Here is a 72,089-nt window from a genome sequence, read left to right as displayed (position 1 = left end):
TATTATTTGTTTTAATAGATTTGAAATATAGCAAAGTAACAGAATTCCCTTGTTTTTTATTAAAGTACCAAGATGTTGATCCAGGAACAATTATAAATATTTTTAAAAGATAGCGTATTAGGTATTCATAAATATTTATTCCTGTGTTAGAAAACAAAATAAAAAGGTGCAAGGTAAATGCAGAAAAAATATTTTTAAACAACTTTATTAAGATGTAATTTACGTATCATAAAATTTACCCCTTTAAAGTGTATAATCCAGTGATTTTTAGCATGATCAAAAAGTTGTACAACCATTACTACAGTTTTAGAGCATTAATACCTGACAAAGAAACTCCACAACCATTAATAGTCATTTTTTATTTATCTCCTCACTATAAACTGGACAAGGGCAATCACTTATCAACTTTCTGTTGCTATGTATTTGTCTATTCTGTCTTTTTAAAAATTAATCTTATCTAACTATAATTATGTATTCTTTGACCAAGATGTCCTCACGTTCCCTTCCCCTTAACTTGTTTTCATCACTTTTCTTCAAGCTTGAACAATTATTTTATTTTATTTTATTTTGGTGGACTCTGGCTCTGTCGCCCAGGATGGAGTACAGTGGCCTGATCTCAGCTCATTGGAACTTCGTTCTCCTGGGTTCAAGAGATTCTCCTGCCTCAGCCTTCCAAGTAGTTGGGATTATAGGTGTGTGACACCACACCCAGCTAATTTTTGTATTTTTAGTGGAGACGTGGTTTCATCATGTTGGGTAGACTGGTCTTGAACTGCTGACCTCAGGTGATCCACCCACCTCGGCCTCCCAAAGTGCTAGGATTGTAATTCTACAGGCATGAGCCACCGTGCCTGGCTTCAAGCTTGAACTTTGAAAGGGATAATGTGGCATTGCATATCTGGTGTCAAAAAAATGAAGTTGATTGCATAAAACACAGTGCATTAGACAATTTGTGATGGCAGCTTCCCCTCCTGTTTGTAGGGAGCAAATATTACAGTATCATATGAAAGGTAGTAGTAGATTGATCCCAAAGGCACCAATGTTCAAATACATGTAAACATGGCACCTGATAATCTTTTTTTTTTTTTTTTTTTCCTACCAAAATTGACTTGTTTGAAATACATGTGTATTTTCAGGTTGAGTAGTTTAAATTGTGTTTTCAGAAGCTGTTGCTGTAACCTCTGCAGTTATTGTTTTATGGAGTAGCTACACACTTGGAAGAATCTTATTCCCGATGTGGAAATACCATATTCATACCAAACCAGATAATTTTCAGAGAAATCTTCAGCAGCTAAAGTCCATAATAAGGTATCTGCAGAAAATCATTTTCAAAACATACTACTTTATTTTACAGTAGTTAGTAGATAAACAAAATGGGAAGAGTTGCCACCACAGAGTACATAAAATACTAGGTAGTTGGTACCAATTTGTCTTATAGCTGTACTTCAAAGTTCCTTAATTTATCATTTAAATGTTATTTAAACTATACTGCCACAGTCTTTTAACTTATTTTATTCTTACCCGATAACCAGAGGGAAACTGTATGTTGGCGTCACTAATCACATTTAACAAGAAAACAAACAAACAAAACCCTCCAAAGACTCATGAAGTTTTATTAGTCTACTATGATGGGAGAAGGAAAACTGGAATGCAAAGTCTATGTTCATTTCGAGGTAACTATCTACTGCTATTCCGCTCTCTATCTTAGAAACTCAGTAAGAACTAGTGCTTATTTTTGAGAAATATTTGGGTGAAATGTCTACAAAACTTAAAAAATCTATTATGTTAATTGCTTGTATTGATTTTTGTCATATAATATGCTTAGAATCATCTATAATTAAATATATGAGAGCACTTTTGAATATTTTTATATTTTACTTATTTTCTCCCAGGATTTTTCTCTTTGAGAGCATGAACTTATTCAATAAAAAAGTCCATCATCTCAACATTAAACGCTAATTATTCTGTGCATCTTCAGCAAACAAAATATAATGCATGATACTAATGTAAGGGATACTGGTTGTTAGTATGAGAATAAATAATGTCACAGATAAGTAACAACAACAATGTTTATAGAGTGCTAATAATGTGCCAGAATACTTCTGTGTGACACATACACACACACACACACACACACACACACACACACATATATATATATATATATATATATATAAACTCTTTACATCCTTAAAAAAAATTAGAGTGATCCTGTTGGTATCCATCTTCTAGAACTGAGAAATCAGAGTCCGGATAAAAACAAAAGCCATCTGCCCTGTGCTCTTATCTTGACCTTCATACTTACCTGCATGTTTTGTCCAATTCCCAAATCTGTTTCTCTCCAATTTGCAAGTGGATTGAAGCAAGACTTGTCTGTACCTCTATAAAAATCAGCAATTTCTGGCCAGGCGTGGTGGCTCACGCCTGTAATCCCAGCACTTTAGGAGACCAAGGGGGACAGATCACTTCAGATCAGGAGTTTGAGACCAGCCTGGCCAACATGGTGAAACCACGTCTCCACAAATATACAAAAATTAACCAGGCATAGTGGTGGGCACCTGTAATACCAGCTACTCTGGAGGCTGAGACAGGAGAATTGCTTGAACCTGGGAGGCAGAGGTTACAGTGAGCAGAGATCATGCCACTGCACTCCACCCTGGGCAACAGAGCGAGACTCCATCACAAGAAAAAAAAATGCAATTTCTTTTTACTTACATCCAAACGTATCATATTTTCTGTCATTTGGCTATATCACTCTAGGCTCCTTGACCTCATTTATATTTGCAGCCCTAGTCCATGCTTGGGAAAGAGCATACTCAATTAACTGTGATTGGACCATAAATGATAGTATGAATGTTCAAATTTTATAGAAAATCTTCTAGGTCTGAGAATGATATAGATACCATGAAAGCAGCATTTAGCAAAAACTATCAAAATTTCACACAGACATGGTGATTATATTTGTTACTAAGCACTTAGATACATTAATATGGTCTTGAAAGATGACATTTTATTTCAAGTTATTTTAGTTTTCTGGTAATTGAGGTTTAAAGTAGACTATACTCTTTTCATAATGATGTAAATGTCAGTGCATTTCATTCTCAAAAAGCCTAAACTTAGATCTAAGCTTGTCAAAGTGGTTCAAAATAAATCTTGCTTCATATTGTTTAATTATGTTGAGTCATTTCTGCTTTTAATTAACTGTTTATCAGATATTAAACAAAGTTATTCTGCTATTCTTACTTGCTTTCTCTGTCTGTCAGTATTCTGCCTCCACTCTAAATATCTAATCCTTCATGATTTCAGTCTAATCATAGACTGAGATAGTTAAAAAAATAATATTTCTCTGCATGATCAAAGCCATTTGAAAGAAGCCCAGGAATCATAAATCATCGTCCAGCTCAGTCTCATAATTTATTTAACAGAATTAATTTTACCACTGTGAAGTAAACCAAATGATTTATTGAAAAATTACATGGGCATCTTCTAAATAATCTCAATGTACTTTTATGGTTCAACTCATCACAAATTCCTCTACAATTAAAAAATAATATGACTTCTTTATTTTAGGGAGCTTACTGGAAGTCACAGGCATTTAAGATGATGGTACAACACAATATGTTGAACATTAGAGTAAGATTACAGATAATTCCACAGGTATGCAGTTCCATTAATACAGATACACAAATGAGAGACATCAGTACCAATCAGAGAGATGACGGGGAGAAAAGGAGAAGAGACAGTAGTATAAATGAGAAAGAACAAGAAAATTAAGTATATGACAAAAGAAATGATGTGGTGAGTTCTAAATTTCTCTATCTAAGTAGAGAAATCTAGGAGTTGAAAAACATGTCAGAATCTCAAGGATTGTTTTACCCAGGAAATATATTTGGAAATGTAATTGACATCAGCAATGAATTACAAGGGAAACGGGCAAATTGAATGAAACAACCAGTTAATGGCTAGAAAAGGGAATGCTAGGGAACCCTAGTATTTAAGAAACATGAAGAGGAATGCTTGAAAACATCTAAGAAGAAAAAGTCAGCCAGGCGCGATGGTTCACTCCTGAAATCCCAGCACTTTGAGGGGCCGAGGCGGGCAGATCACAAGATCAGGAGTTTGAGACCAGCCTGACCAACATGGTGAAACTCCATCTGCACTAAAAATACAAAAATTGGCTGGGCCTGCTGGCGCGTGTCTGTAATCCCTGCTACTCAGGAGGCTGAAGCAGGAGAATCTCTTTAACCTGGTAGGCAGAGGTTGCAGCGATCTGAGATCGGGCCACTGTACTCCAGTCTGGGCTGGAGAGAGAGAGACTCCATCTCAAAAAAAAAAAAAAAAAAAAAAAAAAAAAGAAAGAAAGAAAAAAGAAAAAGTCAGAACAGTCTTGAAATTATTTCATGGGCATAAAGTTTCCAAGTTATCAAAGAACTGAAAAGTGAAAAGTTTTGCTGACGTCAAACCATTTATATAAGAATTGAAAAGTTTTGGGGATTACAATAAGAACTTAAGAATTTTGGAAATAAAAATAATTCAGTAGATTATCTTAATGGGTTATTTCGTACATTATTTTATATGGTCATGTCAATAGAATTTTAGTCCAATTTTATTCTACTAATTTAAGGAGCAAATTGAAAGACACAGAATGTAAACATAAACTACTCTCTCAAAACAAAGGATGAGAAGAAAGAAAGGATGATAATTGACCATTGTCAGTTTCTTTATTTGGCAATAATAACCTATTTTTATGCATATTGTTTCTCTTGAATCCAGTGTCTTAAAGTTTCCTCCTTAATTTAAATTTTCCACTAAAAAGCCCACTTCTTTTCTTCCAAGGAGACTCGATATTTCCATGTTTGTCCTCGTTGTAGAGTGTGTTTTTCTCATGTAATCCCTCTTTCAGAGGTTTTTCAATATAAAAATCAAATGAGCTCCCAGTGTAATCCTTGGTGAATAAGTAGGTAAATTCTTCCATTCAAAACAGCAGGCAACAAATATCGATTACATTACATTTAAATTCCTGTATATATTATCTGATTTCCTATTTCATATCCCTAGATATGAAAATGTATAATATATAAATCTAAAATACAGAAGTTGCAAATGTATAAATGTCAAGTTAAATAATAAGCAAAATGTAATCTAAAAACTGAAGAAATTCCTTTTAAATTTCCTGCCCAAAGTATACTATTTGATAAATTTCCTAGTTAGGAAATTAACTGAATTATTCTTCTTTTAAATATTGTAGTTTTCCTACATAACATTTATATGCTTGTCTTTCATTTCTGAATTATATTTCTTAATCTTTAAAACTTATTTTGTTTAAAAAATAATTAACTTTCCATATAAAATTTATATTCCATTTTTCAGAGAAAAGTTTCAAAAGTGTCAGGATATCAAGTTATAGCAAAAATTTGATGTATTAATAATTTTGGTTTTGTTTTTCTTTTAGTGTCTCTCTTATTTTTTTTTTTTTTAAAAAAACACCCATTGTTTTTTGCCCGATAAGGTAGTAGCTCTATTTTATCTACAAATGAAGAGAGGAATTCTGAAATTGTAAAGTTTTTGTGTTTTCTAAAACTCAAATGGATGTAATTAAAAACGATTTGAAAGCTTAATTTATAATATCCCTGACCTTTTCAGTCCTCAGTTTTTAAAGACTGAATATTGTGCATGCTGGGGTGATGGTCATGGATTTTTTTTCAACCACAAACCAAACAGGTCAGATCTTTTTAGGCTTTCACACTTTTTCTGTACCTATTTATTGTTCCTACATTGCATCTTATTTTAATTTTTTCTGTAAGTTACAAAAGAAAGTCTTTGAAAAACTGAAGGGCGAGAGCTGGGGTGAGGGATAAAAGATTGCATGTTGGATACAGTGTTTGCAGCTCAGGTACAACAAAATTTCTGAAATCACCACTTAGGAACTTATCCATGTAACCAGAACCACCTGTACCCCCAAACTATTAAAATAAAATAAAAATAAAACAAAAATTTATCTCTCTAATGTCTACCTCTTACTCTCACTAACTCTTGTTATTTCACTCATGCATCAGTTTAAGCCCATGATTACTTCCCCTCTGGTTTCTTTCTTTCTCTCTTATTTTCTAAATCAGCTTTTTCTACCAGAACTCTCTGCAACAATGTAAATATACTTCATCAGCATTCTTCAGTATGATGACAGCTAGTCATGTGTGACTCTTAAACACTGAAAATGTGGCTAGCAAGGCTGAAGAGCTGAATTTTTAAAATTTTATTTCAGTTAATTGCATTTTAAATAACATCATGTGGCTAATGGCTATGACACTGGACAACAAAGTATGACGTCCTCTCATTCTTTTTCATTCTCTCCCTCTTCTATGCCTTGATTTCTATTTCCTCTTGTCTCTGTCTGTATCTAAATTCTGACTCTAGCTACTTTTGCAGACCTTAGGGTTACTTGCTTAATGCAACTGAAAGGCAAAAACTGTATTTCAAGTGCAACAACAAGGCACTGGATCTTTTTCATAACATTAAGTTTTCCTTGAGCATCTTGAGGAATTGCTGACTGAAACTGTTTGAGTCTTTTGCTAGTTCCATTGTGATAAACTCTGAGAGGTTTTGTCATACATACACATTTTTCTTTTGGTTATTACTCTTGAACCCCACAAAATCAGAACCTTTCAGGGCACTTTCAAGTTCGTGATTCCTGAAGCGAATTTCTTGAAAGCAAATACATCAAAAATGACTTTAACTTTATTCAGTGTAAGACTACTCATTGCTTTCATTTATTATTATTTTCTTTTTACCCTTGCCAACAGTGTTCTTCACATCGTTTGACCAAGTAATTCGTGGTTCTTAAACATTTTGTGTTTTCTTATATTTCAGAGAACACATGTATTAAAATATATTTTGAGCCTATTCTTATAAACCTTAGGACATTTTCAAAATTTGATATGTCTGATATTTTAAAGATCAGTCTAAACTTTGAATTAAGCAACAAAATCCAATGTGAAATTTTAGGCAGTGAGTAAAAGCAAGATGGAGGAACAGGAGTTTCAGCACTCATGTCTTCATGAAAATATCAATTTGAATAAATACTGGTTTGCAAAAATAGCTTCACAAGAGCTGAGAAATTCAGGTGAGAGATTACAGTACCTGAGTGGAACACAGAAATAGGAAGAGATGCCTTGAAGATGATAGGAAAAACAGTTTTACATTATTCATGTCACACTTTCCCCAAGCCCATTTGGTAGAGCATGAAGAGAGTTATCTTCCATGTGGGGGAAATAGATTGAAGTTAGCAGCTGAAGCCACTGCAAGCCCTGGCATCAGACCTGTCTCAGTGTTCATTGCAATAGGCTGGCCCCTGGACCAAGCTGGCATCCATAATCCCAGGTTTCATGCTGATCCCTGTGGCCCTAGTTTCCAAGACCATCTGATACCAAGCAAAGCACTGTGGCCCCTAGCTCGAGGCCCACCTCCATAACTCCAGGCACTAGGGTGACCCCTGCAGACACAGGCCCAAGGCACACTCTTACGTCCCCAGGCACTAAGTCAGCCCTTCTCAGGATTCTAGCACCATAACAACCTTAGAGCCCCATGAATTGACCTGCCATAATCTATGGAGGGGTTAATTGTTAAGTGTTTTATTTACCAAATCTTATCTGTTAACACTGGAAGATGTGTTTAGTTCTTCAAATCCACAAACACCTATAAAAATAATAAGGATTATGCATAATTGTGGAAACATAACAACACTGAAGGAACAAAATAAGTCATCAGTAGCCAACCTTAACAAAATGAAGAGCTACAAAATGCCTGAGAAAGAATTCAAAATACTCTTCTTAAGGAAGTTCAATTAGGTATAAGAGAAGAGAGGTATACAACTAAATTAACTCAGGAATATAATACAGAAACAAAATGAGAAGTTCAATAAGGAGATTAAAAAACATAACAAAGAACTACACAGAACTTCTGGAGCTGAAGAACACAAAGACTGAAAAGAAAACTTCCATTTCAACAGCAACAGCAGACTCATTTAAGTAAAGAGAATAAGCAAGCAAAAAGGGAGATCATTTGAATTTACCCAGAGGAGAAAAAAATGGAATGATAAAGTATGCAGAAAGCCTATGAGACTTTTGAGTCACTACAAAGTAAACCAACATGTATAATATGAGATTCCTGAAGTAGTAGAGATAGAGAAAGGGCAGAAAGCTTATTCCAAAGAAAAATAACAGAAAACTCCCCAAGTATGAAAAGAAAAACCAGCATTCATAAAAATACCAAATAGATTAAACAGAAACAGATCTTCAGTAAGTCACATTATAATCATACTCTCAAAAGTAAAAGACAAAGAAAAATGTGAAAGCAGGAAGAGAAAAAGTGAATGTTACATAGAAAGGAATCTCATTATAAGACCTGTCGTCAGAAATGATGGAGGCCAGAACAGAAAAAAATAATATATTCAAAGTGTTGAAAAACAGTAAATAGAAAAGCATGAATATTATACCTGACAAAGCTGTCCTTCAGAAATGAAAGAAAGATAAGCACTTTTCCTGACAAGCAAAGGCTTGGGGATTTCATCACCACCAGACCTGCCTTACAAGAAATAATAAAGGAAATACTTAAAGTTGAAGTGAAAGTATTGCTTTTTCTCCTTATCCATGAAGGATACCTTCCAAGACCAGGCACCAGATGGCAACCACAGTGGAAAAATATATTGTTGATATACAAAAGACAAAGAGAAGGGAATCAAAACATACTATTTTGAAAATCCCATAAAATCACAAAGGAAGGCACCAGGAGAGAAAGAAAGGACCCACAAAACAGAAAATATTTAACAAAATAATAATACTGAGTCCTTAACTATCAATACTTACTGTAAATATAAATGGAATAATTTTTCATGAGAAATAAGATCATTATATATTGATAAAGGGGTCAATTCATCAAGAGGCTATAACAATTATAAATATATATACACGCAAAATTGAAGACCTTAAATAAAAAAATATTAATTGAGCTGAAGAGAGAAATAGATAGCAGTATAATAATAGTAAGAAACTTCAGTACTCTATTTTAACAATGAATAGATAACCAAGACAGAAAATCAATAAGGAAATAGAGGACTTGGACAAAATTGTAGACTTAATGGAACTAAAAGACTTGTACAGAGTATCCATCCAAGAGCAGCAAATTCCTATTTCTTCTCTTATGCACATAGAAAATTCTTTAGAATAGACCATATGTTAGGCCACAAAACAGTCTTTACAAATTTAAGAGATATAAATTATTTAAAGTGTTTTTTCCAACCACAGTGAGATGAAATTAGAATAATAGAAGAAAAAAATAGAAAATTCACAAATATGTTTAAATTCAACAACATGCTCCTGAACAACCAAAGAATAAAAGAGAAAATTATTTTTGTTTTTGTTTTTGTTTTTGTGACAGAGTCTAACTCTGTTGCCCTGGTTGGAATGCAGTGGTGCAATCTTGGCTCACTGCAACCTCTATCTCCCAGGTTCAAGTGATTCTCCTAACTCAGCCTACCAAGTAGCTGAGACTACAGGCATAGACAACCATGCCCGTATAATTTTTATATTTTTAATACAGAAAAGGTTTTGTCGTGTTGGCCAGGCTGGTTTCAAACTCCTGCCCTCAGGTGATCTGCCCACCTCTGCCTCCCAAAGTGCTGGGATTACAGGTGTGAGCCACTGTGCCCAGCCAACAAAAGCAGTTTTAAGAGGAATATGCAAACTGTACTACAGGGCTACAGTAACCAAAACAGCATGGTACTGGTACCAAAACAGAGATATAGACCAATGGAACAGAACAGAGCCCTCAGAAATAATACCCCACATCTACAACCATCTGATCTTTGACAAACCTGAGAAAAACAAGAAATGAGGAAAGAATTCCGTATTTAACAAATGGTGGTGGGAAAATTGGCTAGCCATAAGTAGAAAGCTGAAACTGGATCCTTTCCTTACTCCTTATATGAAAATTAATTCAAGATGGATTAGAGACTTAAATGTTAGAGCTAAAACCAAAAAAACCCTAGAAGAAAACCTAGGTAATACCATTCAGGAAATAGGCATGGGCAAGGACTTCATGTCTAAAACACCAAAAGCAACGGCAACAAAAGCCATAATTGACAAATGGGATCTAATTAAACTAAAGACCTTCTACACAGCAAAAGAAACTACCATCAGAGTGAACAAGCAACCTACAGAATGGGAGAAAATCTTTGCAATCTACTCATCTGGCAAAGGGCTAATATCCAGAACCTACAAAGAACTCAAACAAATTTATGAGAAAAAAACAAACAACCCCATCAAAAAGTGGGCAAAGGATATGAATAGACATTTCTCAAAAGAAGACATGCATACAGCCAACAAGCACATGTAAAAATGCTCGTCATCACCGGCCATCAGGGAAATGCAAATCAAAACCAAAATGATATACCATCTCATACCAGTTAGAATGGCAATCATTAAAAAGTCAGGAAACAACAGGTGCTGGAGAGGATGTGCAGAAATAGGAACACTTTTACACTGTTGGTGGGATTGTAAACTGGTTCAACCATTGTGGAAAACAGTATGGCGATTCCTCAAGGATCTAGAACTAGAAATACCATTTGACCCAGCCATCCCATTACTGGGTATACACCCAAAGGATTGTAAGTCACGCTGCTATAAAGACACATGCACACGTAGGTTTATTGCGGCACTATTCACAATGGCAAAGACTTGGAATCAACCCAAATGTCCATCAGTGACAGACTGGATTAAGAAAATGTGGCACATATACACTATGGAATACTATGCAGCCATAAAAAAGGATGAGTTTGTGTCCTTTGTAGGGACATGGATGCAGCTGGAAACCATCATTCTCAGCAAACTATCGCAAGAACAGAAAACCAAACACCGCATGTTCTCACTTATAGGTGGGAACTGAACAATGAGATCACTTGGACTCGGGAAGGGGAACATCATACACCGGGGCCTATGATGGGGAGCGGGCAGCGGGGAGGGATTGCATTGGGAGTTATACCTGATGTAAACGACGAGTTGATGTGTGCTGATGAGTTGATGGGTATAGCACACCAACATGGCACAAGTATACATATGTAACAAACCTGCACGTTGTGCACATGTACCCTAGAACTTAAAGTATAATAAAAAATAAATAAAAATAAAAAAAGAGGAAGACGCAGAGCCATAAATACCTACACAAGACAAAAGAAAAATCTTAAGAAACCTGACTGCATACTTTGAAGTAGAAAAAGAGACAGAGAGAGAGAGAAAAAAAATTAAGCCCAAAGTTAGCAGTAAGAAGCAAATACAAAAGGCTTAAGCATAAATTAAAAAAAAAAAAAACAGATTAGAGAATATAGAAAAATATCGATAAAAGATCAATGAGTTGTTTTTTGAAATAATAAACAAAATTGAAAATCATTTAGCTAGATTAAAAAAGTGAGTTATCACTCAAGTAAATAAAGTTATAAAGAAGAAATATTACAATTGATACCACAGAAATGGCAACGATAAAAATAAATTATTATAAATAATTATATGCTGACAAATTTGATAAATTCAAAGAAATAGATAAATTTGTAGAAATATACAGTTTACTGATACTAAATCATAAAGAAATATAGACTGGATGCGGTGGCTCACACCTGCAATCCCAGCACTTTGGGAGGCTGAGAAGGGCGGATCACAAGGTCAGGAGTTTGAGACCAGCCTGACCAACATGGTGAAACCCTGTGTCTATTAAAAATATAAACATTAGCCAGGTGTGGTGGTGAGTGCCTGTAATAACAGCCACTTGGGAGGCTGAGGCAGGAGAATCACTTAAACCTGGGAGGTGGAGATTGCAGTGAGCTGACATCATACCACTGCATTCCAGTCTGGGCAATAGAGTGAGAACCTGTCTCCAAAAAAAAAAAAAAAAAGTAGAAAAGCTGAAGACACCAATAACAAGTAAAGTGATAGAAGCACTTATGAAAAGCCAGCAAACACAAAAAGTCCAGAATGGCTTCACAGATAAATTCTTTGAAGCATTTAAAGAAGAAATAGTATCAATAATTTCAAACTTTTCCAAAAATAAGTAAAGATAACATTTCCAACTAAATTTATAAGACCTGCATTTCCCTGTTAACAAAGCAAGACTAGGATATTACAATAAAAAAAACTTACAGACTAATACTCCCGATAAACGTAGATGCAAAATTCTTCAATTAAAGAGTAGGAAGCAAAATTCAACAACACATTAAAAGGATTGTACACCTATGATCAAGTGAGATTTAGCTCTGCCATACAAGGATGGCTCAACCTACAAAATATAATAAATGTGATATATCACATTAACAGAATAAAGCATACAAATCATGATCCTCTCAATGGACACATAAAAAACATTAAACAAAATTCCTTTCATGATAAAAGTTCTACATTTTTTTCAAGATTAAATCTGTCAACAAATTAGGTATATAAGGTATCTACCTCAACATAATAAAAGGCATATATGACAAGCCCACAGCTAATATTATACTGAATTGTGATATGCTGAAAGTTTTTCTTCTAACACTAGGTGCAAAACAAGAATGTTCACTCTCACCATTTTTATTGATAATAGTAATGGAAATCATAGCCAGAACAATTAGGCAAGTAAAATAAATTAAAGGCTTCCAGATTAGAAAGGAAAAAGTCAAATTGTGTCTCTTTGCAGGTCTTATCTATTGAAAATTTTAAAGAGTACATCAAAAATAAAACTGTTAAAACTAATAACTGAATTCACTAAAGTTACATGATATAAAATCCACATTCAAATATCCATTGTGGTTGTATATACTAATAAGAAACTCTGAAAAAGAAATTAAGAAAACAATGCTATTTACAATAGTGTAACAACAAATTAAATACCTAGGAATAAATTTACCAAGGGGATGGAAAATCTGAACACTGAATACTGTAAAACTTCGATGAAAGAAATGGAAGAAGACACAAACAAGTGGAAAAACCATTGGTATTCATGAACTGAAAGAATCAATATTGTTAAAATGTTGACATTACCCAAAGGAATCTGTAGATTCAACACATTCCTATCAAAATTCCAATGACATTTTTTCACAGAAATATTTTTAAAAATTCTAAAATTTGTATGAAATCACAAAAGACCCTGAATAACTGAAGCAAACTGAAAAACTGAAGAAGGAAAAGCAAAGCTAGATGCATTATACTTTCTGATTCCAAACTATGTTACACAGCTATTGTAATCAAAGCAGTATAGCACTAACATAAAAAACTGACACGTAGACCAAAAGAACAGAGTAGAAAGCCCAGAAATTAGCTCATGCATATACGACCAACCAAACTGATAAGGGCACAATGGAAAACTAATAGTGTCTTCAATAAATAGCATTGGGAAAACCACATGCAAATAAATGAAATTTAACCCTTATCTTACGCTATAAATAAACATTTACTTGAAATAGGTTAGAGACTTAAATATCAGTCCCAAAATCATAAAACTCTTACCAGGAAACACAAGTAAAATGTTGCTTGACTTTGGTCTTGGCAAGGATGCTTTATGGATGACACAAATGACATAGGCAAAAGAAAGCAAAAATAGACAAGTAGGAATACAACAAACAAAAAGCTTCTTCACAGAAAAAAATAAACAATAAAATGAAATAGCATCTAACATGATTAAATTGTATGTAATTATGATTGGGCATAATTTTCCTATGGAAGAATCATATCTTCCTTATTTTTCAGTTTCTAGGTACTTATTTATCATTGTTACAATATAAGCCATAATGCATAAATGTCTAACAATATTTTGTCACATAGTCTGAGACTTGGTATATATATATATATATACACACATAATTTCAATGTGCTACCATTAGTGGTCCCAGTCTTTCTTAATAAATCTCAGTCTTTTTTTTCCTAAATTCAATATTGCCCATAGCCTGAAATGATGCTTTTGTTATTTGATAAAATAATATTCATATTATTGAGGAATAAAAACCGAAGTTCTAAAAATAACCTCATATTTTTCTCTAATATCCTAACTCACAAGTACTATATAATGTAACAGATGCTGAAGAACTGAAAAATTTCCACTAACCATGGCTAAACATTTGTCCCAACTGTTTCATCTCATCCTTCTTCTTAGCTCAACTTTGACTTACCAATGAAGACTAAAACATGGTGACAGACCTGCTGTCTTTATATTCGATCCTGTATTTATCAAAACCTCATTAAATACTCAGAAAAAAGTGAATTTGACAACTCTTCTACAATCTATAACATATGTACATTATTACAGTGGTCTATCCTATACTGTATCTAAAGCTCACCCAACAGAGTGGTCTTGAAATAATTTCACCTTGCATGATTTAATGAAGGGCTGAGATAAGGGCTTTTGGATGATACTTCTTATTACACAGTATATAACTACTCTATGCTTTCAATATTTGTTTTCAATAGACTTCAGACTTTATACTATTAATGAGGCTTGTCAAAAAGTTTATAGTGATTTGCAGCAAAATTTGGAAATGTGTTGGTAAAACTTAAGTTATTTCTAACTCACAGAAACATACCACTGCTCTCAGGAACCTATCTTCAAAATGTTCTACCTTTCTAATACTTTTGTTATTTTTGTCCTTATATTGTGGTAATTATAATTATTACATTATTCATTTATTATATATTCAAAGTAAGAGAGGCATTGTTAGAAAAAGCCATTTATACATTTTCAAAAGCACTAAGTAAAACCTTCATCATTGATTCCACTTCACTTTAAGTTAATAGCTCTATTTTAAGATATAAAGACACAGGCTACTTGTTTTATTTAAATAACTTTATTATCCATAAATCTGTATCATATTCTCTAAAATTTCACAAGATATATTGTTAGGAACAAAAATTCAAATAATTTCTTCTTCTGTATTAAATCATTTTATTATTCTCTTATTACAGATAGTATAGTAGTGAATGGTAACTGAGTAACTACTAGTTCTATTTATAACCAGTTCCAAATATTAATAAGAAAGGTAATCTAACATAAATAAAAAGTCTGTAGGACAGTATGTTTCACAATGTTGTGGGAGCAAAGTGCATAATGAATACCTTGAGGCTCTGCTGTTCTATTCAAGGTGTCTCCTTCCTATGCAGTCATGTAAATATCATCAAACTTTTGCCAGGATAAGCATTATCCTAGATTTTAAAATGAGAAAACTGAAGTTCAGAGAAATGTAGTGATTTTATCAAGGTTGAGTGCAACTTAATGGTGGAATTAGGAACAGAAAACAATTTTGTACCTCAATCTCAGTATATTGCTCTTTTTGCGATAAAGTTGTGCCTATATGTAATTGATGTTCACCTACTTTTTCAAGGAAGACCATAATATGATGTCCTTATCAGATCCCTTTGACAACAATGACAATAATGCCTCATGATACTTTAAACAGTTGTAACATACATATTCCATGTGCCATATTGGATTTACTTGGTAAAGGGGAGTGTGGCACACATTAACAACTGTTTGAACAAGTACTATCAGTTTTATACTTCCTGTTACAGATCGCAGGATTATAGTAGGCTATCACTTTCACTAATAACAATTAGAAATACGGAGAATTACAAAAATCTTATTTTAGAGGCAACAGAGTGATAAAGGAGCAAACAAGAGTCATTAGAATAAAATATTAGAATGAAGAAAATCATTCAGAAGTAAATTCCCAGGAATCAGTGTGTTTCACTCCCTTGGCTTATAATGAGGATCTGGGCTTGGCCTAGGAAGACAAAAAGAGGAACTAGAAAGTGTTCATCTAAAATATAGTGTATTGGTGATGAAATTAGAAAGTTGAATTTACATACTTTAGCATTAGCACAACCACCATTATCAAAATTGTCTATATTCTTAATCGCTGAGAAATTTTTAATTCCCCAAATTGAAATCAAAGTATATATTTAAATTTGCATGTATATTTATTATTATCCTTTTAAAAATAACAATTATTTACCTATCAAAATGACCCATATATTTTTGTCATATAAAGAAATGACCACGGCAGCACTTTGGGAGGCCGAGACGGGCGGATCACGAGGTCAGGAGATCGAGACCATCCTGGCTAACACGGTGAAACCCCGTCTCTACTAAAAAAATACAAAAAACTAGCCCGGCGAGGTGGCGGCGCCTGTAGTCCCAGCTACTTGGGAGGCTGAGGCAGGAGAATGGCGGGAACCCGGGAGGCGGAGCTTGCAGTGAGCCAAGACTGAGCCACTGCACTCCAGCCTGGGCGACAGAGCGAGACTCCGTCTCAAAAAAAAAAAAAAAAAAAAAAAAAAAAAGAAATGACCACGGCTAAATTTAGGCAAAATTTTAATGACAATTCAAATGATTTATCTTTATCACTCTCATATATATATATACACACACACACACACACGTAGGCATATTTGTCTATGTTTGTTTATATGTGAGTGCATATACATGTCTCTATAAATGTAAGTATATACACATATATGCATGTGCATATATATATACACACACATATATATGTAAAGATTCCCTTTAGCTAGAAATACATCCCAAATTTGCTGTCTCTACACTTTTTCCAAGTGTGTATTACACCGAAGTTAGCTTACTTTGACTCTAAGGAAAGTGTAACTTGTTGAAAATAAATATATTTGCATTAAACATTAATTTTTTTATCTTTACATGTCTTTTTAGAGATACTGGTGTTTTTATAATCAAAAGTAGTTAAAGTCAATACAATCCCAGTAGTAACAACCATATATAGTGCCCATATCTTGGTTTCTAATACCATCCTCCATAAAAGAAACCAGGGCTGTTGGAGAAAGGACAGAAAATTTGCAAGATGAGTATAGAGCATTCCACAGTGTCACAAAGTAAGAAATTGAAAACACGCAGACACACATGTACACATTGATACCAGAATAGAAAAGTAAAGGAAGACTGAAATTTCTGGGAAAAGTTTGAGTAACAAAATAAATAATATAATATTAGAATATAAGTAGAATAGTTTCAATCACATTGGATTCAATAAGTTTCAACCAGATCTTCTTTGTAGATCTCGTAAAATACAGCTGTTAATATATCTAGTCATAGGCCTTTTGGTTTTTGTTGTTGGAACATTTTTTCTTTTACTACTGCTTCAATTTCATTACTCATTATTGGCTTGTTCAAGGTTGCTGTGTCTTCCTGATTCTATCTCAGAAGTTCATCTTTTTCCAGGAATGTATCCATTTCTTCTAGGTTTTTCTAGTTTGTGCACACAGAGATGCTTTTAGTAGTCTCATAATCTTTTGTATTTCAGTGCTATTTCTTGAAATGTCACCTTTGTCATTTTTAATTGGACTTAATTGAATCTTCACATTTTTCTTTTGTTTATTTTTTCAAAGATGCTATTTTTTGTTTGATTTATCCTTTGTATTTTTTTGGTTCTCAATTTTATTTAGCTATACTCTGAACTTTGTTATTTTTTTGTTCTGCTAGCTTTGTGTCTAGTTTATTCTCATATTTCTATTTGATTGAGGTGCAGCAGTGGGGAAAGTATACCCTATTTAATAAATGATGCTGGCAAAATTAGCCACATGCAGAAGAATGACACTGGACCCATATTTCACATCATATATAAAAATTAACTGAAGATGAATTAAATACTCAAATGTGAGACCTAAAACTATAAAAACTGAGAAGAAATCCTAGAAAAAATCTCTTCCGGACATTCTAAAACTTTTGTAAAAACCAGGGCAAATAAATTATAACTAAGAACTTAAAAACAAATGTGACAAAAACAAATATAGGAAAATGAATTTAATTAAACTAAAAAGCAGCTGCACAGCCAAAATAATAATCAACAGAGTAAACAGACAATTTAAAGAATAGAAGAGAATATGTACAAATTATGCTTCTTACAAAGGATTACTATCCAGAATCCACAACAACCTCAAACAACTCAATGAGAAAAAAAACAAAACAAAACACTGAAAAGTGGGCAAAAGACATAATGAATGTTTTTCAAAAGAAGACTTATAGGTGACTAGTTAAAAAAAGTTAACTATCCCAAATCATCAGAGAAACATAAATTAAAACCACAATAAGATACCATCTCACACCAGTAAGAATGGCTACTATTAAAAAGCTAAAAAACCATCAGAAGTTGGCAAGGGTGCAGAGAAAAGGAAATGCCTACACAATGTTGATGGAAATGTAAATTAGTACAACCTCTATGGAAAAATATATGGAGATTTCTCAAAGAACTAAAAACAGAACTACCATTTGACCCAGCAACCCAACTACTGAATATATAACCAAAGGAAAATAAACTGTTATATAAAAATGATATCTGCAAGTGTATGCTTATTACAGCTCTTTTCACAATGGCAAAGTTATGGAATCAACCTAACTGTGCATCAATGAATGAGAAAATAAAGAAAATGTGGTATATATACCATGGAATAAAGCCATAAAAAGGAACAAAACTATGTCTTTTGCAGCAACGTGGATAGAGCTGGAAGCCATTATCATAAGTAAAATAATGCAGAAACAGAATTTAAAATACATGTTCCTACTTACAAGTAGGAGCTAAGAAATAGGTATCCATGGAAATAAATAAGGAAATAATAGACACCGGGGACCTCAAAAAGGAGCAAAGCAGGAGAGAAGTGAGGATTTAAAAATTAAGTATTGGGGATAATGTTCACTATTTAGGTGGTGAGTAGACTAGAAGCCGAAACCCCAGTATTATGTAATGTATCCATGTAACAAAACTGTGCTTGTACCCACTAAATCTATGCAAATTAAAAAAACATATAAGTAGAAAATACATATTTCTGAATCCAGGTTGGTATAAAAATTATTAAATAAATAAACAAATGAAGAAAAGACTAATTTTCCATATAGAAGAATTTAAAGTTATCTCTGGAAATATGTTGTCCTTAAGGAGATGCAGCATAACTCCCCAATCCTTACGTATGATCATGCATAGTGACTTGCTTTGAAGAAGTACTGTAAGAAAATGAAGAAAAAATAGAGTAACTTTGTGACAGGCCACGTCTCACTAATTCAGGCCTCCATTACAACCATCCCAGCACTGACTGAATAGCTAAATTAAACATTAAAAGCTGATTGAGGCCAGGCGCGGTGGCTCACGCCTGTAATCCCAGCACTCTGGGAGACTGAGGCAGGCAGATCACATGAAGTCAGGAGTTTGAGACCAGCCTGGCCAACATGGTGAAACCCAGTCTCTACAAAAATACAAAAGTTAGCCGGGCATAGTGACGGGTGCTTGTAATCGCAACTACTGGGGAGGTTGAAGCAGAATTGCATGAACCTGGGAGGTGGAGGTTGCAGTGAGCTGAGATCGCGCCATTGCATTCCAGCCTGGGAGACTGAGCAAGACTCCGTCTCAAAAAATAAAAAGGATGATTGAGCCAGTACCCTTATACAAAGGCTAGACTATAACAAAGAGCCCACCAGGAGTTTTGCCTAGGCTTTTCCTGGGCCCTGAAGCATGACAAGATAATGAAGGAATTCTCAACAGGACCCTTTTAGGATTAAACAAGTTTTACTGAGGGTCTGAAGAAACTCCCCAGGCCTCCACAAACAAGTTCATTCGGGTCTAAAGGAACTCCCCAAACCATTATGATTTGGTAGGAGACAAGAGAAGGGTAATTACCCCAGCACCTATACCCATTTAGATTAACTAAACTTTCTAAGGCTCCAGAAGAATGTCTTCAGGACTCAGACCTCAGATGTAGATTAAAAGAAGTTAATCACTTATGACTTTAGATGAATGCACACTTACAAGCAGACATATAGTTCTGAAGGTATACAAGCTCTGTAAAACTTTGTGGTATTGAGTTGGTCTGGTGATAATTTCCAGGCCTTCCCCCGTAACTGGTTACAGAAATTAAAACTCTCTTCCTCCGCAGTTCATCTGCATCTCGTTATTGGGCCATGAGAAATAGCAGCCCAACCCTCAGTTTCTCCTAGGAACAACTTGACCTGAGGCCACATGGTAATATTAACATAGAAAGTATGTCATATTGATGGTACATATCCTTGATATGACGTAATGAGACTAGTACTTTACCTCGTGATCTTCCTCCCCAAAACACAACGCTCCAGTCTAATCAGAAAAAAAAAAAAAAAAAATCAGAAGAAACTCCAATTGAGGGACATTCCACAAAAAGATTAAACAGTGATCCTCCAAGCTGTCAAGGTCATCAGAAACAAAGAATGTTTGAAAAACTGTCATAGCCAAGAGGAGTCTAAGGAGACATGACTACTGAATGTAATGTAGTAGCTTGGATGGAATTCTGCAAAAGATAAAGGACATTAGGGAAAAAGTGAGGGAATCATAAAGCATGAACTCTACTTAATAATAATAGATCAATATTAGTTGCGACAAATATACCATAGTGATCTAGGACTTTAATATTAAGGTAGAATGAGTATGGAGTATATGAGAATTCTCTGTTCTATCTTCACAATGATTCTGTAAAACTAAAACTGCTCTAAAATAAGTCTCTTAATAAAATAATTCAACTTTTACTAGAAAGTAGCAGGTATCAGGCATTAAACAGAGACCTGCTTGTGTGTGCATACATGTAAATATTTTCTGCAAATGTTCATCCACTTTTGTATATTTTTCAGGGTGCACTACAATTTCTTCTGCTCAGGTTATGGACTTGTCATATGAAGTGGTTTGTCCAATGAGCAGTTAGGTTCTCGTCTGATTTGATATCTGTTTTTTTGTTTTGTTTTGTTTTGTTTTGTTTTTTGACGGTCTCATTATGTTATCCAGGCTGCAGGTTGTACTGAAACTCCTGGAATCAAGCAATTCTCTCCATTCAGCTTCCAGAGTAGCTGAGACCACAGGCATCTGCCACTGTGCCAGGCACTGTCCACTTTTTACTCTATGTCCATTATGAGAAAAATGTGCCCTGGGAAGTGTTTGTCCAAGGGGATCACAGACCCTGTGGAATTCTTTTGAACCCTACTCAAAGCCCAGAGCCAAGTCCAGCTCCCTGAAGTCTGATGCGATGATGCTCCAATTGTTGCACAGACCACGAGTACAAAAGATAATTGCTTACTATTATAGATAACTAAATTTTGAGTAGTTTGTTATCTAGTTTATTGCAACAGTAGCCTAATAATTTAGCGTGGAACTCAAATCAAGCAGATGGTCATTGCTCTTTTGCTGTAGAATAAATGCATCTCTGCCAATTAAGTTTTGTCTATGCATTCAATGACCCTAAACAAGACACATGAAACATCTTAAAAAGTAGGTCTGTAGTTTAAAAAATTATCTAAGAGTGTATCTATTTTAATTATTATTCAGGAAAGAAGAAAAATCCATATGTAGCTGAGACATCTTTTATTATAAAAACACATCATGGTTATGTGTTTCTTCAAGATTTTGTGCAACAATCTCAGTCCAATTTCATTGTTATGACATTTATACAATTATATGGACCAGTAAATTATGAATGTTCAAATGGGTTCATATATTCAGGAACTACCTATGTTTTTATGAAAATGAAAACATTATTTTGTTGATCTTAAGTGATAATAATGGAAAAGGAAATTTAACCAGCATCCGCTGTAAAAATAGTACCACTTCAATATACATGGGGTGTATTTAAGATATTCTTTCGTGCACATGCAAAAAATTTGTGTGCACATCCAGAAACGTACACACATACATATGCATAAGCATAAAAGTGAATACCTAGGCAGTGAGCTAGATGGCGATAGAGGATATAAAGATATAAATTTGCCTTAGTATAAATGGATCATGATCCCATTTAAGACTTGAGAAAGTCTAGCAACAATAGTCTATATGAGACACATTGGGTATGATTTTTTGTATATTGTATAGAACTATTTATTTGCAAATATGTGAAATGTAAGCTTCCATCTCCCTAATCCACCTATAAAAATGGCACTGATAAAAATTGAAAAGAATTTTGGCAAGGAACATTTTTATTGCTCAGTAAAAGTTGAAATATTTTTATGACTCTATATAGTTAAATATTAAGCTGTCCAAAATAGTCTATTATTTATGGCAATGTGCTTTGCTCAGTAGATAAACTTAATACTATTAACAATATACATATACGTTTTACCAGATTATTTATCAGAATAATGAAAAAATAACATTTAATTTAATATAATATGATTATTACATGGAATGATAAATAAAATCATTGGAAATGCTTTTTCTTACTGTGGTTAAGTAGCCACAATTTCAGGGTTCAGTGTCAAAGGAAGGATATCTTTAAAACAGTATTTCACTGTTTTTCATCCATTTTTATTTCTATGTTGTCATTCTGTTAATATGTCCCATGTCAGGTGATTGTTAGTTAAATGCAGATAATTGGCAATTTTGATTGAATGTTAAAAACTATTTTATTTTATATATAAGTAAAAGTATGTGTGACAGGGAACTAAATGTTATTAATAACATAAGTATGTCAAAACACATGGTGATTTGAAAATGAGTCTAAAACAAGATACAGTTCACACACACCCCCATCTACAGGAGAATTAATTCTATTATTTGCTTTTCAGATGTATCTGGCATCCAGTATGTATCTAATAAGAATAGTAAGTCCATTTCCCTTTTTAGAAATATCTGATTGCCCAAGGGATAAATTTAATAGTAATAGGAATATATTACTTCAAAAGCTTATAAGCAAAACATTTCCTGAGCAGAAATAAAGAAAAGAAGTAGTGAATATAGGTTGTGGTTGGTCAAGAATCATATGAAAAAAAAGCTCAACACTACAAATCTTTAGAGAAATGCAAATCAAAACCACAATGAGATACCATTTCACAGAGTCAAAATTGCTATTATTGAAAAGTCAAAAAATAACAGTTGCTGGCAACATTGTGGAGAAAAGGAAAACTTATACACTATTGGTGGGAGTGTAAATTAGTTCAACCATTGTCGAAGACCATGTGATGATTATTCAAAGACCTAAAGACAGTAATATCATTCAATCCATCAATCCCATTGCTGGGTATATACCCAAAGGGATATAAATCATTCTGTTATAAAGACACACACACACATATGTTCACTGGAGCACTATTTACAACAACAAACACATGGAATCAATCTAAATAACCATCAATGATAGACTAAATAAAGAAAATGTGGTACATATACATTATGGAATACTATACAGCCATAAAAAAGAAGATGGTCACGTCCTTTGCAAGAACACTGATGGAATTGGAGGCCATAATCTTTAGCAAACTAATGCAGGAACAGAAAATTGAATGTTGCAAGTTCTCATTTACAAGTGGGAGCTAAATGATGAGAGCACATGGATACATGTAGGAGAAAACCACACACTGGGGCCAATGGGAGGGTGGAAGGTGAGAGGAAAGAGAGGATCAGGAAAAATAACTAATGGGTACTAGGCTTAATATCCGGGTGATGAAATAACCTGTACAACAAACCCCTGTGATACAAGTTGACCTATGTAACAAACCTGAAGAGGTACTCTTGAACTTAAAAGTAAGAAAGAAAATAGTGTTGTTTTACAGAGAATAGGACATTTATTTGTGTAGTCCTGGGTAAGGTTCTTAATATTAGTTATAATTATATCACACCTTTTCTCATATTTACTTTCAGATCATTTTTGAAATGTTTCACTGAGAATTTAAGACATCTCCAAAATAATTTTAAACATGTGTATTGTGATATCACATATGATAAAATGTGATCACTTATGATAAAATACACCTATATTTACCATATTGTGATATCACATATGATAAATACACATATAACCATCACTGTCACAGAGATGAAAATTGTTGGCTATGTTCTTTCAGGATGCTGAATGTCAAAAGCCTATGGTTTCATGCTGCACAGCAGGAGATGTGAACTTTTTTCCTCCCTTTTTTCACACACTCGGTTACTCTTGTCACTCTGAACTCTCATTCTCCAATTGGCTCTAGGCTCAGGGCCACAGAGAAATCATTTAAATACCACATTTAAGTCACCAGCTGCACCCTGTTAAACAATCTACTGAGTTGTGAAGTTGGAGCTCAAGGCTTGTTAATAATTGAGTGCTTTTGCATTTTGTTTTTGTTCTTAATTTGCCCTTAATCAGAGTCCCAATACTCTGTTGAGAATCTCAGGAGAAGAAATGTTGTCTTAACTGGTAACAACCCAGTATTCATGAGTTCTAGGATAATTATATTTAATATCACATTGTGTCTGAAATGTACAATAGTATAATAACATGGTTTCTAGAATACATCTTGCTGATATTAAAATACAATTGAAATCCAATGCATAAACTGCATTTCTGAGAGCCATCCCACAACAATCTTTTTTATAACTTTCTCTGAAACAGATTTTTTCTGAAAGATATATGGGCAGTATCTGAAAGCAAAACTGGAATTGTTTGGAAAATAACAATAAATTAATTACAATTAAAACAAATTTATGTGTGTTGTCCTAAATTTGCTTTTTATTGCCTTTAATCATTTATGTATCTTGCATTTTATAGCTTTTTTTTTTCCTTCCTTTGGACTCAGCTGTCATCTCTCTTAAATGAACAATCTTGGTTATATGGACAAGTTAAGGTTAATTATTTACTTGTAATGTTTGCATCACAGTAGTATTATGGGTTTAACTGTGTTCTTCCCAAACTCATATGCTCAAATTCCAACTCCTAGTACTTGAGAATTTGACTACATTTGAAGATAAGGTCTTTAATGAAGTGATCACATTAAAATGAGGACTTTAGTTTGTTCCTTAATTCAATCTGACTAATGTGTTCATAAGAAAAAGAAATTTGGATAAACCAAGAGACACCAGAAACGTACATGCACAGAGGGACAAACACGTGAGGATATTGCAAAAAGGTGGTCATTGGCAAGTCAAGGACAGAGGACTCAGAAGAAACAAAACTTGCCCCCAAGTTCACCTTAAACTTCTAACCTCCAGAACTGTTAAAAAAAAAAAAAAAAAATGTGTTTTTAGCAACACAATCTGTGATAGTTTGGTAAGGCAGCCCTAACTAACACGTATAGTAAGCAAGAATCTTACCATTTTAGAGTTTTGACTAATTGTCTTATTTTAGGGGCGAAGTTCAAGTGAAAAGTAGTGTTTCAAATACATAGCACATTTATCTTCTCAAGGAATGAGAAGATGCACTGTTTTTCACAAAATAATAGAGTTTTAAAACAATGACATTATTTAATAGCCATTTGCAGCTAATAATAATCTAAGTCATTTATATTACTTACAAAATCAAATATTAACAATTTAACTTTAGTTATCACGATTTAAGGGGAGAAATTGCAGATTCCAGAGCAGAACATTCCTTAGTTTGCATACTGGCTTTGCTTTGAAAAAATTTCATTATTTCGAACAGGTTTCTTAAACTGTGCTTAAAACTTGTTTTTTATGTGTAAACTCTCAGACTATCACTTTGAAGCTTGATTTAAAGTCAGAGATCATGGAATTCAGTGCTCGAGCAAGAAGATTGTCGCATCTGGAGGTACCAGGTGATTCCAGCTCCAGCCAGGACGACCAAGGTTGTTTGCACGACTTTCTGGGGAAGAAGGTCCACATTAAATGCAACACGGATGACACCATCGGGGACTCTAAGAAGCTGACTGTGGCTTAAGCTGGCACCCTACTGGGACATGAGTGTCCTGAATAAGTACACGATTTTTAAGAATCACGTGTCCTTGGGGGACTATGAAATTGAAGACTAAGCTCTTAGTTTTATCTTGCCCAAATTCCTACCTACGGCGTCTAGGAAGTCATGCCCTACAAACCATAAATTCTCATCCGATGGGTTTTATTTGACCCTATATATTGTAACTTAGTTTTCAGTCTATCTCTGGCATAACATAACACATAGAAAATATAACACAAGGAAACATATTTAACACCAAAATATATTTCTTTGTCATACTTTGAAATTGCTCTGCAAAGTCTCTTGTGAAAAAAATCCACATTCTCTAGAGAATCCCGTTTCTCCTTCCTTTCTTTCCAGATCCAGTAAATGATCAACTAAGAGCTAGGCCCATTTTAGGTCTGATAAGTAGCATTTTCCAACCTGTTCTCTCTCTGAAGCCTGCTATCTGAGAGACTCTTCTACACAATAAAACTTGGTTGCCACCATCCTTTATCTTAACCTGAACATTCCTTTCCATTAAACCTAGGTCTTCAAATAAACTCAGCCAATTGTCAACCAGAAAATGTTTAAATTTACCTGTAGCCTGGAAGCCCCTGCTTTGAGTTGTCCTACCTTTCTGAACCAAACCATTATATTTCTTAAATGTATTTGATTGATTTCTCATGCCTCCCAAAAATATATAAAACCAAGCTGTACCCTGACCACCTTGAGCACATGTTCTCAGGACCTCCTCAGGGAGGAGACTGACTCAGGACCTGACTCAGGGCCATGGTCACTCATATTTGGCTCAGAATAAATCTCTTCAAATAATGTACATAGTTTAACTCTTTTCATCAACAAAATCCACAATTGGATGAACCTGGAGCTTTACTATCTACAGAGTAGAATTCCTTCCCACTGCCTCACACTCCTCCTCTTCCACCCTCCCCCAAATACTAGTATAGATGCTTTTGTGTGTGTGTGTGTGTGTGTGTGTGTGTGGGGCAGGGTCTCACTCTGTCACACAGGCTGAAGTGCAGTGGTGCGATCTCGGCTCACTGAAGCCTCGACCTCCCTGGCTCAAGCAATCTTCTCACTTCAGCCTCCTAAATAGCAGGAAGTATAGGTTTGTTCCAACACTCCGGTCTAATTTATTTGTTTTTATTTTTTATTCTTAGGGACCAGGCTGTCCAGGCTGGTATCGAACTCCTGAGCTCAAGCAATCTGCCAAATTCAGCCTACATGAAGTGTTGGGATTGTAGTCATGAGCCACAGACCTGCCCTGGTTAGATGCTTGGTATTAAAAATTCATGTTAATAAAAACTTGTTGAAAAAAATATTAAAGGTAGAGCCAGAGATCATTAAGTTCATGACACCTACCACGCATGTATTAATAAATTATATTTATTTTTATTTTTTAAAATAATAGTATTCAACTTAGTGTATTAGTCAGGGTTCTCTACAGGGACAGAACAAATGGAATGTGTATGTATATATGTGTGTGTGTGTATATATATACACACACATATATATATATAGTGTGTGTGTGTGTCTATCTATCTATCTATCTACACACACACACACATGAGTTTAAGTATTAATTCACATGATCATAAGGTCCTACAATAGGCCATCTGCGGCTGAGGAGCAAGGAGAGTCAGTCGAGTTCCAAAAATGTAGAATTTGGAGTCTGAAGTTTGAGGGCAGGAAGCATCCAGCATGGGAGAAGGATGTATGCTGGCAGGCTAGGCCAGTCTCTTTTTTCACATTTTTCTGCCTGCTTATATTCTAGCCACTCTGGCAGCTGATTAGATTATGTCCACCCAGATTAAGGGTGGGTCTGCCTTTCCCAGCCTACTGACTCAAATGTTAATCTCGTTTGGAAACACCCTCACAGACACACCCAGGATGAATACTTTGTATCATTCAATGTAATCAAGTTGACACTCAGTGGTAACCATCACAACTTAGTCAAAACGTAATTAAAACAGAACACATATATTAAAATAACTTTAGGGGGTTCCAAGAGGGTCAAATAGGAACAGCACCAGTCTACAGCTTCCAGCGTGAGTGACACAGAAGATGGGTGATTTCTGCATTTCCAACTGAGGTACCGGGTTCATCTCACTGGGGCTTGTGGGACCATGGGTGCAGCCCATGGAGAAGGGCAGGGCATCACCTCACTCGGGAAGCACAAAACCACAGGGAATTCCCTTTCCTAGCCAAGGGAAGCCGTGACATACGGTACCTGGAAAATTGGGACACTCCTACCCTAACACTGCGCTTTTCCAATGGTTTTAGCAAATGGCACACCAGGAGATTATACCCTACACCTGACTCAGAGGGTCCCACGCCCACAGAGCCTTGCTCACTGCTAGCCCAGCAGTCTGAGATTGAACTGCAAGGTGGCAGCGAGGCTGGGGAAGGAGCGTTCACCCTTGTTGAGGTTTGAGTAGGTAAACAAAGCAGCTGGGAAGCTCAAACTGGGTGGAGCCCACTGCAGCTCAAGGAGGCCTGCCTTCCTGCGTATAGCTGAACAAAAGGCAGCAGAAACTTCTGCAGACTTAAACATCCCTATCTGACAGCTTTGAAGAGAGTAGTGGATCTCCAAGCATGGAGTTTGAGATCTGAGAATGGACAGACTGCCTCCTCAAGTGGGTCCCTGACCCCCAAGTAGCCTAACTGGGAGACACTTCCCAGTAGGGGCCGACTGATACCTCATACAGCCAGGTTCCCTCATACAGCTGAGACGAAGCTTCCAGAGGAAGGGATCAGGCAGCAACATTTACCGTTCTGCAATATTTGCTGTTCTGCAGCCTCTGCTGGTGATACCCAGGCAAACAGGTCTGGAATGGACCTCCAGCAAACTCCAACAGACCCGCAGCTGAGGGTCCTAACTGTTAGAAGGAAAACTAACAAACAGAAAGGACATCTACACCAAAACCCCATCTGTATGACACCATCACCAAAGACCAAAGGTAGATAAAACCACAAAGATGGGGAGAAACCAGAGGAGAAATGCTGAAAATTCTAAAATTCAGAGCGCCTTTTCTCCTCCAAATGAATGCAGCTCCTCTCCAGCAACAGAACAAAGCTGGATGGTGAATGACTTTGATGAGTTGAGAGAAGAAGGCTTCAGACAATCAGTAATAACAAACTTCTCCAAGCTAAAGGAGGATTTTTGAACCCATCACAGAGAAGCTAAGATTACCTTGAAAAAAAATTAGACAAATGGTTAACTAGAATAAACAGTGTAGAGAAGACCTTAAATGACCTGATGGAGCTGCAAACCATGGCATGTGAACTACATGACTCATGCACAAGCTTCAGTTGCCAAATTGATCAAGTGGAAGAAAGGTATCAGTGACTGAAGATCAAATGAATGAAATGAAGTTAGAAGAGAAGTTTAGAGACAAAAGAGTAAAAGAAACAAACAAAGCCTCCAAGAAATATGGGACTGTGTGAAAAGACCAAATCTACATCTGATTGGTCAACACCAAGACACATAATTGTAAGATTCACCAAAGTTGAAATGGATGAAAAAATGTTAAGGGCAGCCAGAAAGAAAGGTTGGATTACCCACAAAGGGAAGCCCATCAGACTAACAGTGGATCTCTTGGCAGAAACCCTACAAGCCAGAAGAGAGTGGGGGCCAATATTCAACATTCTTAAGGAAAAGAAGTTTCAACCCAGAATTTCATATCCAGCTAAACTAAGCTTCATAAGTGAAGGAGAAATAAAATCCTTTACAGACAAACAAATGCTGAGAGATTTTGACACCACCAGACCTGCCTTAGAAGAGTTCCTAAAGGAAGCACTAAACATGGAAAGGAATAACTGGTACCAGCCACTATAAAAACATGCCAACTTGTAAAGATCATCAATGCTAGGAAGAAACTGCATTAAATAATGAGCAAAATAACCAGCTAACATCATAATGACAGGATCAAATTCACACATGACAGTATTGACCTTAAATGTAAATGGGCTAAATGCTCCAATTAAAAGACACAGACTGGCAAATTGGATAAAGAGTTAAGACCCATCAGTATACTGTATTCAGGAGACCCATCTCACGTGCAGAGACACAGATAGTCTCAATATAAAGAGACGGAGGAAGATCTACCAAGCAAATGGAAAACAAACAAAAAAAGTGGGGGTTGCAATCCTAGTCCCTGATAAAACAGACTTTAAACCAACAAAGATCAAAGAGACAAAGAAGACCATTACATAATGGTAAAGGGATCAATTCAACAAGAAGAGCTAACTATTCTAAATGTACATGCACCCAATACAGGAGCACCCAGTTTCATAAAGCAAGCCCTTAGAGACCTACAAAGAGATTTCGACTCCCACCCAATAATAATGGGAGACTTTAACACCCCACTGTCAACATTAGACAGATCAATAAGACAGAGAGTTAACAAGGATATCTAGGAATTGAACTCAGCTCTGCACCAAGCAGACCTAATAGACATCTACAAAATTCTCCATGCCAAATCAACAGAATATACATTCTTCTCAGCACTACATCACACTTATTCCAAAATTGACCACATAATTGGAAGTAAAGCACTCTTCAGCAAATGTAAAAGAACAGAAATTATAACAAACTGTCTCTCAGACCACAGTGCAATCAAACTAGAACTCAGGATTAAGAAACTCACTCAAAACTGCTCAACTCACGGAAAGTGAACAACCTGCTCCTGAATGACTACTGAGTGCATAATGAAATAAAGCAGAAACAAAGATGTACTTCGAAACCAATGAGAACAATGACACAACATACCAGAATCTCCGAGACACATTTAAAGCAGTGTGTAGGGGGAAATTTATACCACTAAATGCCACAAGAGAAAGCAGGAAAGATCTAAAATTGACACCCTAACATCACAATTAAAATAACTAGAGAAGCAATAGCAAACACATTCAAAAACTGGTAGAAGGCAAGAAATAACTAAGATCAGAGCAGAACTGAAGGAGATAGAGACACAAAAAACCCTCCAAAAAAATCAATGAATCCTGGAGTTGATTTTTTGAAATGACCATCAAAATTGATAGACCACTAGCAAGACTAATAAAGAAGAAAAGAGAGAAGAATCAAATAGACACAATAAAAAATGATAAAGGGGATATCACCACCGATCCCGTAGAGATACAAACTACCATCAGAGAATATTATAAACACCTCTATGCAAATAAACTAGAAAATCTAGAAGAAATGGATAAATTCCTGGACATAAACACTCTCCCAAGACTAAACCAGGAAGAAGTTGAATCTCTGAATACACCAATAACAGGCTCTGAAATTGAGGCAATAATTAAGACTCAGCAAACTAAAAAAAGTCCAGGACCAGATAGATTCACAGCCGAATTCTACCAGAGGTACAAAGAGGAGCTGATACCACTCCTTCTGAAACTATTCCATTCAATAGAAAAAGAGGGAATCCTCCCTAACTCATTTTATGAGGCCAAAATCATCCTGATACCAAAACCCGGCAGAGACACAACAACAAAAAAGAGAATTTTAGACAAATTTTCCTGAAGAACATCAATGCAAAAATCCTCAATAAAATACTGGCAAACCATATCTAGCAGCACATCAAAAAGTTTATCCACCACAATCAAGTAGGCTTCATCCCTGGGTTTCAAGGCTGGTTCAACATATGCAAATCAATAAACGTAATCCAGCATATAAACAGAACCAAAGACAAAAACCACATGATTATCTCAATAGATGCAGAAAAGGACTTCAACAAAATTCAGCAGTCCTTCATGCTAAAAATTCTCAATAAACTAGGTATTGATGGGACCTATCTCAAAATAATAAGAGCTATTTATGACAAAGCCACAGCCAATATCATACCAACTTGGCAAAAACTGGAAGCATTGCCTTTGAAAACTGGCACAAGATAGGTATGCCCTCTCTCACCACTCCTAACATAGTGTTGGAAGATCTGGCCAAGGCAATCAGACAAGTGAAAGAAAGCATATTAGGAAAAGAGGAAGTCAAATTGTCCCTGTTTTCAGATGGCATGATTATATATTTAGAAAACCCCATCATCTCAGTCCAAAATCTCCTTAAGTTGATAAGCAACTTCAGCAAAGTCTCAGGATACAAAATCAGTGTGTAAAAGTCACAAGCATTCCTATACACCAGTAACAGACAAACAGAGTCAAATTATGAGTGAACTCCCATTCACAATTGCTTCAAACAGAATAAAATACCCAGGAAACCAACTTACAAGGGATGTGAAGGACCTCTTCAAGGAGAACTACAAACCACTGCTCAGTGAAATAAAAGAGGCCACAAACAAATGGAAAAAACATTCCATGCTCATGGATAGGAAGAATCAATATTGTGAAAATGGTCATATTGCCCAGGGTAATTTATATATTCAATGCCATCCCCATCAAGCTACCAATAACTTTCTTCACAGAATTGGAAAAAAAAAACCCAAAAAACTACTTTAAAGTTCATATGGAACCAGAAAGGAGCCCGCATTGCCAAGACAATCTTAAGCTAAAAGCACAAAGCTGCAGGCATCACATTACTTGACTTAAAATTATACTACAAGTCTATAGTAACCAAAACAGCATGGTACTAGCACTGAAACAGAGATATAGACCAATGGAACAGAACAGAGCCCTCAGAAATAATGCCAAACATCTACAACCATCTGATCTTTCACAAACCTGACAAAAACAAGAAATGGGGAAAGGATTCCCTATTTAATAAGTGGTGCAGGAAAACTGGCGAGCCATATGTAGAAAGCTGAAACTGGATTCCTTCCTTACACCTCATACAAAAATTAATTCACGATGTATTAAAGACTTAAATGTTAGACCTAAAACCATAAAAACTCTAGAAGAAAACCTAGGCAATACCATTCAGGACATAGGCATGGGCAAGGACTTCATGTCTAAAACACCAAAAGCAATGGCAACAAAAGCCAAAACTGACAAACGTAATCTAAGTAAACTAAAGAGCTCTGCACAGTAAAAGAAACTACCGTCAGAGTCAATAGGCAACTTACATAAAGAGAGAAAATTTTTACAATCTCTCCATCTGACAAAGGGCTAATATCCAGAATCTACAAAGAACTTAAACAAATTTATGAGAAAAAATAAAACAACCCCATCAAAAAGCGGGCAAAGGATACGAACATACACTTCTCAAAAGAAGACATTTATGCAGCCAACAGACACATGAAAAAAAAAATGTTCATCATCACTGGCCATCAGAGAAATGCAAATCAAAACCACAATGAGATACCATCTCACACCAGTTAGAATGGCGATCATTAAGAAGTCAGGAAGCAACAGATGCTGGAGAGGATGAGGAGGAATAGGAACACTTTTACACTGTTGGTGGGACTGTAAACTATTTCAACCATTGTGGAAGACAGTGTGGTGATTCCTCAAGGATCTAGAACTAGAAACACCATTTGACCCAGCCATCCCATTACTGAATATATACCCAAAGGGTTATAAATCATGCTGTTATAAAGACACATGCACACGTATGTTTGTTGTGGTACTATTCACAATAGCAAAGACTTGGAACCAACCTAAATGTCCATTAATGATAGACTGGAGTAGGAAAATGAGGCATATATACACCACGGAATACTATGCAGCCATAAAAAAGGATGAATTCCTGTCCTTTGTAGGGACATGGATGAAGCTGGAAACCATCATTCTGAGCAATCTATCACAAGGAGAGAAAACCAAACACCGCATGTTCTCACTCACAGGTGGGAATTGAACAATGAGAACACTTGGACACGGGGTGGGGAACATCACACACCAGGGCCTGTTGTGTGGTGGCGGGAGGGGGAAGGGATAGCATTAGGAGATATACCTAATGTAAATGACAAGTTAATGGGTGCAGCACACCAACATGGCACATGTATACATATGTAACAAACCTGAATGTTGTGCACATGTACCCTAGAACTTGAAGTATAATAGATAAAAAATAATAATAATAACTTTAAAATAAATATTAGCTTTCAGATCTTTATGCTCAGTTTTAAGAATTTTGTTTCTAACTCTTCTGCATTTTATTTTGCAAATATGTGAACTTATTATTATAACTGGCTACATTTACCATATTTAAACACAGTATTCTGTTTGCTCCTTTGATTCTAGTCTTTGTGCCATTTAACAAGATTCAAATAATGACAACATTTATTTGTGAGAACTTTTGTAAATTTTGAATGAGAATGACTGCATTTTTAGTTCATTTTTACTCTTCCCTCATACGTCTCACAAGGCTTTTTTGGTGTTTTTGTTGTGAGGGATGTGTGTGTGTGTGTGTGTGTGTGTGTGTGTGTGTGTGTGTGTTTCAAGTGAGTGTTCTATCAGATTCCATTTCTCCAGGGCATGAGTTTCTTTTGTGAGTTTTTATATTCCACAGGAAAAGGATTACTTTCAACTTGCAAATGTTCTGCCACTTCACGTTTACTTGAAGCAGGTGTAGTTTTAGCTTCTTTCCAGTTGTAAGATTTAATTTTTAGAGCGTTTGGGTATGGATTTTGAATGGTTAAAAAGAAACATATTCAGTACTTGTCATTTTACTTTTATTCTGATAGGAAAAACATAGAACAAATTCTGCAGCATAATGCTAGTCAAGGGATTTAACCTATAAGTCAAATAAACCTTATCATGAAATGCTTTGGTTTTATTTTTGGTTTTATTTTGGGGAGAGGAGCAAATGCTAATAGAGTTTCAGTCAATTCTGTGAAATCTGTAAAACAAAACATTGATTTATTATACAATTATGCAAATTTAATGACTGGAAATATTTAAAATTTATATTTAGGATAAATACTAATAAATCACAGCCCTCATAGTCCTTTCACATAAAGTTGTGCTGTGACAAATGATCTTTCCTCAGTATCTTCTGGAAAGTGGTATCAACATCACTGATACATCAAAAAAGGAAAAACGGGCAATTAGCACTAGATGAGTTGCATGACAATACATGCTTTATGCGCTTCATTAAAAGATATTTTATAAAACACTCAGATAGTCCTATATGAGTCTCCCGAGCTGTCTTTAAGCAGACTGGCTATGCTTTGTCTTGTGAAGCCTCATTTAATTATCACGAGACTTTATGGATATGCCCATATAACTACTCTTTGACAATTCTATCCAAATTTAAGTTGTACTAAGTACCATGTCATTTAGAAGAATTGGTTCCAAATATTTTTTGAGTAATATACACTTCTCTAATTTAGGACAGTGTTTCTATTACTTTGCATACTTCTTTGAACACCTAGTTATTTTTCTGTTTTGTATTCTAAATAGCATTTTACTTGTTCTAGCTTTCAAATGACATTTAGTTATGTTAGAATATATAATTATTTTAAAAATACAAAGTAATTACCTCTTTGTGATAAAAATTTTGGACCTCCTAGAGGAAACAAATGGACTCAGGTTAAAAATCCCAACTTAGAAAAGTTTTCAGACTTAGAAAGCGGTAATCCATTTATCTTACCTATTTCTAATATTTTCTAAAATATGTTTTCAAGACTGCTAAACATGCTATACATTGTTTTATTATTAGACTTACTGTGATTAAAATTAACCAGCCCCCAAATCTGAAGGCTAGATGATGTATCATATGGTTTTTCTTTTATTTCAGAAAATGATATTCCTTTTGCATATAAAGAAAATATAGGTAGATTCCAGACATTTTAAATACTGTATCTAATATAATATTTATTGATTTATTATAAAATAAAACAATTCCATTTCATTGAGGAAGATTTTATTCTTATTTAGCCTTTAAGAAAATTTCAGTTATATTATTAGGTCAATTTTACTTTTTTCAATAAAACATAAGCACATATGCATTATTGGATGTCACTGACAGATCTAAAGGTAAAATCTGGCCTTTGAATGTAAAAAGAAGGTATGTTTTTCATTGTGTTGATGCTGTTAAACCACAATATTTTACACTTTCATAGTAATTTAACGTTATATGCTTTCTACTTGATGTTTTACTATAATTTTTTTCTTTTAATTGAGTTGTTATTGTAACTTGAGTCTTCACTCTCATAAAATTGCCCTTTCATTTGTTTTATTTATAAAGGCTGTTGACTAGTTTGATAATTTTAAATCACATAGTTTTATTTTGTCCCTTTTGAATAGCTTTTGTATTGAATTTTGGATTTAACAAAATATATAATTATGCAATCTGCTTATAAATATGGCTGTATTTAATTTTCAGTTATTCAGACTATAACTGCTTTTTCTTATCTAATTGCTTTAGCTAATACCTCTATTTCTGAGTAGAATTTTACTAATCATAATGATCATCTTTCTCTTATTCTTAACCTGAGTGGAAATAAGAATTTTGTTTCTGATACATAAAAAACAAAAAGAGCATTTCACTTTTTTCTTGGCAAATTAGTAATTTCAATCTCATTGATATGATGTTGGAAAATGGAAAATAAGGTGGAGTGCTCTTGTTAAAGAAACCCATGAGTTTTGTCTCAATAAATTTTATTATACACAAGAATTTATTTCTCCACATTAGAATTAATTTCAAATGGCAGAGTAAATTTAAAATATAAAATCCACAACAGTTCTAGATTTACAAATAATAACCTATTGTAGTTGCTTTTAGGAGTATTCCATTTCATTTCTATAAGTTCTGTAACAAATTAAGGGATAGTCAAGTCCGAAGACCGAAGAACTCTACCACTCAACACTGAAGAGAAAACAGGGCTATCAAAAATACTCAATAACAATTTTTTATTTGCAAACTATAAGTGGGAGAATTGGGAGATGGAGCAAGCACGTGGGGTTTTGTTCTAAAATAATAGATTAAACAGCAATAAAGCCCCTCTGATATAATAAATATAACAGCAGGATTAAAGAGTTGTTTCACCTCTTTAATAAAAAGAAATATTGTGCAGAAAATCCTGTTCAAATGTGGGTCCTCACTATTCCCTGTTTTTCTCTATTGAATCATGGGGCAAAGACATATTTTTTTTTTCTTATCAGAATTTGTATCTATACCTAGGGAGAGAGATTCCATAGTTAAGTAAGAAAAGCAGTGTAAGTACCAATATTGATCAAGCAACCTTTGAACTACAAATAAGAAAAATATATATTTGACATACCATAAATATTTTTTGAAAAATCAGAATACCTTAATTATAAAATATAGACACAATACTGTAAAAACGTTTTTAGGGAAAAATGTAATTTTTGAAATGTGCAGAGTATCATCATCCATATTGTATCATAAACAACCACAATGAAAGCAAAATTAAGTAGATGATGAGATATTTGCTTGGGAAAGAAGCAATTAGAGGTTTCATATAATAAATAAAAAAATTGAAATAAAAACTCCACAAATGTTATGAATAACAGAATGTACAATATAAAGAATAAACTGGGATCCATGGACAATAGATTCAGATACTTTTGAATACATTTGATAGGAAATATAGTAGAATATATCAGATGGAAGATGGAAGGTAATATTTAAATTACTAAAACATCCATAAATGTTCATTTTTGTATAAAATTTTTACAGCAGTCAAGTGTTCATATGTTGCCAATTTAAATATTAAAATACAAATCTACTCTCCTGTTGTTCCTGAGTGGTATCAAGTAGATTATGCTGCTACCTAACAGTGATATACTCTTAAGTATTACATAAAAGTAACATTAACCTCTAAAACTCCTCGATACAAAGAGTTTAACAGAAGATTTCATTACGTAATAGTACTTAGAGATAATTTTTTAAATTAATGAATTCTAGAGACTTTAAAAATCTTCAAAATAGTAGTTCAATACATTTCTATAGATACTGTAGCTCACACTATTAATGTGTTCATTAAAAAAATTGTTACTATCCAAAACATTCCTGAATCCCTTAGCACAACTTGCTAAGTATTTCTTGAGGTTAATAAAAAGTTAATAGTGGCTTCTTTATAACCAGGAAAATTTTATAAAACTCTAATTGATAGTCTTATCAAAGTAAACATTATTTAACTTTCTAACTATTACAAGAAATATACTTTTTACCAAACGAAGATGATTATTTTCTGACTCATTATTATCAGATTCTGAAATTTGAAGTTTTGATTATTTTATCTGTAAGTCATAGATATAATGTTGAAATATATGAATTAAAGTTTAAAAAATCACTCATCTGTCCTAAGTCTGAAAACATATTTTAAAGATTGTTAAGCATAGCTAAGAAATAATTTACAACTGATTGTGAAAAGTAGCATGAATAATGGATAATTCTTTTTAACAGACATATCCTAAATTTAATGAGTATGTACTAAAGCTATTGTTCTTTGATTACTAATGTTATTATTTGATAAATCTATTAATTATTAACATTTAATTCCATTTATAATTTTGATAGTGGAAACACTGTACCGGTCTTTTCAGTTTTTGATAAACTAAACATCATGCGCTGTGATAGAAACACATCAATTATTGATAAACATGGTGAAAAGTTTGTCATCATCATTGAAATCATGGTGTTTTTTAACTTTGTATAAATATTTTTAACTTTTTGCATTCTTACTTTCCCTAGTCTAGATATTTATTATGAATATATTATTACATGATGAAGTGCAAAAGAAAAAAATGAATGTGTTTTATTTTCTTCTTCTTATAAAGTCAGAATTATTGAGATATAATTTACATATAGTAAAATTCGTTCTTGAAAGGTTTACTTTTCTGTACATATATAGTCACTTTTTTCTTAAAATTTAATGGTGCCTGATGTATCACGAAAAGCTCAATAAATGGGAATTATCCCGATTTCCTCTCCCCAGTTCTTCCAGAATATGTTCTTATTGTTCCTTCTTCTTAAGTTATTAGACTGCTGTCTAGGAGGAGGAGTCTTTCTTTCTTCCTACCAAAAAACTCTTCCTTTCCATCCCTCACCTTTCACCCCTCACTTTCCATCCCCTGGCTCTGGGCCCCATTCCATCTGCCATCTCCGCAAACTTGGCTACCATTTACCCGATCTCTCTTTCCATCAACATTGTCAGGTCTTTCTTCTCTACCATTTCTATTAGCATATATACATGCTCCATTTATTTTGATCTAAAGATAAGCAACAACGACAACAAAAAATAAACTCTAAAACGACACATATGTTATTTCAGATCTACCTTCTGAAAGTATTGTCTCTTTTCACAGCCCCAGCTACCAACTGCTTCACCTCCTATTTACTCCACAACTCCTCCTCCATTTCCTCCATCCCTTTACTGAAAACATTCGGGTTCAGGTTTGTTCTAGTCATTAGAAAAAGGAGTCAAAGGCCAGGCGCGGTGACTCATGCCTTTAATCCCCGGCCTTTGGGAGGCCGAGGTGGGCAGATTACCTGAGGTCAGGCGTCCCAGGCCAGTACGACCAGCATGGTGAAATTCTGTCTCTGCTAAAAATACAAAAATTAATTGTGCATGGTCGCGCGTGCCTATAATCCCAGCTACTTGGGAGGATGAGGCAGGAGAATTGCTTCAATATGGAGGCGGAGGTTGCAGTGAGCCAAGATCGCGCCACAGCATTCCACCCTGGGCGACGGAGTGAGAGACTCCATATCAAAAAAAAAAAAACACCAAAAAACTAATAAAATAAAAATAAACAAATGAAAAGGAGTCAACGACAGAAATATAGAACCTGTAAGAGAAGCCTGCATTAGTCAGCTAGAGCAGTCACAATAAAATACCACAGGCTGGGTGGCTTAAAAAACAGAAATGTATTTTTCACCGTTCTGAAGGTGGAAGGCAAAGATCAAAATGTCAGCGGGTTTGGCTTCTCCTGAATTCTCTTCCCTTGGTTTGTACTCCCTGCATCCTCCCAGAGTTTTTTTCTCTCTGAACCAGCATTTTAGGTATCTCTTTTTTCCTTTATGAGTACATCAGTTCCATCAACTAAGGACACTACCCTATGGACTCATTTAATTTCAATTACTTCTTTAAAGGCTCTATGTTCCAGTACAGTCACAATGGGGGTGAGGTCTTTATTATAGAAGCTTTGGGGTACATAGTTCAGTTGAAAATGCAATCTCGTGAATGTGATTGCTTTCTTGTTACATTTACTGAGATACCAGACACTACTATAGTGTGTGTTATTGCCCCGGAACACCTTCCAGATGTGGAGGTGGCAGACAGTGATATTGTTGATTCTGACTCTTTTTAGACCTAGGCTAATGTATGTGTTTGTCTCTTAGCTTTTAACAGAAAAGCTTAAAAGAAAAAAAATAATAAAAATAAAAATAGAAAAAAGCATGTAGAGTAAGGGTATGAAGAAAATATTTTGTATAGCTATACAATGTACTTGTGTTTTAAACTAAGTATTACTTCAAAAGAGTAAAAAAAAAAAAAAAAAACTAGATTAAAAGTTTATAAAGTAAATGGTTCCAGTAAGCTAAGGTTAATGTGTTATTGAATAATTTTTTTTGTAAATTTAGAGTAGTCTAAGTGTACAGTGTTTATAAAGTCTTCAGTACTGTACAGTATTGTCCTAAGCCTCACATTCACTCACTGACTCAAGTAAAGCAACTTCCAGTCCTGCAAGCTCCATTCATGACAAGTATCCTATTCAGGAGTAGCATTTATTGGTCTTTTATACTGTATTTTTAATGTACCTTTTGTATGTTTAGATGCACAGATCTTCACCATTGTGTTAAATCAACAACAGCATTCAACACAGTAACCTGCTGTACAGATTTGTAGGCAAAGGACAACATGCTACACTATATTGCCTAGGTGTGTAGTTGGCTATCCCCATCTAGGTTTATATGAACACACTCTGCGAATTTCCCACAACAATGAAATCACCTAATGATACATGTTTTCAGAACATGTCCCTATGGTTAAGTAACCATGACTATAGCTTAATAGAATATCATACTATATTCTACCTATTACTTCTGTTCATAGTCGATAATTTTTATAATGTGTATAACACATGAAAAGGGTATTTAGTTTACCAAAAATATATTTTTATTTGTATATTTGTATTTGAATTTATTTGTGTGTATATATACAAATGTACATATACAAATATATATTATATACATATAATATATACACAAAAATATATACATAGATAATATATGTATATGTTATAACATAAATATATATTTACATATAATGTATATGTAGTTGTATAACAAATACATAATGTGTGTGTGTATATATAAATAAAACAATTATCCTATCATGGTTTATTAAAAATTCTGCTTTTCCCAACTGATTTGCAATGCCCAATATGTTGACTATCACACATATCGTCTACAGAGTACATTTGTTTTAGCATTACATATTGCTTTCCTCGGATATCATTACATAACACTGCTTCACTATTCCAGCTTAAAAAATCATATTATTTTATATTGGTTTAATTATTCTTGGTAATTTGCTTTCCTAAGAAATTTATTATAACTTTGTGAATTTATAACTAATGTCACGTTGGAGTTATAAAAACACTAGTTTAAGAAAGACATTAAGAGTAAAGTCTTTTGTTTCTATCTTTAAGAAAATGATTACATTCACTTACATGCTGTCTGTCTTGAGTTTAGGGGTAAGAAAGTGCCTATCTATAAAGCATAATTCTTTAATTTTATTAGTAAAAAATCTAACGCTTATCTGATATGCATTGTTTTCAGTTCTATGAACATATATAATTTGTTCTATTATCTGTTAGTGATAAAATAACATTGATAATTATATTTTATATTGAACTATCTTCGCATAACTGGGATAAACACTAATTGCTAAGGAGATATTGTAGTATATCATTGCGTTGTTTAATTATATTTGATAACATTTTAATAACTAATTATATATTGATAGAATAATTATAATTAGATTGCTTATATCTTCCAACAGAAACTTGTAAAACTTACAAACTGACTCTAAAATTTACTTAAACAGCAAACAATAGCTAAATACTTGGAAAAAAAAATTGAGAGGACTTACTATAAAGTGGCAATAATCAGGATAGTGCCATTCTGGCAAAAGTTTAGAAAGATGGATAAAGTGAGGAGAATAATGTCTGAAAGTTAATAAACAGATGTATGGCGGACTGATTTGTAACAAGGATATCCAGTAATTTCAATGTCAATATGAAAGTCTTTTTAAGAAATGGTGCTGAAACAATTTAATATCTGTATAATTAAAATTTGACAATTGGGCCGGGCGCAGTGACTCACGCCTGTAATCCCAGCACTTCGGGAAGCCGAGGCAGGCGGATCACAAGGTCAGGAGATGGAGATCATCCTGGCTTAGACGGTGAAAACCCATCTCTACTAAAAATACAAAAAATTAGCCGGGCGGGGTGGCGGGCGCCTGTAGTCCCAGCTACTGGGGAGACTGAGGCAGGAGACTGGCGTGAATCCGGGAGGTAGAGCTTGCAGTGAGCCTAGATGGCGCCTCTGCACTCCAGCCTGGGCGACAGAGGAGGACTCCGTCTCAGCAAAAAAAAAAAAAAAAAAAAAAAAAATTGGCAATTACCCCTCAGGATGTACATAAAAACTGAAAATGTGTAAGAGATGGAAATATGAGCACTAAAATAACAAAGCCTCCAGTAAAAGCATAGGAAAAAAAGCAATAACAATTACCTTGTGACCTTTGGACAGGTAAATGTTTCTTATAGGATAGAACAAGAAAATGAATTAGAAAATATAGTCTTTGGGGTGGAAAAAGAAAGACAGACATTTTTGCTCTTTGAAAACACTTTTAAGAAAATAAAAAGGCAAGCCACATATTTGGTGGGGTTTTGGAAATTTGGATGTCTGAATAAGACTTTTGTCATATAAAATATATACACAAATTATATATGTATATGATCTACCTGAGTATATATATATAATATATATGCCCATACATATATAAAATATTCAACTCAGTATTTTTAAAGATACCCACTTTTTAAAACATGACTGAAACATTTAAAGAGATAATTTACAATTGGAGCTAAATTACAAAAACCATAAACTAATGATAAACAATAGTACTCTTTAGGTTGTTTCCATAGCTTGACTATTGTGAATTGTGCTGTAATAAACACAGGAATGCAGATATATATATATATTTGTTGACATACTGTTTCCTTTCTTTTGGAGATATACCAAGTAGTGGAATTACTGCATCGTATGGTAGTTCTATTTTTCGTGTTTTGAAGAACCTCCATACTGTTTTCGATAATGGTTGTACTAATTTACATTCCCACCAGCAGTGAATAAGAGTTCCTCTTGCTCTGCATCCTTGCCAGCATTCATTTTTTTTGCTTTTATTAACAATAGTCATACTAACTGGAATGAGGTAATATCTCAATGCTATTTTGATTTGCGGTTCTCAGATGATTAGTCATTCTGAGCTTTATAAAAATATACCGGTTGGCCATTTGTATGTCGTCTTTTGAGAAATGTCTATGCAGATCTTTTGCCCAACTTTTAATTGGATTACTTTTTTTTTTTTTTTTTTTTTTTTTTTTTTTTTTTGGCTACTGGGCTGTTTGAGTTCCTTAAATAGTCTGGATATTAACACTTTTCAGACTTACAGTTTGCAAATACTTTCTCCCATTCTGTATGTTCATTTTGACATCCTGATTTCATTTTTTTAGATAGATAAGTACTCAGAAATTGAATTGCTGGAAAAAGGATTGCTTAAAATGGCATATTACATATGAGAGTTCTCTTTTTAATTGTCTGAGGAATCTCAAAACTGTTTAAATACTGGCTACACCATTTTACACTCCAACCAACAGCGTGCAAAAGTTCTAATATCTCCAGATACCTGCCAACAATTGTATTGTGGATGTTTTTGCTGTTTTGTTTTGATAATTGTCATCTTGATAGCTATGAGGTGATATCTCATTGCAGTGTTTCTCTGATGATTTGTGAGGTTGATCATCTTTTCATATACCTGTTGGCCACATGTCTTTCTTCTTTTGGGAAACGTCTTTTCAGGTTCTTTGCCCAGTTTTAATCAAGTTTTTGTTTTGGTTGTTGTTTCTTTCGTTTTTTGCTATTGAGTTGTACAAGTTTCTTATGCATTTTGGAAATTAACCTCTTATCCGATAAATGATTTGCAAATATTTTCTTTGATTCTGTAGGCTTCCTTTTTACTTTGTTGATTGTTTCCTTTATGTGCCTAAACATTTTAGTTTGATGTAGTTCCACTGGTGTATTTTTGTTTTTGTTGCCTGTGCTTATGGTGTCATACCCATAAAATTATTGTCCAAACCAATGATAAGGAGTTTTTCTCTGACTTTTTTTCTAGAAGCTTTATAGTTTTAGGTATTACATTTAAGTAACTAGTTCATTGTGAGTTAATTTTTGTGTATGGGATAAGCTAACAGTATTATTTCACTCTTTTGCATGTGTAATGCCAACATTTGTTGAATAGACAATTCTTTTCCCATTGTTTATTCTTGACAACTCCGTGAAAGATCAGTTGCCCATATGTTCATAAATTTATTTCTAAATTTTCTGTTTTATTCCATTTGTCTGTATGTCTGTCTTTATGTCAGTACCATACTGATTTAACACTGTGCTTTTTAATATATTTTGAATTCAACAAATGTAATGTCTCCAGCTTTGCTTGTCTTTCTCAAGATTCCTTTGGCTATTGGACATCTTTTGTGGTTCCATACTAATTTTAAGATTGTTTTTCCTATCTCTATACAAAAATTCCATTGGGATTTTAAGAGTGGTTTTTGAATGCAGATGTATCCATTTGTTTGTATCTTCTTTGATTTCTTTAAGAAATATTTTATAACTTTCCCTGTCAAATGTTTTACCGTATTAGTCAAATTTATTCCCATTTTACTCTCTTTGTGTCTATTGTAAATGAGATTAGGCTTTTTTTTTGAATTTCTTTTTTAGTGTAGAAAAACACCACAGGTTTCATACGTCAATTTTGCACTCTGCAGGCTTACTTAGTTTATCTATTCTACCTTTTGTTTTCATAGAGTCTTTAAAGCTTACTATATATAGAATCACATATAGAGAGACAGAAACACTTTTAGTTCTTTCGTCATGAAGTGGATGTCTTTTACTTCTTTTTCTTGTCTATTTACTCTTATAAATAAGTTTTTAGTAACATTTTGAATAAAAGTAGTGAAAGTGGAAGAGTGGACACCTCCTTGCATTGTTGCTGATTTTAAAGGAAAGGTTTTAGTTTTTCTCTCTTTTGTGTAATATTAACTGTGGGCTTTTTATATACTGCCTTTGATACATTTTTATCCTTTCCTTCTATGCTTAGTTTGTTGGGAGATTTTATCATGAAACATTATGACATTTTTGTCTAACAATTTTACTGTATCTATTGAGATGAACATGTAATTTTACTCTTTATGTTGTCAATGTGGTATGTCACATCGTCTAATTTTTATATGGTGAACCATCCTTTTGTCCTGGATATAAATTTCACTTGGTCATGTTGTAATATCATTTTAATGTGCTGTTGAATTTGGTTTGCTAGAATTTTTCAAAAATGTCTGCATATATATTCATCTATATGTTTTTACATGCATGAAATGTAAATTAGTATCAATTTAAAGTAGCTGTTGTAACTATAATATATTTTATGTAAGCCCCATGGTAATCACAAAGAAAATACATATACAAGTTGTCCCAAAGACAAAGGAATAAAAGCATATTCATGCAAGAAATCAGCAAACACAAAAGAATAAAATAAAAGAGGAAGAAACAGACAAAACATTGTTAATAATAATAGAAAACATTTTTAAATGTCAATAGAAAATTCTTTCCTATCAGTAATACTTTAAATATAAAAAAATCAAACTAACTTTCCAATTAAAAGACATAGAGTTGCTGAATGGATAAAAACACATAACCCAACTATTGAAGGTCTATCAGAAACTCACTTTAGAATCTCATGTTACAATCTCTAACTCTCTTGTTGAAATGTGATTCTCAAGGTTGGAAGTGAGGTGAAAGAGAAGCAATGGAAAAATATATTACATACAAATAGTAATTTTAAAAAAGCACAAAACAGACTTAGAGAAAAAAATAAATAACTTCAAGAAACAAATAAGGAAATTATATGGTAACAATAGGGTCAATTTTCCAGGAAGATATAACAATTACAAATATAGATATACCTAATGTCAAGGCACCAGAATATATTGAGCATTCATTGGCAGATCTGAAGGAGAAAAGACAAAAGCAATAAAACAATAGTAAAAGACTTTAATACTCCCTTTTCAATAAAGGATAGGACATTTTGACAGAAAATCAATAAGGAAATAGAGCATTTAAATAGCACTCACCAGATAGACTAACAAACACGCAGATCATTCCATCCAACAACAGAGAATTCACACGCTTCTCAAGTGCATACACATTATGCATCAGGGTAAATCTTATATTATGTCACAAAACAAGTCAATTAATTTGAGAAGATTAAAATTATATCCATTAATTTTTATGACCACAATGTAGTGAAACTAAAGATCAATTGCAAAAAGCTCACACCAGTCATAATGGCTGTTATCAAAAAGATGAAAAATAACAGATGTTTGTGAGAAAAGGGAACACTTACATGCTGTTGGTGGGAATGTAAATTAGTTCAGCCACTGGAAAAAAAAAAAGCAGTTTTGAGATTTTTTGAAGTACTTAAAACAGTACAGTACTACCATTCAACTCAGCAATCCCATTACTGGGCATATACTCAAAGGAAAATAATTAATTCCATCAAAAAGACATATGCACTCATACACTCTTCGTGATAGCAAAGACCTGGAGTAAATCATGTTGTCCATTAACACAAAAAGAAAATGTGACATATATACATGATGGAATACTATGAAACTATTAAAAAGAATGAAATTATGTCCTTTGCAGCAACACGGATGCAGCTGGTGGCCATTATCTTACTTACTGCAGGAACAGAAAACCAAATACTGCAAGTACTTACTTATAAGTGGGAGCTAAATACTGAATACATATGGATGGGAATAAGACACTGGGGACTTCCAAAGAGGGCAGACAGTGGGACAAGGGTTGTAACACATACACCTTTTATGCGTGTATGTGTCAGTCTATTTGCATCACTAAAAAATAATGCCTGTAGCTAGGTAGTGTGTAAAGAAAATATATTGAATTGGTTCATGTTTCTGAAGTCTGCACAAGCATGGCTCCAGCATTTGCTTCTGGCGAGGGCCTCAGGAAACTTACAATCATGGCAGAAGACAGTGAGGGAGCAGACATGTCACATGTTGACAGCAAGAGCAAGAGAGAGAAGGGAAAGGTCCCAGAAACTTTAAAACTACCAGATCTCACATGAGTTAACTGAAGGAGAAGTCACTTATCACCAAGAGGATGGTGCTAACCCATTCAGGAGAGATCTGCCTTCATGATCTAATCACTTCCCACCAGGCCTCACTTCCAAAATTGAGAATCACATTTCAACATGAGATTTAGAGGGGACAAACATTCAAACCATATCAGAGTACTATGCTCACTACCTGGGTGACAAGGTCATTTGTACCTTAAACCTCAGTGCAATAAAATATACCCATGTAATAAACCTACAAACATACCCCCTGAAACTACAATAAAAGTTAAATTTAAAAAAAGAAATTAGAAATATCTGATACAAATAAAAATAAAAATACAACATATTCAAGCTTATGGGATACAGCATAGACAGTTGTAAGAGGGAGGTATATCATGATAAATGTTTGCATTATGAAAAGAACAAAAATCACAAATGAATAGCATAACTTCACGTCTCTGGGAAAATGATTGATAAAGATTAAAGTGAATGTAATAAAATAAGAAACAGAAAATTAATGGTAAATATCAACAAAACCATAAATTGATTTCTTGAAAGAATAGCAAATTGACAAATCTTTATTTAGACTTCCTTAAAAAGAGAGAGAAGACAAAGAAATGAAGGAGAAAATGCTAAAACAAATACCACAGAAATAAAAAAAAAAAGAGCATAGGATATTACTATGAACAATTATACATCACCAAATTGGATGACCTGGAAGAAATATATATTCCTAGAAGCAGATAATGTATCAAGACCGAATCATGAAGAAATAGAAAGTTGGAACAAACTGTAACTAGTATGGAGATTGAATCATTAATCAAAAATCTTTCAGCAAAGAAAAGCCCAGGCCTGGATGGCTTTACTGGTGAATTCTATCAAACATTTAAAAAATAATTAATGCCAACCTTAACTCTTTCAAAAAAAATTGAGTAGGAAAGCATACTTTCAAACTTATTTTATGAGGGCAACAATACTCTGATACCAAAGCCAGACAAGGACACCACGGGAAAAGAAAAATTCCGGTCAATAGATAAATCTGTCCTAAAATATTAATTTATAATCTATTTTATTTTCCCAATCATATAAAAAGTAATACTTTTTTTTTTTTTTAGACAGAGTCTCAGTCACCCAGGCTGGAGTGTGGTGGCATTATCTCAACTCACTGCAGGCTCCACCTCCCAGGTTCATATGATTCTCCTGCCTCAGCCTCCTGAATAACTGGGACCATAGGTGCCTGCCACCAGGTCTGGCAAATTATCTTATTGTCTTTTTTTAATAGAGTTGGGGTTTTGCCATGTTGGCCAAGCTGTTCTCACACTTTTGATTTCAAGTGATCTTCCCTCCTTGATCTCCCAAAGTGCTGGGGTTACAGGCACGAGCCACCACGCCTGGCCAAAAATAACACTTTTTAGCATAACATTTAGTAATAATATATAAGAATGAGATAGGGAAATAATAAATTTTATGTGTCCTAAATTACATTTATTTCCAATACAGAGACAACAATGCTCTTATATCTTAATAATTACCCCACATTAATATGATGTAGAATATCTTTTCATTAAGACTGAAGTCATGATGTGAATAGTCTAATAAGACTAGCGTTAAAATTTTAAATATTCCATACTGATTTTAAAATATTTGTTAAAAATTCTAATCCTAAATTAGTGGCAGAAGCAAGCTTGGAAAATAGTAAAATGTTTTGATTCAGAGAACATTTATTTACTTTTAATATACGATGACTTTAGTACTTCTGGTGTATGCAGGATTTGGGGACATTGAAAATGTAGAAGAATTAAAGAAGATGATCAAAACACCATTTTAAGGACAATAGGGAAATGAATCAAAGTATAACATATACCCATAAAAATACTTTCTGTTCCTCACATTTTTTTCTATAGTATTGTTTTTATATCTTAAAAAGAAAAAAAAAATGCTTTAATTTTTTTATTTTTTATATAGAGAAGTTTGGTGGTTTAAGGTATGTTAAGTGTCATATTAAAAAGAAAATAGACACAATGACCTTACAATGCCTTCCAGTTTTATGCTTCTTTATAGCTTTAGAATAAATAAGTCTTGGTTATTGCTCCCTTACAAATAACATGTGGGAGTATGATTGCTGACATTCCATGCATAGTAATCAAGGTAATATCTATTTTATGAGGGTGCAGATCTTAATTAAGTTTTATCCAATTGGGTCACCTTAGAAGAATAATTACAAGTCAAAGTGCCAGTGTTCAAGGTTATACTACTTATAAAAAGTTTCTTGTTTCATATTACTATAGTTTTCGTATTACTGTTATCAATATAATTATCTTTGCATAATAAATATTTTTTTAAATTTTATTCACATTTAGGCTGTAACTTATTTTGTTCAATCCTTGGAAAAAAACGACTTAATAATCAGAAGAACATGGAATCCCATCAAAAATAAGAACACATAAACTAGTAGATATTTTGTGATTAACTCTTTTTATCACTATACAGGATTTGTATTGTATCACATAAGAAAATTTATGAACACATCTTAAATAGCTATTAAAATAAAGTTTATATTGTTAAGATTCATTTTGAATTTTAAATCAATAACTTACAAAAAAGACCCTACAAAAGATCTTTTAAACCTGTTCCTTGCAGTGTGTGTGTGTGTGTGTGTGTGTGTGTGTGTGTGTGAGAGAGAGAGAGAGAGATAAAACAGCAAATTATTCAAACTCATTTAGCAATGAAAATATAAGGTTAATTTAATGCATACACTAATTCCATGTAAGAGCTTCCATAGTCAGCTATCAGATAAGAGTAGAAGCAGTAAGGAAGGAGATAAAGATAAGTAGTGCTCAGAGAGATCAACATAGGCAAATCTCAGAAAATTTTACCAAAACACCCTTCCCGAAAACGTGGGCCCCTTTAGTTTTTCAAAAGAGAAGGTACAGAAACTAGAGTTAAAACTGGCAGCATAGGTCATCTAGGGCTTGCTTTATTTTAGAGGCACAGAGTAGGCAGGAATAGGTACAGAATCTCCCAAAGAAGCCATATATAAAAGACAAAGAAAATCTTTGGAAATAAATAGGACCTTTAGGTTAAAAACAATTAACCTGAAAGAATAATATGCCCTCCACCAAAATAATTTTATTGTGAGTACTAAAAATGGGCTTTCATTATGTACACACCAAAAAGCTCTTGGATATTAATAAGGAACAATGAAATTAGGAAAATGGGAAACCATATTAAGCCCATTAAAACAGGTTATCAGGCAGCAGAGGAAATAAAATATGTTACCAATTACTTCACCTTCAATTCCAAAACCATAACAAAACAACAGGAAAGAAATAAATACAAAAGTTTAAACAGGCCAGGTGTGGTGGCTCACACCTGTAATACCAGCGCTTTGGGAGGTCAAGGCAGGTGGATCATGAGGTCAAGAGACTGAGACCATCCTGGACAACATGGTGAAATCCCGTCTCTACTAAAAATACAAAAATCAGCTGGGCGTGGTGGTACGCACCTGTATTCCCAGTTATTCAGGAGGCTGAGGCAGGAGAACTGTTTGAACCCGGGAGGTGGAGGTTGCAGTGAACTAAGATTGTGCCACTGCAGTCCAGCCTGATGACAGAATGAGACTCCATCTCAAAAAAAAAAAAAAAAAAAAAAAAAAAAAAGAATAAAAACAAGCAACTATGTCCATGAAGGTGAACCATCAGAAAACCAAAAAACAAAAATTCAGTAAAAAATTTATAAGGTGACGGTTAGAGATAAACTTTGAGATCAAAGAACGCATGAAACAGGTAAAGAAAAAAACACAAAATAAAGACAATGATGTTGAAACTATAACAAATAAACAATAATATTTAAAACAACACAAGGGACACTTGGATTGTAAAACAAAAATCAATATCAAATAAAATAATATGAAAATAAAGAATTTTAAGTTTAAACAGAATTAATAGATGTGGAAGGCAAAAACAAAGAAATTTAAAAAAAAAAAAACGAAAGAAAAAAACAAACATTCTGCAGGTATTTTTGAATCCCCCAATTAAGCAAATACAAAAGAAAATCTAAGAGCAATATAATGGATTCATTTAGTATGGCTGTGGAAAAGTGGTGTACTCATCCATTGCTGGAGATAATGTAAATGCACTGTAGCACTGAATTGTCTTCAGCAAACTATAGCCTGTAGACTAATCATTATTTTCGTAAACAATGATTTATTGGAAAACAGCTATTTCTACTTTGTTATATATTGGCTATGTACAGACAAGTTTACTAGTTTCAACAAGGATCATATGCTGAAAGTCTAAATTATTTATTGGGTGGCACTTTAAGAAAAAGGTTGACAACCTCTGATTAATAATAAAATTATTAAAATGTGTATTTGTACAGGATAATTTAAACAAATTATAGCATATCTGCATAATAGAATATTATGCATATCTGCATAATAGAATATTATGTTAAAAGAGTGAGGGTGCTTTTTTGTACTTTTATGAATAAACCTACATGTTTTTAATGGGCTACTATTTTGTTAAAATGAATATAGTAATTGCTACCTATTTGGTTTTATATCCATAAAGAATATGTAGAATAAAAATAGATATTCCCATAGTAAACACCTGTGGGTGTTAGAGCTTAGGTGTGGATGAGAACCTGGAAGGTAAGGAAATTAAGCTCCTGTATGCATTCTAGGACATGTGTTTGTTTTGTTATTAAAACATCAGGGATTTTGTCTACGTTCTGCTGCTCACTTCACAGAAAGCCAATCACTGAGACCAAATCAAAAAAAAGCCAATCACTTTTTTGGGAAGTATTGCCAAAAACGAAGGCTTTAATCCGGAGCTGCAGTGAAGAAGATGGGAGCTCAGTCTCAAGTCCATTTCCCCGATTAAAACTAAGGGTTTATATAGCAGGGAAGAAATGTTACCATATGTAAGAAAACAAGAACTAGTGAGGGGCAAGGAAGCAATGGTGATGAATGAGAGGTCTGCATCTGGTGCTGTGATTTGGTGAGTTTCATTTTTTTGATACAAGTTGCAGTTATTTGACACTTTTTTTGAGAGTCCTCAAAGTCCTGTTCAGAGGAAGAAATTCAAGTGAAACAAATGTATTTCAAGCTTTAAGACGAGAATGGTCAATTTCTACATGTATCCAAAAGAATAGTCTAGGGAACTATTGGGTCTGTTTCAGCTTTTAAGCCATATATATGTAGTAGCTATACAAAGCTTTAAACACATTAAATTGGAAAAATAAAGATCCCTGTGATTTTTTTTCTTTACACAGAGCCTCCCTTCAATCCCCAGGCTAGAGTGCAGTGGTACCATCACTGCTAACTGCAGCCTTGATCTCCCAAGCTGAAGCAATGCTCCCATCTCAGCCTCCCAAGTAGCTGGGACAGCAAGCGAGCACTGCCACTCCTGGCTAATATTTGCATTTTTTTGTAGAGATGGAGTCTTGCCATGTTGCCCAGGCTGGTCTCCAACTCTTGTTCTCAAATGATCCACCTGCCTGGGCCTCTCACAGTGAGATTACAGGCATGAGCCACCAAACCCAGCCCTGTGATTTTTCCAAAACAAAACTAAGGAATAAAATATACTATATAGTAATTAATTAGTAAATATTTATTGAAAGTCTCATCATAGTTTTTTGGCAAAATGCCTATACATAGAAACAATTAATCTTTATAACATAATAAATGAATGAATAATCTGCTTTGATGACTTTTCTAATATTTGCATTTCTAAGATAAGTAGTTAGTATAGTAACTTGACACTGTTAGTACCAGCTAATAGTTTGAAAGATCATGGTGCTCAATTAATTATGAAAAGTCACAGAAACCTATTTTGATTGCCTTTTTCAAAATATCAGGTCATTTAAATTTTTTAAAAATCCCACTTCTTTTATGTGGTAAGCATCAGTTAATCAGATTTGTTCTCTGTAGTTCCTTTGGCTTACAGAAGTATTAAGAACAATGTCAAATTGTCTAAATGTTCTTACCTTTAAATTTTTAGTAATATGATTTAAGTGCTTGTAAAAAAATTTGTTTAACGTTTCACCTGTTTTTTACTTTTTAATTTACTTACAACTTAAAAGTTGTCTACCATAAATGTACTGAAAATTATCTCAGCTTTCAAAATTGTATCACGTGATGCTTGAATTATTACAAAAGTGGTTTGAGTAAAAAATAGGTTGAGAATTGTAAACCATCTATTTTGCAGTGCAGAAAGTTTAACCCCTTTGAACTTCTGTTTTCTCATCACTAGATATAATTAATACATACCTAGAAATGTCTCAAATGGAAAACATGAGGTAGTAAATGTGCTCAGTATAGTGCCTGGCACATGGTACTTATTCAACAAATGTTAACTCTTATTCAAATAGTAGATATAATAATGTCATAATGTCTTTTATATAAATACTTAGAAGTCCATTAAAACTTTAGTTAAATTGTGTGACTTCTCTTTGTGAGAGAAATTGTTTTACTTGGCAGAGTTTCAGTTTTGGAATCTTCCTTGTAATAGTATCTAACCAATGTGTAATGTGTATCTCATGTAAATTCCATTTTTATATTTAACTAAGGGTTTTTTTTTGTATGTTGGATTTTTTCACAGAAAATTATAAATTTGCATTAGCACATATGCATGAAGAGGTAAGACAGTGAATTATAAACAAAATACATTATATTGCATCTATTACAGAAGTTAAAATATCTAAAGAAAAAGAAAATATATTTCCATTCATTACAAATGGTGATAAGGCTATAAAATAAAATAGCTTCACTTTGCTTTCAGATTTGTTTATATTTACTACTGTTTATCACACTACCACAGTCCAGAAGTTAATTTCAGAAAACCACATGAATTTGACAGCAAAAGCTTCAGTTTGCTACACGTGATTTTACAGATACATGGGATAAAGGAGAATCTGAAAAGAAATTATCTGGCCTCTGTATTGGTACGCTGGCAGAGAAACAGTGAGAAAAGGAAGGAGGAAAGATGACGTCATCTAAGAGGCAAGTCACAAGGAAAAACATATTTTTAGAACGGTATTTGTTTTTTAATATTCAATTGTATTGTGAATCATCTCATTGAGGCCATTCTAAATTGAAGTGTAGTTTGCTTATTTCTCAGCATACCTAGAAAGCATTTTAAACTGTGAAAGGCATGGTCTCATATTCTTCCTTGGTCAATTTTATTTTAATGTCTTAAAAATTGATTTTATTATAAGATTAGCCTTTTCAAATAGCAAGAAAAAGTATCTACAAACTGCTTGACAGTGATGAAAGCAGTGCAAGAAGAAAACAGGATTAGTAGAAATATGTTGGGTTACTGTGCAATGGAGACTTTCCCATAATAAGACAGAACAACAGTAGAAAGGTTTATTTTGGTGGGGGGAAAAAAAAAAAAAAAAGCTGGAAAAGTGAAGCAAACTTGCAAACAATACAAAGTAAAATGTGGAAAAAAAAATGACATGTCACATCGATTCTGGCTGGTTATCTTTTGCCTGTTAAGATCAACGGAAAATTACAACTAAGAAGTAAAATTTGATTAGCAAGATGATATGGTAATGCCATACTTTTAAGCATTTCATTATTCTTTAAGATCCTCAATTTTGGTTCACACATAAGAAAATGTCTTTTACAGTGAGGGCATATCAAGGCTTTACACTGAAGGCATGGTTTAACATGCCTTTAAAACCTAAGTTAAACTCTTAGAGAGAATTGAAAACATGGAATTGTATGCGTGGGTTGGGATCATTGTGTCAATCAAAATTGGGCAAACAATTATTTTTTAAAAATCAAGTGATGAAGAAAATACAATTTAATTCTATTTTATTTTATTACATTGAGATATATTCTAATTTCTTAAGCTATTATAAAAAGTTAGGGGTACTTTCTAAAGTTCTTTTTATAGATGTTGTAAGTTTTATTTTAACATGTACAAATGCGTGCAAACTATTTTCTTGTTTAGCAAATTTATACAAGCATAAAATTAAACAATTGTAATTTGCATTTATAATCCAAACGTTTAATTTTGAAACTTCTCTTTTTTTTTTTTTTTTTTTAAATCTTTGATCAACTTCCCTGCCTTAACTATTGCAACATACAAAAGGCAAGAGATACTTGGTTTGTGCCATATGTTGCAGTGTTGGCTTTTGGAATGACCCTACAATGTCCTCTGCATTAAAAATATGTGGATATCAGCTCCATAGTACCTACACTCTCTTGACACTCCAAAAACAATTTAATCTTAGTAAGCTTTAATAATATCACTGTGATTCCACAGTCCAACTACTCCCATGGTCTTCTCATAAAGAACTTCTCATAACATTCCTTATTTTTTATCATCCTTCAAAGAATTCAGAATACATGGTAAATTACAATAATGTATCTAAGTGAGCAATATACAAACTAAGGTGAGTTATTATAACAGAGAAAGCAAAATTTGTTGAGCAGTAACAACAATTTGTGTAAAGTATTTCTGCACATTGTAATTTTGTTTATATGTCCTTTAAATACTATGTACTAGCCTGCAGATTACAAACTTGTTTAGGTAATTCTAATTATTTAAAAATATTATTAATAAGTTATTTCACGTTGGGAAATAGATATGTAAAATCAAAGTTTTACAAACTTATTTTGAATTCAATATCGTGCATAGATGAATGATAAATTACTAGGTTTTATACAGGTCATTGAGATAAGCATACAAAAATGCTTTCATGTTTAGTTTTAGTTAAATTGTGCTTCTCCTCAAAAATCATCAAAAAAACTTGGGCCAATGGTGATTGAGCAAAGCTGCTCTCACTTTCTCCAAGCTTTTGATTTATCAGATCAATCAGTTGTAAAAAGTGAAGACTCAACTTTCTTTTGATGGACAGAAGAAAAGTCTGGGTGGGCAGACACACATAAACTGTGTATTCATTACCAATGGAGGTACTCTTGTCAACTCATTTACTCTTTTGAAATGGCACCCTAGAGCCATACCTCCAGTTATACCAGAAGAGATTCTTTAGAAAGGCTCACAGAAATGAGCCATGGTTCAAACGTAACAATGTTTTTGCATGTGACCAAAAGCAATAGAATAATATTCATCACTCCTTTTGTTCATTAGCAGCAATAGCAAATGAATAGATCTTTCATCTTTCCTATCTCAATGTTTTGACGACTGTAATATGCTTTTATTCTCCTAGGTAACTGAGCAATCATTTGAAATATGACTTACTTATTCTTTCAAGAAACATTTAGTGACTTTTAATTTAATTTAATTTAATTTAGTTTAGTTTAATTTAATTTTTTATTTTATTTTGAGACGGAGTGTCGCTCCGCCACCCAGGCTAGAGTGCAGTGGCGCAATCTAGGCTCACTGCAACTTCCTCCTCCCTGGTTCAAGTGATTCTTCTGCCTCAGCCTCCTGAGTAGCTGGGATTACAGGTGTCCACCACCACGGCCAGCTAATTTTTGTATTTTTAGTACAGATGGGATTTCACCATCTTGGCCAGGCTGGTCTCGAACTCCTGACCTCATGATCCACCCTCCTCGGCCTCCCAAAGTGCTGGGAATTACAGATGTGAGCCACTGTACCTGGCCTAGTGACTTCTTAGTTGGAATAATACCGAGCTAAATTTTTTGAAGCATGTCGTCTCATTTAATATGTGTTACATAATTAAAGTAGAAAAAGGCTTCTATAAAGAATGATTGAAGACATTTCATTTGTTAACAAAATTACCCCTAGTATATGACTCAATCTGCATGTCATTTTCCGTTTGCCAATTATACTTTCTTTTTGCACACCTTACCTTAGTTACTGAAAGACTCAATCTTCACCTAAAGAAATAGAAGTATTTTCCACATAATTGAGAACTTGTACCTCTGGACATACATGGGACCTCAAGTCAATGATCATTAAGAGGGTTTTTCCCCTAGTATATACATAATTTTAGCTGAATTTTGTGTCTTGGGACTCAAATCAACAGATAAATTTCCATTTTCTGGATTAGCCATAGAACTACCTTTTGTTGTCAGTGTCTTCCCCACAACCTAACTGGGAATTGTTACTATTATGTGGTTTAAAAGGGTAGAAAGGCCAGGCACGGTGGCTCACACTTGTAATCCCAGCACTTTGCGAAGCCAAGGTGTGTGAATCACCTGAGGTCAGGAGTTCGAGACCAGCCTGGCCAACATGATGAAACGCCGTCTCTACTAAAAGTTTAAAAATTAGCAGGGCATGATAGCGGTGCCTGTAATCCCAGCTACTCAGGAGGTTGAGGCAGAAGAATCACTTGAACCCAGGAGGCGGAGGTTGCAGTGAGCCCACATTGCACCACTGCACTCCAGCCTGGACAACAAGAGCAAGATTCCATCTCAAAAAAATAAATAAAATAAAATAATAAAAAATAAATAAACAAAAGGGTCGAATGTTGCTGATCATTTCTTGTCAGAGAGTTTTTCCCTATGGTCTCTATCTGATTACCACTTTCTCTTCTACATGATAATTCCCTCGTATTATCTTCTTGGTTCACTCACTATAACAAATGTTTTATGTTTTTGAATTGAGAGTTCCAGTTTTGAGATATCCTCTTGTGACATGACATGTGGAATATCACAATGTAGACAAAATTATCTTGATTTTCTTGCTCATTATTAATAACTGAAATGATACAAAAAAATTTAGTGCACCAGACACATTATATAAAATGTATTAGTTCTTTTTTAAGTTTCTAAAGTATGACTATTTTAATTACTTCTTTTTTAGTTGGGGAATTTATATTAAACATTGCAAATAAATAATCACCTTAAAGTCACTTAAATTGATTTTTAAAAAGAATATTCTCTGTGCTGTAGAGTTATTAATGCTAACGTAAAACATTAGTAATAGTAATAATTAGTAAGCATTTACTGTGCCATGACTATATTAAGTATTTCACATCCACTAACATTTTGTAAGTCTGTAAATACTAAGCTAAGTATTTCACATCCAGTAATATTTTGTAATTCTTAACACAGACATAGTTGTGATAATTATTTTTATCTTCTTTTTATTTTATTTTATTTTATTCTTGTGTTCTAGCCTGAGACTAGAGAAGTGGATGAAAGTTGTATGCAGTGGTCTCTTTCTATATAGATTAAAAATGCATTTTTTATGTTGATATAAGAAAATAATCGTATACTTATCATTAACTTTTGATTATAAAAAGTATGGTGTGGTATTTTTACATTCGTAATGAAAATAATGATACCTAACATTTATGGAGTAATTACTTACTATGTGCCAAGCCCTGTGCTAACATTTTTAAGGGTTTAACTTAATTTGTCATTTAAAAAAAGGAAAATTTCAAATATTGGTTCTTTGTCTATCTTCCTCTATAGATGATAAACTAAAGCATTAGCAAGTTAAGTGACTTTCCCTGTATTATACAGTTTCTAAGTGACACAATATAATTGGAAATTCTATTTGAATCTGGAGTCCAGAGTCTTTAATAAGAAAAGAAAAAAACTTTGATCCAATGCGTTTTAAGCCTCCACTTTTAACGATGATCATTTTGGAGTTAATGTATAAAACTTTCCAAAGCCTTCTTGCTTACAGAGATAGCCAAGGGAAACATGGACCAATGAATTCAGTAGAATTCTCCTTTTGATCAGTGTCAATGGCAGAGGACTGAGCACTGGTCTCTGCATTGGGCTGAATGGGCTGGTGGTTGGGTGATGGTGTGAAACCCAATTTAACTACTTAGCTTTTAAAAAATACTTAATAGAAATAAATAATCTCAAAGTGACCATAATGCAGGCCAAAACATTGAAACTATTATCAGACACATAGTTCGTTAAGGGAAGATATTCAGAGTATGAGCATATCTTTAAACACAAAATTTACAGATACTAAAAATTCATAAATGTGGCTTTTTTTCCTACTGCCTCCTAATAAATGAGCCATTACTTTAGAAGGTTAGATTTCACAGATTTATTTGATTAGTGTATGTAGTTAAACAGAGGTGACCATGATAAGCTTTTTTGCAGTGCCCCACATCAGACCCTATATCTCTGTGTTTCAGTTTATCTGGAACTGATGGCTATTAATATATTTATTTTATAAATGGATCAACAACTGTTTAACAATATTAAGTAGTTGCCCAATATCATATAGTTACTAAATCAATGAAGTTTAAACCCAACTTAGGATTGTCACAGATATATCAATGTTTCCATTTAGTGAATGCGCCAGTAAATCAACCATCAGATTCTACTTGAAAGCTACTACTGTAAGGCAGAAGGATGAGTGTGATAAATAAGAATTGTGAGTCCTCTGCAAAGGATTCAAATGCATTAATATATTGGAATTAATCTGGTTTCATCACTGTTTATAAACCAGTTTACAAAACTTTTATACTTCATCTTAAAATGGCTTAAATCCTAAAGCGTAGAAGACAGCTAGAACATTTACCCCCTTTCCCCACCTTTTTAACCTTCTTTGTTTTATGATCAGAAATTTTCATTATCTCATAAAAGTTTCACAAAACTTGTTTTAGAGTTCCTGTATTTTGAATTCCAAGAAAAAAGAGTTTTTAAATATTTATTGCAAAAAAATGCTTCGATTGTATGATTCTACAAGAAGTCTGAGAGAAAGAATGTGTTGAACCTTTGGATACTTTATGTTTTAATTATTATTATTTTAATTTGCTTTCAATTGACATGTTTCTATCTTAAAAAAACTTTGTTCTAAAGAGATTGTTTAATAATTTCATTTTGGACTCATGTTTTCCTACAAATTTTAGATGCATGTAGGGAGAGCAAGAGAAAAGGTGAGGAAACAATCAACTTGCTCCCACAGAAAATAAAAGTACATAAAAGTAGATTACGACAAATGGTATTTTATTGTGTAGAAAAAGACTAATTGTCAGCCCAGTCACTGAAGGATTGATTCATTTGTTTCATTTGTTGGTATGAAATAGAGTTGTCATCAAATTTTATATATTATTTATATGCATTAAGCACTTTTGCAGATAGCATTTTCTTATTCAAGTTTCACCCCAACATTGACTTATTTTCTAACTGTGGAAATTGAAGTTCAAAATAAAGATTAGCAATTTATCCCAAGAAAGATAGCTGGGAAATTGTAGAGCTTGGACAATCCTGGAGGCTACTGAACATATCATCCTGTGTCTGTTCAACTGTTCATGTATGAAGTGTATCTGAATCAAAAAGCTGTTATTTCAGAGAAGAATGCAAGTGAGATGGATGAAGAAATATTGTAAGGAAGGGGTCCAAAGCTGTAATACAGTTTTATTTTCTAAGTATCTGTGAAAAATAGAAGAAAATGTGTATTACGAATGTCACTTTTCAAGAAAAAATGTACTGTACAAAACTTTCAAGTATAGGAACAAACACAGCACAAGAATAACCTTATTTCTAGAAGAACCTTACTTCGTGTCAAATGTGCTATACATCTTACAAAAATGGTTTTTCATTCATAATCAAAAATAATGTCATAGCTCTAGTTTATATGTAACATGTTACATAAGGGAGAATGTTGTGACTGATTCAGACCTCCTGATTTCTTTTTCCATCCATACATTAGGCCATTTAATTTTTGCAAATCAAATGTCTCAAATTTCACAATTCATTTTCAAGTTAAAAAAATTACTGATGTGTTTTCCATTTCCTTCTGAATAGCTTTGTGCTGTTACCTTTTATGTGCAATAATGAACCATTTTTTGATACATTCCAATATTTTTTTCTCACATGCCTTTCCTTATTTCAGTTCTAAATAATGAAATCATCGCTGACCCCATTGGCATTCATCTCCACTCTGATTTGTGTGAAGACCTCTTAGATTGAAGTTTTACACTGTCAACAACTAGAAGGGCTTGCTATAATCTTGTCATAGTCTATTTGATTTATATTTTTTCTCCTTTCCCTTCACATATCCTTTAATCTAATTACATGTGAAAATATAGTTAGTGGGCTGCTTTTATTTATTTTTCTGGATCATCAATAGAAATATTAACCTTTACAAAAGTAAATATAGTGTAGGCCTCCACACCACCCTATTGATACTTACCTTCATTAGTTTATTACATATCATCATCCATTTTCAAAACCTGCCAGTTATTTTTATAATGTGTGTGCATGTTTTACTCTAAGATCTTCCTATTGATTTTGCTCTTAAGATTTAAGCTCTTCTATAATTTGATGTAAATATAAGAAGGGGAAAAAGTAGTTGTTATTTTTCATAATCAGACTTGACTTCTAGGACTGAGAATCTGTTGTCCTTACCACGTGATATGGGTTTTTAGAAGATTATAAAACAGGTTAATTTTGTGTCAAATGTATTTATCATGTGCCTATTATCAGGAATCCATTTTCATGAGTATTGTTTATTCAAAGGAAAACTCAAGTGTTTTTTAAATACTTTAAATATATAAGATTGATATAAAATGTCAGTAGATTCTTCTTTCAAAAAGATCTTTAGAAGTCATTACTGGTAAATTGCCAAATTCTAATTGAATGAAGAATTTTTATGACAGTTTTATCCTAGTAATTATATATTTATTGTTCTTTAGTGCACACTATCTGGTATAATTACAGGTCTGTTGTCAATGTCTGTAGATAGTTTGAATTTTTAAAAAAAGTGGTAAAGTGGCTTCTCAAGTGGTAGAAAATGATCATTGACAATTTCTATTTAATAATTGAACAATAATATACTTTTGGAGTTAGAAATAATCATTAAGTTTTAATTGACACTGAAGTTTTTGCATATGCTTTGCAGAAGAGCAAAGTGATATACAACCGAAAAATGAGAAGATTAAAAGAGATTTAAACTCCATCTTAGACTGTAACTCAGCTCTTCAGACATCCAGAACTCTGGAATGCCACACCCAAATTATGAAAGCAGAAATGGCTATATATTATTTTTCTGTTACTGCATTACAGAAAACTACAAACTAGGAGGTTTAAAACAACCTGCATTTATTATATCGCACAATTTCCCTGGGTCAGGCGTCTGGACATGGCATAACTGCTCAGGGTCTCAGAAGGCTGCAATCAGGCTGTAAGCAGACAACATTCCCATCCAGAGACTCAACTTGGGAAGAGACTTCCAACATCATTCAGGTTTTTGGCAGGAGTCATTTTCTTCCTGAATATTTGCCTAAGGGCTTTCTACTGTCCCTCTGCTGGGGACCACCCTCAGGTTTTAAAAGGTGCTTAAATTTCCCAGAGGCCACCTGCAGTTCTTTGGCATGTGGACCTCTTTGGTTAGACTGCTTATAATCAAGGCAAAAAGGCCAATATTTCTCCTCAGGGAGGTTCCTCATCCCTCTCTTAAAAGTGTCCTCCCGATTAAGTCAGTCTATCACAAAATAATCTACATCATTATTAACTTTAAATGAATTGGTGGGGATATGTAATTACATCTGTAAAACCTCATCACCTTTGTCATCTTCTGTTAGCTAGAAGCAAGTTACAGGCCCATCTCCACTCGATGGAAATGATTATAAAAAGTGTGAGAGCCAGGGCATGGGGAGCGTGAGGAACCCTATGATGTGTCTACTATAGCTTGCTGCCATGATTCAAACTAGCCATTTGTTGAAATTCTGCTATGTATATTAGATATAGAAAGCATAACAGAACTTTACACTTTTCCTGAATAATTCAAGAATCCTGCTTGACTCTCCACATTCTGTACTTTTTCTCAAAGTTTAAACTAAACTAAATCAACTTTACTATCTCATCTCTTCTTTGTCTGAAGAATTTTAGAGAATCTATTACTCTTTTCCTTTTCTCTCTCTCTCTCTCTCTCTCATTACTCCCATCAGCACCCAAATATATTCTAGATAAGCTCTGTTCAATACAAATATAATACCAGCTTCACAGGCAAGTCACATATGTAATCACATTAAAGGTGAAAAGGAACATGTGATATTAATTTGCAGAATATATTTTAACTCAACATATAAAAATATAACCTTGACATGTACTGTATAGGAACACTTTTTAGGAAACTATTTGCTTTTTTTTCTTCTTACTAAGTCTTCAAAATCTGGTGTGCATTTTACACTTACAGCACATCTCAATGTGTAGTGCTCAACAGGCCCATGTGAAACAGAGCCAACCTTACTGGCAGTGTAGTTCTCTCTTATTGAAAACATTATTATAACAGTCACATCAGGAAGATGGTATAACAGACCGGTGACCTGCTTATAGCCCTCCACAACAACAAGAATTCCACAATCACTCACAGACAAAAGTCTCTCTTTGGGAGCCTTGGGATTCATGTAGGAGGCTATAAAACTCTGACGGAGCCCAAGACATTGGAAGGTTTTTTGAGAATGTGCACCAGGACCTGTGTTGCTGATCTGCTGAACCTGCTCCCAGATACAAGCCCAGAAACAACTGCATTCCCAAGGGGCTTATCTATAACCCCACTTGGTCTGGAATTTGCAAACCTAACCATCTATCAAGGGGTCCAGGAGGACTTGTGCCCACTAGTGCCTCAGTGAATAGGCTCATATGCCTGCTGACGTCAGTCTCAGCAGTAAACATGAAAGTTACTATGTGGCTTGGCTCCAGTCTTCCTCAGCTGAAGTCTCAGCTCAGAACTGCTTACACAGGAACCCAGAGAAAGGCACAGGATATGTCACAGTCTGAAAGTCTTAGCCTCTGTGTCGTGCTCACCAACTTTCAGCCCGCAGCTGATCCTGAGGGTACCCAGTCTCAGTTCCAGTCCATGTTGTTGCAGTTGAGGACTTATTCAGCCTTTGTGGGAATCTGTTGTGAGATGTGTTTATCTGGTACATCAAGATAAACTTTCATGCTGGAATCCCTGGCCAGTTTTCCCAACTAGCCTAGGTAAACTTTTTGAGTCTCCCCGAGGTCTGTACAGGCCAGAAGGCTGCACCAACCTCAGAGCCCTTGAGAGACTTTCAGAAAACCTGGGTTTATGTTTAGTCTAGTGCTGCGATGGTTGCAGTGGTTGCAGGCTCAGGAAACACATTAGTCAGTCCGCTTAGAATCTCTGAAAGACCTTGGAAAAAAGATGAATACAAACAAAGCCAGACCACAAAGCCAGGAATAAATACCTAATCCCTCAATGCAGAGAAATTGTTACACATCCACAAGCATCAAGAATAGTCAGGGAAATATGACCTCAACAAATGAACAAAATAATGCATTAGATACCAACTTTAAAGTGATGAAGATGTGTGATCTTTCAGATAAAGAATTCAAAATAGTTACTTTGAGGAAGCTCAACAAGCTTCAAGAAAACACAGGAAAACCATACAGGAATTTATCAGAAAATTTTGACAAAGAGATTGAAATAATAAAAACCAGAAATCCTAGATACAAAAAATACAATAAAAAAATTAAAAGTTCAGTGGAGAGCATTAACAAAAAAAAAAGATCAAACAAGATAAAGAATCAATGAGACTGAAGAAAGACTATTTTAAAATGCATAGTTGGGATAAAAAATAAAATAAACAATAAAAAATGAAGAAAGTATATAAGATCTATGAGACAACATCATAAGGGCAAGATTTTGGTTATTGGGCTTCAAAAGGGAATCAAGAAAGACAAAGAGTATAAAGTCTTCTTCAAAGACATAATAAGAGAAGTTTCCAAACCTAGAGAAAAATATAAACAGCCAGATACAGAAAGGTCAACTGTCAGCCATTAGATTCACCCCAAATATTAACACCCTAAGACCCTAATAATCAAACTTGTAAGTCAAAGACAAAGAGGATTTTAAAGCAGCAAGAGAAAAGAAGGAGATACCATCTAAGGAAGATCCAATATACCTGGCAGCAGACTTCTCAGCAAACACTTTGCAGTCCAGGAGGAAGGGAAAAAATATATTCAGTGTTAACATTGCTTAGCAAGAATACTGTACCTAGCAAAGCTATCCTTCATAAATGAAAGAGATAACAACTTTCTTAGACAAATAAAAGCTGAGGAAATTAATCAGTATGAAGTCTGCCCAAAAGAAATGCCAAAGAGAGCTTTAAAACAAAAGATTGCTAGTATAATTTTATTTCCAATATTGTGATTGTGGTATGTAAAGAAATATATCTTAGATATGAAGACTAGAAGATAAAACTGTTTAAAGTAGTAACTACGATAACTTGTTAAGAGACAGGCACTGTAAAAAAAAAATGTGTGACTTCAAAAATTCAAAATGTGGAGGGGAGATAAAGTGTTCAGCTTTATTTGTTTTGATTTTTTGGCAAAAACAATTAATTTATCAGCTTAAAATAAATTGTTATAACTATAGAATGTTTTCATAAGCTTCATGGTAACTAAAAGCAGGATCCTATAATAGATACACCAAAAATAAAAAGCAAGGAATCCAAATACACTACTAACCATAAATAAAGCCTGAACAAAGGAAGAAAGGACTGCAAAACAGTTAGAAAACAAGCAACAAAATGGCAGTAGTTAGTCCTTATCTATTAATACATACTTTGAATGTCAATGATTAAATTCTCCAATTAAAAGTCATAGAGTGATTAAATAGATTAAAAAACAAACAAATAAAGAGACATAACTGTATGGTGTCTATGACAAACTCACTTTACATGTAAAGACACACATAGACTAAGAGTGATGGGACAGAAAAAAAAATATTCCAGGCAAATGGAAACCAAAAAACAGTAGGAAGAGCTACACTTATATCAAATAAAATAGACTTCAAGCTAACAACTACTAAAAGAGACAAAGAAGGCCAACATATAATAATAAAGTGGTTAATACAGCAAGATGTTATAACAATTATATGAGCGTATATAATCACATGCATCCAACTTTAGGACACCTAAATATATAAAGCAAATTTTAATAGTCCCAAGGGGAGAGATAGGACTTTGACATCTCACTTTCAGCAATAGATAGATCATCCAGACAGAAAAGAGCTAAACCACACTCTAAACCAAATGGACCTAAAAAACATTTACAGAACATTCCAACCAACAGTTGCAGAATACACATTCTTCTCAACCTCACATGGGCATTCTCTAGGATAGATCATGTGTTAGTCCACAAGACAAATCTTAACATATTTTTAAAATAAAAATTATATCAAATATAATTTCTGACACAGATAGAATAAAACCAGAAATTAATAACAGGAAAACTCTTTAAAATGTACAAATAAATAGAAATTAAACATTATGTTCTTGAACTAATCAACTAATGAGTTAAGGAAAAAAATAAAAAACAATATTAATAAATTTTTGAGACAAATGAAAATAGAAACACATATCCAAACATATCAGATAAAGGTAAAGCATTTCTAAGAGAGTTGTTTATAGCCATAAACACTGAGCTCAAAAAACTACGAAGATATTGCAGCTGCAGGAACTACTAAAACAAGAAAAACCAAACCCAAAATTAGTGGAATAAAGTAAATACTGAAGAGAAGAGTAGAAATAAATGAAATAGACCTTAAAAATCCAGAAAAATTAAAAAATGAAGTGTTGGTTTTTTGAAAATATAAATAAAACCTATAAATCATTAGCCAGACTAACCAAAAACAAACAAAAATAAATACTATAAGAAATGAAAAAAATGAGACATTACAACTGATACTAGGATCATTGGAGATGATTATAAACACATATATGCTAAAAAAAAATGACAATTTAGAAAAAATGGATTAATTCCTGGACACTGAAAATATACCAAAATTGAATCCCTCAGAAGAAGACAATTTGTACAGATTTATGATGAATAACAAAAAGTTATTTTTTAATTAAAGGCCCCACATTTAATCAGTAAGATAAAGTTTCCCATCATACAAAAGCTCAAGAACCAATCGTTTCACTGCTGAATTCTATCAAACCTTTTAGTAACTAATACCAATTCCACATAAAAATTCAGTAGCATTTCTTCATGCCACTAGCAAACCATATGAAAAAGAAATTATGCCAGCTATTTCATTTACAATAGTTACAAAAAATATACTTAGGAATAAATTAAACAAAGGAGTGGAAAGATCTCTACAATGAAAACTATAAAATACTGTTGAGTCAAATTGAGGAGGATACAAATAATTAAACATACCTTTCACGTTCACAAATTGGGGAAATTAATATTGTAAAAATGTTTGCACTACACAAAGCTATCTACAGATTCAATGCAATTCTTATCAAAATACCACTGATATTCTGCAAAGAAAAATAATCTGTAAAAATCCTAAATCATGTATGAAAACACAGAAGAACCTGAATGGCACAAACAATCTTGAAAAAAAAAAAGAACAAAGCTAGAAGCATAACATTATCTGACTTCAAAATATATTACAAAACAATAGTAACCCAAACACAGTACTGGCATAAAAATAGACACATAGACCAATGGAACAGAATAGAGGCACCAGCACTAAATTTACAGATTTATATTCAACTCTGATTTTTGACAAAGGCATTAAGAACACATACTTGGAAAATGACAGTGTATTTAATGGTTCTGGGAAACTCAATACATGCAGAACAATAAAACTAGGCCCCTCTCATTGTTTACAAAAGTCAACTAAAATGAATTCAATAATTAAATGTAAGATCCCATACTATGAAAATACTTAGAAGAAAACATAGTGGAAATGCCTCATGACATTTGCCTGGGCAATGATTTTTTGAATAAGAACTCAAAAACAAAAACAAAAACAAAAACAAAAAATAGGCAACTAAAACCAAAATAGGCAAATAGAATTACATATAACTAAAAACCTTCTACACAGCAAAGGAAACTATCAAAAATTTCAAGACAATTTGCATAATTGAACCCACGCATCTGTCCAAGTGTGAATACCTAGAATATATAAGAAATTCAAACAATTCAATAGTAATTTTTTAAAAAAACTGAATAATTTGATTAAATAATGAACAAAACACCTAATAGACATTTATCAAGGAAAACATACAAATGGCCAACAGGTACATAACAATATGCAATATATTCAGCATCACTAATCATCAGGAAAATGCAAATCAAAATCACAATATAGCTCACCTCAGAATAAATATTATCAAAAAGACAAAAAATAAAAAAAATTGGTGGTAAGATTGTGGAGATAGGAGAACTCTTACACACTCTTGGTGGGAATTAAGTTAGCATAGAAGTTCCTCAAAAATTAGAAATAGAACTACCATATGATCAAGCAAGTTCCCTACAGGGTTTACACCCCAAAAAAAGAAATGAGTATGTCAAGGAGATATCAGTACTTCCATGTTTATACAAACACTATTCACAGTAGCTAAAATATAGAATCAACAAAAGTGCCCATGAATGGATGAATACATTTAAAATACGCAGTATGTATACACCATTGAATACTATTCACCCATAAAAATAATGAAATCTTATCATTTGTGACAAGATAGGAATACTATATCAAATGAAATAAGCAAAGCACAGAAGAACAAATTCATCATGATCTCACTGATATGTGCAATATCAAAAAAATGACCTTATAGAAGGTTATTATAAAAGTAGAGAGTAGAATAGGGGTTATAAGGGCTGAAGAGCAGTGAAGGGGCTAGTTGGTCAATTGGGACAAAATTACAGTTAGATGGAATAAGTTTTGATGTTTACAATAGGTTGAATATGGCGAACAATAATGTATTGTATATTTCAAAGTAGCTAGATGAGGGGTTTTGAATGTTCTCATCACAAATAAATTATAAATGTTTATGGTGATATATGTGAATTACCCTGATGTGGTCATTATGTATTGTATACATTATATGGAAGCATCACACAGTACCCTATAAATATATTCAATTATTATGTGTCAATTAAAAATAACATATATCTAAATAATAAAAATAATAAAACACAAAACAAAAATAGTATTAAAAATCCCTCCCCAGCTATGATCTTTGCCATTGACTCTCTGTTACTATTCTAGAAAATGTTTTTTAAAAAGAGCTTCTATATCCTAACCTATCAATTATTCTTTTACACTTTCTCAGCTGACTTCTACACTTAAAACTCCATCATCATTTGTATTATTCCATTTTCAAACTGAAACTGGATAATTTATTTAAAAAAGAGGTTTCATTGACTCACAGTTCCACATAGATGAGGAAGCCTCAGGAAACTTATAATCATGGTGAAAGATGAAGGGGAAGCAGGCACCTTCCTCACAAGTTGGCAGGAGAGAGAGAGCTTGAGCAAAGCGGAAGTGCCACACTTTTAAGACCATCTGATCTTGTGAGAATTCACTCACTCTCATGAGAACAGCATAGGGAAACTGCCCCCGTAATCCAGTCACCTCCCACCACATACCTCTCTCAACACATGGAGATTATAATTCATGATGAGATTTGGGTGGGGAAACAGAGCCAAACCACGTCATCACTATTTTGCTAAAATTGCTATGTTGCTAACTGAAATGGAACTTTTAATGGGAATTCTCTTCAATTTGACATACAGTCGATATCTTACTTCCTCACAATTATTTTCCCTTTAAATAATGTGGCATCACTCATGCCTAGTTTATCTCTACATCTCTGATATCATATTAACCCTATCCTTTATAATATTTAACAAACTACATCTAAAATGAAACTCTCATTCTTGTCTAAAACTAGATCCTTTTTAAATATTTCCCACAGTAATAAATCGGATCATTATTGCCTCAAAAATTTGCATAATCATGTAATTTTCCTGCTCCTCTAAATACACTGAAAAACACACACATGAGGGGACCTTAAAAAGTCTGTGGAAAAGGGAGTTAAAATTTAAAAAATGTTATTTTTCAAATAAATTCCTTCAAGTTCAAGACACTTTGGTAAGTGGTGATACCTGTTCTTTAGTCCATACCAAAAGGTCTGAGAGTCCTGGGAATTTAAACATGTAAATATAGTCTTTTTTACACTATTAACTTAAGGAAAATGGGTGGTCGTCATATAATTTTTTTAAGATTAGGAAACAAACAAAAAAAAATCAGAAGGAGGCAAATCAGGACTGGAAGGTGGATGCCTATTATTTTTCATCAAAACTCTAAAAAAAACTGCCCTTGTTTGAGGAGAGGAATGAGCAAGAGCATTGTCATGGTGGAAAAGACTCTGTGGTAAAACTTTCCTGGTTGTTTTCTTGCTAAATCGTTGGTTAACATTCTCAAAACACTTTTATCATAAGCAGATATTATTGTTCTCTGGAGCTCCAGCAGGTCAACAAACGAAATGCTTTGAGTGTCCCAAAAAACTGCTGCCATGAGCTATGCTCTTGACCAATCCACATTTACTTTAACTGCACCACTTCCACCTCTTGGCAGCCATTGCTTTGGATGTGCTTTCTCTTCAGAATCATACTGTTTCATCCCCCCTTGCACTTCTTTGAAAAACGCTTCAGAATCTTAATCTCACTTGTTTAAAACTTTTGTTGAAAGCTCTGCTTTTTTTTCTGAAGCTGAAATGGGCACAACAGTTAGGGCACCCATTGAATAGCAAGTTGGTTCAACTTTAATTTTTCAGCCACAATTGTGTAATCTGAACCAATTGACATAACTATAATGCTGGCTATTGTTTCCATTGTTAGTCACCATTCCTTTTCAATTAGGTCACAAACAATATTATTATTTTCCTTGAAAATTGATACAAATTATCTGCCGCTGTGGGATTTATCTTCAACATCCTGTCTTAAAACGAGTTATCTATTTGTAAACTGTTGGTTTCTGTTAAGTACTTTCCCTAAAAACTTTATACAAAGCATCAGTGATTTCACCGTTCGTCCCCTCAATCTTCACAGTAAGTTTGATTTTTGTTGTTCCTTCAATTTAGCACAATTCATGTTGTTCTAATAGAGTTTTTTTTCAAACTGATGTCTTTTCCATTTTAGTGTCTGAAACTAGATTCTGTTGAGACGTAAAAAATTAATATAATTTAATGTCAAAAAGTTGAAAATCATGCATAGATTTTTAAACATAACATATATTTTCCATTAATATTTTGATGACATATCATGTATCTACTGTACATATTCATATATAATTATATATGTAAATATGAATTCCGGAAGCCCTTACTGACCTTCAACTATTTGCCAAGCATTATTTTAGAGAGTAAAAGGAATAGTTTAGGACTGCTGAGGATGGCTTTTATATGCATGTGCTGAAAAGAACAAGATAAAATAAATATATAATGATTAATATATCATAGTGATATATAATGATGTAATGATATAAAGTAAGGCAATAAAAAATAGAAAATTGAGACTACCTTGAATTAAAAAGCTTTTACTCAGCAAAGGGAATAATATGGTTTGGCTCCGTGCCCACCCACATCCCATCTTGAATTCCCACATGTTGTGGGAGGGACCTGGTGGGAGGTAATTGAATCATAGAGGCAGGTCTTTCCCATGTTGTTATTATAATAGTGAATAAGTCTCCCGAGATCTGGTGGTTATATAAGGGGGAGTTCCTTTGCACCAGCTCTCTCTCTGCCTGTTGCCATCCATGTAAGATGTGACTTTCTTCTGCTTGCCTTTCACCTTCTGCCATGATTGTGAGGCTTTCCCAGTCATGTGGAACTGTAAGTCCAATAAACCTCTTTTTTTTTTTAGTAAATTACCCAGTTTCAGGTATGTCTTTATCAGCAGCATGAAAATGGACTAATACTGTAAATTCAACTGGTAGAGTAAAACCGGTAGAGTGGGGTATGGCTGGAAAGATACTTGAAAATGTGGAAGTGACTTTGAAACTGGGAAACAGGGAGTGGTTGGAACAGTTTGTAGGGCTCAGAAGAAGACAGAGAAATTTGGGGAAGTTTGGAACTCCATAGAGACTTGTTGAATGGCTTTGAGCAAAGGGCTGATAATGATATGGACAACGAAATCCAGGCTGAGGTGGTCTCAGATGAAGATGAGGAACTTGTTGGGAACTGTAGTAAAGTTGACACTTGTTATGTTTCAGCAAAGAGACTGGTGACATTTTGTCCCTGCCTTAGAGATTGGTGGAACTTTAAACTTGAGAGAGATGATTTAGGGTATCTGGTGGAAGAAGTTTCTAAGCAGTAAAGCATTCAAGAGGTGACTTTGGTGCTATTAAAGGTATTCAGGTTCGTAAGGGAAGCAGAGCGTAAGAGTTTGGAAAATTTGCAGCCTGACAATGCAATAGAAAGAAAATCT

The sequence above is a fragment of the Chlorocebus sabaeus genome, chromosome 4, assembly GCF_047675955.1.
Source record: "Chlorocebus sabaeus isolate Y175 chromosome 4, mChlSab1.0.hap1, whole genome shotgun sequence".
NCBI classification, from domain to species: domain Eukaryota; kingdom Metazoa; phylum Chordata; class Mammalia; order Primates; family Cercopithecidae; genus Chlorocebus; species Chlorocebus sabaeus.
The sequence above is the reverse complement of the archived record's forward strand: the minus strand, read 5'-3'. Positions refer to the sequence as shown.